The following is a 60,948-nucleotide window of genomic DNA, read 5'->3' as shown; positions in this document are numbered from 1 at the left end:
ACACATTAGCCGAGACACATTAGCCAAGACACCTTAGCCAAGACACCTTAGCCAAGACACCTTAGCCAAGACACCTTAGCCAAGACACATTAGCCAAGACACCTTAGCCAAGACACATTAGTCAAGACACCTTAGCCAAGACACATTAGCCAAGACACATTAGCCGAGACACATTAGCCAAGACACCTTAGCCAAGACACCTTAGCCAAGACACATTGACCAAGACACATTAGCCAAGACACATTAGCCGAGGCACCTTAGCCAAGACACCTTAGCTGAGACACATTAGCCGAGACACATTAGCCGAGACACATTACCCAAGACACCTTAGCCAAGACACCTTAGCCGAGACACATTTGCCAAGACACCTTAGCCAAGACACATTAGCCAAGACATATTAGCTAAGACACATTAGCCAAGACACCTTAGCCGAGACACATTACACACGACACCTTAGCCAAGACACCTTAGCCAAGACACATTAGCCAAGACACCTTAGCCAAGACACATTAGCCAAGACACCTTAGCCAAGACACATTAGCCAAGACACCTTAGCCAAGACACATTAGCCAAGACACATTAGCCAAGACACATCAGCCAAGACAACTTAGCCAAGACACATTAGCCGAGACACCTTAGCCAAGACACATTAGCCAAGACACCTTAGCCAAGACACCTTAGCCAAGACACCTTAGCCAAGACACATTAGCCAAGACACCTTAGCCAAGACACATTAGCCGAGACACTTTAGCCAAGACACCTTAGCCAAGACACCTTAGCCAAGACACATTAGCCGAGACACATTAGCCAAAACACTTTAGCCAAGACACATTAGCCAAGACACATTAGCCGAGACACCTTAGCCAAGACAAATTAGCCAAGACACCTTAGCCAAGACACCTTAGCCAAGACATATTAGCCAAGACACATTAGCCGAGACACATTAGCCAAGACACATTAGCCAAGACACCTTAGCCAAGACACCTTAGCCAAGACACATTAGCCGAGACACATTAGCCAAGACACCTTAGCCAAGACACCTTAGCCAAGACACCTTAGCCAAGACACCTTAGCCAAGACACCTTAGCCAAGACACATTAGCCAAGACACCTTAGCCAAGACACATTAGTCAAGACACCTTAGCCAAGACACATTAGCCAAGACACATTAGCCGAGACACATTAGCCAAGACACCTTAGCCAAGACACATTAGCCAAGACACCTTAGCCAAGACACCTTAGCCAAGACACCTTAGCCGAGACACATTAGCCAAGACACCTTAGCCAAGACACATTAGCCGAGACACATTAGCCAAGACACTTTAGCCAAGACACATTAGCCAAGACACCTTAGCCAAGACACATTAGCCAGGACACATTAGCCGAGACACATTAGCCAAGACACATTAGCCGAGACACATAAGCCAAGACACCTTAGCCAAGACACATTAGCCAAGACACATTAGCCAAGACACATTAGCCGAGACACCTTAGCCAAGACACATTAGCCGAGACACATTAGCCGAGACACATTAGCCGAGACACATTAGCCAAGACACCTTAGCCAAGACACCTTAGCCAAGACACATTAGCCGAGACACATTAGCCGAGACACATTAGCCAAGACACCTTAGCCAAGACACATTAGCCAAGACACCTTAGCCAAGACACATTAGCCAAGACACATTAGCCGAGACACCTTAGCCAAGACACCTTAGCCAAGACACATTAGCCAAGACACCTTAGCCAAGACACATTAGCCAAGACACATTAGCCGAGACACATTAGCCGAGACACATTAGCCAAGACACCTTAGCCAAGACACCTTAGCCAAGACACATTAGCCAAGACACCTTAGCCAAGACACATTAGCCAAGACACATTAGCCGAGACACATTAGCCAAGACACCTTAGCCGAGACACATTAGCCAAGACACATTAGCCAAGACACATTAGCCAAGACACATTAGCCGAGACACATTAGCCAAGACACCTTCGCCAAGACACCTTAGCCAAGACACCTTAGCCAAGACACATAAGCCAAGACACATTAGCCGAGACACCTTAGCCAAGACACCTTAGCCAAGACACATTGACCAAGACACATTAGCCAAGACACATTTGCCGAGACACCTTAGCCAAGACACCTTAGCTGAGACACATTAGCCGAGACACATTAGCCGAGACACATTAGCCAAGACACCTTAGCCAAGACACCTTAGCCGAGACACATTTGCCACGACACCTTAGCCAAGACACATTAGCCAAGACACATTAGCTAAGACACATTAGCCAAGACACCTTAGCCGAGACACATTACACACGACACCTTAGCCAAGACACCTTAGCCAAGACACATTAGCCAAGACACCTTAGCCAAGACACATTAGCCAAGACACCTTAGCCAAGACACATTAGCCAAGACACATTAGCCGAGACACCTTAGCCAAGACACCTTAGCCAAGACACATTAGCCAAGACACCTTAGCCAAGACACATTAGCCAAGACACATTAGCCGAGACACATTAGCCGAGACACATTAGCCAAGACACCTTAGCCAAGACACATTAACCAAGACACATTAGCCAAGACACCTTAGCCAAGACACATTAGCCAAGACACATTAGCCGAGACACATTAGCCAAGACACCTTAGCCGAGACACATTAGCCAAGACACATTAGCCAAGACACATTAGCCAAGACACATTAGCCGAGACACATTAGCCAAGACACCTTCGCCAAGACACCTTAGCCAAGACACCTTAGCCAAGACACATAAGCCAAGACACATTAGCCGAGACACCTTAGCCAAGACACCTTAGCCAAGACACATTGACCAAGACACATTAGCCAAGACACATTTGCCGAGACACCTTAGCCAAGACACCTTAGCTGAGACACATTAGCCGAGACACATTAGCCGAGACACATTAGCCAAGACACCTTAGCCAAGACACCTTAGCCGAGACACATTTGCCACGACACCTTAGCCAAGACACATTAGCCAAGACACATTAGCTAAGACACATTAGCCAAGACACCTTAGCCGAGACACATTACACACGACACCTTAGCCAAGACACCTTAGCCAAGACACATTAGCCAAGACACCTTAGCCAAGACACCTTAGCCAAGACACATTAGCCAAGACACATTAGCCAAGACACATTAGCCAAGACACATTAGCCAAGACACATTAGCCAAGACACCTTAGCCAAGACACATTAGCCTAGACACATTAGCCAAGACACATCAGCCAAGACACCATAGCCAAGACACATTAGCCGAGACACCTTAGCCAAGACACATTAGCCAAGACACCTTAGCCAAGACACCTTAGCCAAGACACCTTAGCCAAGACACATTAGCCAAGACACCTTAGCCAAGACACATTAGCCGAGACACATTAGCCAAGACACATTAGCCAAGACACCTTAGCCAAGACACATTAGCCAAGACACCTTAGCCAAAACACCTTAGCCAAGACACATTAGCCAAGACACCTTAGCCAAGACACATTAGCCGAGACACCTTAGCCAAGACACATTAGCCGAGACACCTTAGCCAAGACACCTTAGCCAAGACATATTAGCCAAGACACATTAGCCGAGACACATTAGCCAAGACACATTAGCCAAGACACTTTAGCCAAGACACCTTAGCCAAGACACATTAGCCGAGACACATTAGCCGAGACACATTAGCCAAGACACATTAGCCAAGACACATTAGCCAAGACACATTAGCCAAGACACATTAGCCGAGACACATTAGCCAAGACACCTTAGCCAAGACACCTTAGCCAAGACACATTAGCCAAAGCACATTAGCCAAGACACCTTAGCCAAGACACATTAGCCAAGACGCATTAGCCAAGACACATTAGCCAAGACACATTAGCCAAGACACATTAGCTAAGACACTTTAGCCAAGACACATTAGCCGAGACACATTAGCCGAGACATATTAGCCAAGATACCTTAGCCAAGACACATTAGCCAAGACACATTAGCCATGACACCTTAGCCAATTCACCTTAGCCAAGACACATTAGCCGAGACACATTAGCCAAGACACCTTAGCCAAGACACCTTAGCCAAGACACCTTAGCCAAGACACATTAGCCAAGACACATTAGCCAAGACGCCTTAGCCAAGACACCTTAGCCAAGACACCTTAGCCAAGACACCTTAGCCAAGCCACATTAGCCAAGACACCTTAGCCAAGACACATTAACCAAGACACATTAGCCAAGACACCTTAGCCAAGACACATTAGCCAAGACACATTAGCCGAGACACATTAGCCAAGACACCTTAGCCGAGACACATTAGCCAAGACACATTAGCCAAGACACATTAGCCAAGACACATTAGCCGAGACACATTAGCCAAGACACCTTCGCCAAGACACCTTAGCCAAGACACCTTAGCCAAGACACATAAGCCAAGACACATTAGCCGAGACACCTTAGCCAAGACACCTTAGCCAAGACACATTGACCAAGACACATTAGCCAAGACACATTTGCCGAGACACCTTAGCCAAGACACCTTAGCTGAGACACATTAGCCGAGACACATTAGCCGAGACACATTAGCCAAGACACCTTAGCCAAGACACCTTAGCCGAGACACATTTGCCACGACACCTTAGCCAAGACACATTAGCCAAGACACATTAGCTAAGACACATTAGCCAAGACACCTTAGCCGAGACACATTACACACGACACCTTAGCCAAGACACCTTAGCCAAGACACATTAGCCAAGACACCTTAGCCAAGACACCTTAGCCAAGACACATTAGCCAAGACACATTAGCCAAGACACATTAGCCAAGACACATTAGCCAAGACACATTAGCCAAGACACCTTAGCCAAGACACATTAGCCTAGACACATTAGCCAAGACACATCAGCCAAGACACCTTAGCCAAGACACATTAGCCGAGACACCTTAGCCAAGACACATTAGCCAAGACACCTTAGCCAAGACACCTTAGCCAAGACACCTTAGCCAAGACACATTAGCCAAGACACCTTAGCCAAGACACATTAGCCGAGACACATTAGCCAAGACACATTAGCCAAGACACCTTAGCCAAGACACATTAGCCAAGACACCTTAGCCAAAACACCTTAGCCAAGACACATTAGCCAAGACACCTTAGCCAAGACACATTAGCCGAGACACCTTAGCCAAGACACATTAGCCGAGACACCTTAGCCAAGACACCTTAGCCAAGACATATTAGCCAAGACACATTAGCCAAGACACATTAGCCAAGACACATTAGCCAAGACACTTTAGCCAAGACACCTTAGCCAAGACACATTAGCCGAGACACATTAGCCGAGACACATTAGCCAAGACACATTAGCCAAGACACATTAGCCAAGACACATTAGCCAAGACACATTAGCCGAGACACATTAGCCAAGACACCTTAGCCAAGACACCTTAGCCAAGACACATTAGCCAAAGCACATTAGCCAAGACACCTTAGCCAAGACACATTAGCCAAGACGCATTAGCCAAGACACATTAGCCAAGACACATTAGCCAAGACACATTAGCTAAAACACTTTAGCCAAGACACATTAGCCGAGACACATTAGCCGAGACATATTAGCCAAGATACCTTAGCCAAGACACATTAGCCAAGACACCTTAGCCATGACACCTTAGCCAATTCACCTTAGCCAAGACACATTAGCCGAGACACATTAGCCAAGACACCTTAGCCAAGACACCTTAGCCAAGACACCTTAGCCAAGACACATTAGCCAAGACACATTAGCCAAGACGCCTTAGCCAAGACACCTTAGCCAAGACACCTTAGCCAAGACACCTTAGCCAAGCCACATTAGCCAAGACACCTTAGCCAAGACACATTAGCCGAGACACATTAGCCAAGACACCTTAGCCAAGACACATTAGCCAAGACACATTAGCCAAGACACATTAGCCGATACACATTAGCCAAGACACCTTAGCCAAGACACATTAGCCGAGACACCTTAGCCAAGACACATTAGCCAAGACACATTAGCCGAGACACATTAGCCAAGACACCTTAGCCAAGACACATTAGCCAAGACACCTTAGCCAAGACACCTTAGCCAAGACACATTAGCCGAGACACATTAGCCGAGACACCTTAGCCAAGACACCTTAGCCAAGACACATTAGCCAAGACACATAAGCCAAGACACCTTAGTCAAGACACCTTAGCCGAGAAACCTTAGCCAAGACACATTAGCCAAGACACATTAGCCGAGACACATTAGCCAAGACACATTAGCCTAGACACATTAGCCAAGACACATCAGCCAAGACGCCTTAGCCAAGACACCTTAGCCAAGACACCTTAGCCAAGACACCTTAGCCAAGACACATTAGCCAAGACACCTTAGCCAAGACACATTAGCCGAGACACATTAGCCAAGACACCTTAGCCAAGACACATTAGCCAAGACACATTAGCCAAGACACATTAGCCGATACACATTAGCCAAGACACCTTAGCCAAGACACATTAGCCGAGACACCTTAGCCAAGACACATTAGCCAAGACACATTAGCCGAGACACATTAGCCAAGACACCTTAGCCAAGACACATTAGCCGAGACACCTTAGCCATGACACATTAGCCAAGACACATTAGCCGAGACACATTAGCCAAGACACATTAGCCTAGACACATTAGCCAAGACACATCAGCCAAGACACCTTAGCCAAGACACATTAGCCGAGACACATTAGCCAAGACACCTTAGCCAAGACACCTTAGCCAAGACACCTTAGCCAAGACACATTAGCCAAGACACATTAGCCAAGACGCCTTAGCCAAGACACCTTAGCCAAGACACCTTAGCCAAGACACCTTAGCCAAGACACATTAGCCAAGACACCTTAGCCAAGACACATTAGCCGAGACACATTAGCCAAGACACCTTAGCCAAGACACATTAGCCAAGACACATTAGCCAAGACACATTAGCCGATACACATTAGCCAAGACACCTTAGCCAAGACACATTAGCCGAGACACCTTAGCCAAGACACATTAGCCAAGACACATTAGCCGAGACACATTAGCCAAGACACCTTAGCCAAGACACATTAGCCAAGACACCTTAGCCAAGACACCTTAGCCAAGACACATTAGCCGAGACACATTAGCCGAGACACCTTAGCCAAGACACCTTAGCCAAGACACATTAGCCAAGACACATAAGCCAAGACACCTTAGCCAAGACACCTTAGCCGAGAAACCTTAGCCAAGACACATTAGCCGAGACACATTAGCCAAGACATCTTAGCCAAGACACATTAGCCAAGACACCTTAGCCAAGACACATTAGCCAAGACACATTAGCCGAGACACATTAGCCAAGACACCTTAGCCAAGACACATTAGCCAAGACAGCTTAGCCAAGACACCTTAGCCAAGACACCTTAGCCAAGACACATTAGCCGAGACACATTAGCCAAGACACCTTAGCCAAGACACATTAGCCGAGACACCTTAGCCAAGACACATTAGCCAAGATACCATAGTCAAGTAATGATTGCTTGGCAGCCCGCAGAAAAATGCAACGTGAGATGTGTCCGAAACGAAAACTGCAGCTGAGAGACGCCTACGTTACGGCTAGGTCGGTCTTAAAGAGAGAGATTAAGTCGAGCAAACGGCGTTACTTTCTTCAATTATGCGCAGCAGTCGCTCGGAAGCCATGGGGTTCTGCTTTCAAGGAGCTGATGGGGAAAGGCAGAACACATGAACCCGTCGAGCGTTGCCCTGTTGTGCTTAAAAGCATCATCGAAAGATTGTTCCCGACGCACAACCCTCCGGTACTAAACCCAGCGTTCACAGTCCCGGAGTCCGAACCTGAGCCGATTACAGTCGACGAGATCCTCAGGATCGCTGACCGCCTCAAACCAGGAAAAGCACCCGGGCCGGATGGACTTCCTAACGAGGCAGTCATGGTGGCCATGCAAGCGTATCCGGCAGTGTTCCAAACCGTGCTGCAGACCACTCTCCTGTCTGGGCAGTTCCCGTCGTTGTGGAAGAAGCAAAAACTGGTTCTAATACCAAAGCCGGGCAAGCCACCGGGTGACCCGTCAGCCTTCAGGCCGTTGGGTCTCATCGACACCATGGCTAAGGTTCAGGAGATGACGCTTCTGGATCGTTGGTTCAATACACGGAAGGCGAACACGGACTTTCTGAGCGCCAGTTCGGTTTTCGGAAGAAGCGCTCAACGGTTGACGCAGTACTGGCGGTGCTCGAGAAAGGCAACGCAGCGTTTCGTCGGAAAAGGTGTGGTGCTCGCTACTGTGCAGTCGTCACTATAGACGTCAAAAACGCATTCAACAGCGCTAGTTGGGAGGCGATAGCAGTTGCGTTGGAGAACATGAGGGTTCCCCCGTATTTGTGCAGGGTGCTGAGGAGCTACCTCCACGGCCGCGTTTTGCAGTACGAAACAGGCGAGGGGGTTAAAACGTCCACCATTACAGCCGGAGTTCCACAGGGATCAGTTCTTGGTCTCACCCTGTGGAACGTCATGTATAACGGAGTACTAACCCTCGCTCTTCCTCCAAAAACTGAGCTCACCGGCTTTGCAGACGACATTGCGTTAACAGTCACCGGTGAATCCATCGAGGAGGTTGAGATGTTAGCCACGGATGCTGTCGGTAGAATCGATGAATGGATGAAAGCAGCCTGCTTAGAAATTGCGCACGCGAAAACAGAGTTCATACTCATCAGCAGCCATAAGGAAGTGCAGAAGGCATCGATACTGGTGGGCTCAGAGCACATTGAGTCCGTCAGGAATCTCAAATACCTTGGGATTCGAATCGATGACCGGCTGAAATTCAAGCACCATCTAGATGATGCATGCAATAAAGCCATGAAGACCGCAAATGCATTGGCATCATTCATGCCAAACATAGGTGGACCCAGCAGCAGCATACGACGTCTTCACGCAAGCGTTGCCATATCCGTTATAAGATATGGTGCGCCAGTCTGGGCGCATATTCTGTCGGAAAAGCAGCACCAGAATACTGTACGTAGAGTACATCGGCGATTGGCCATGCGTGTTGCTAGTGCTTACCGTACCATCTCGTACGATGCGGTTTGCGTGATATCGGGTATGATGCCCCTATGCATTATTCTTGAGGAGGACTTGGAGAATTTCCGGACGGCACGTGCGGGGGAACCTCTCACTGCAGCTGTGAAGAAACGCATCAGGGCAGAGACGACGCAGAAATGGCAGAGCAGCTGGTCAAGTTCAACAACAGGCAGATGGACCTATTCGCTGATTCCCGATGTTGCGGCATGGGTTGGAAGGACGCATGGTGACGTAGACTTCTTCGTCACGCAGATTCTTTCCGGCCATGGCTGCTTCCGGAGCTACTTGCATAGGTTTACGCACGCGTCTTCGCCGCGGTGCCCAGCTTGTCCGGACGCCGACGAGACGGCAGAACATGTCATGTTCGGCTGTCCAAGGTTCATCGCCGAACGTCAGCAGCTGAACGACATGTGCGATACGGAGGTTGGGCACTCAAACTTGGTGCAGCTGATGCTCCAGAACAGCAATATGTGGGAGGCTGCGTCGACGATGATGCGCCAGGTCGTTACAAAGCTGCAGCGGTGGTGGAGAGAAGACCAGATGCATGGTCTTGCCTGAGTGTTTAGTGTGAAGTGTTATGTTGTTTGTGTGTGCGTGTGTGACCGTTCAGAGTAAAACCTACATGTGTTCGAGAGTGTTATATGTTGCTAGTACGTACCAAGTAGACTAAGTGCACAGCACTGCCCCTCCCATGAAGTAATACCGCGAGGTGATTCCGTGGGAGGGTGCACAGGGTTCAAGGAGAGTTTTTTACTGGGTAAAAATCCCATGTCCCCCACTGTGGGTGTCTTTCGAAGATTTTAAACTCCTGGTACAAAAAAAAAAAAAAAAAAAAAAAAAAAAAAAAAACTTAGCCAAGACACCTTAGCCAAGACACATTAGCCAAGACACCTTAGCCAAGACACCTTAGCCAAGACACATTAGCCAAGACACATTAGCCAAGACACATTAGAAAAGACACATTAGCCGGGACACATTAGCCAAGACACCTTAGCCAAGACACATTAGCCAAGACACCTTAGCCAAGACACCTTAGCCAAGACACATTAGCCAAGACACCTTAGCCAAGACACCTTAGCCAAGACACATTAGCCAAGACACATTACCCAAGACACCTTAGCCAAGACACCTTAGCCAAGACACCTTAGCCAAGACACCTTTGCCAAGACACCTTAACCAAGACACATTAGCCAAGACCCATTAGCTAATACACATTAGCCAAGACACCTTAGCTAAGACACATTACCCAAGACACCTTAGCCAAGACACCTTAGCCAAGACACATTAGCCAAGACACCTTAGCCAAGACACCTTAGCCAAGACACATTAGCCAAGACACCTTAGCCAAGACACCTTAGCCAAGACACATTAGCCGAGACACATTAGCCAAGACACATAAGCCAAGACACCTTAGCCAAGACACATTAGCCAAGACACATTAGCCAAGACACATTAGCCAAGACACCTTAGCCAAGACACATCAGCCAAGACACCTTAGTCAAGACACCTTAGCCAAGACACCTTAGCCGAGACACATTAGCCAAGACACCTTAGCCAAGACACATTAGCCAAGACACCTTAGCCGAGACACATAAGCTAAGACACATTAGCTAAGACACATAAGCCAAGACACATTAGCCAAGACACATTACCCAAGACACATTAGCCAAGACACATTAGCCAAGACACCTTAGCCAAGACACATTAGCCAAGACACATAAGCCAAGACACCTTAGCCAAGACACATTAGCCAAGACACATTAGCCAAGACACATTACCCAAGACACCTTAGCCAAGACACCTTAGCCAAGACACCTTAGCCAAGACACCTTAGCCAAGACACATTAGCCAAGACACATTAGCTAAGACACATTAGCCAAGACACCTTAGCCGAGACACATTAGCCAAGACACCTTAGCCAAGACACCTTAGCCAAGACACATTAGCCAAGACACCTTAGCCAAGACACAAAAACTAATACACATTAGCCAAGACACCTTAGCCGAGACACCTTAGCTAAGACACCTTAGCCAAGACACATTAGCCAAGACACATTAGCCGAGACACATTAGCCAAGACACATTAGCTAAGACACATTAGCCAAGACACCTTAGCCGAGACACATTACCCAAGACACCTTTGCCAAGACACCTTAGCCAAGACACATTAGCCAAGACACATTAGCCAAGACACATTAGCCAAGACACATTAGCCAAGACACATTATTCAAGACACCTTAGCCATGACACCTTAGCCAAGACACCTTAGCCAAGACACATTAGCCAAGACACATTAGCCAAGACACCTTAGCCAAGACACATTAGCCAAGACACCTTAGCCAAGACACATTAGCCAAGACACCTTAGTCAAGACACCTTAGCCAAGACACCTTAGCCAAGACACATTAGCCGAGACACATTAGCCGAGACACATGAGCCAAGACACCTTAGCCAAGACACATTAGCCAAGACACATTAGCCGAGACACATTAGCCGAGACACATTAGCCAAGACACATTAGCCAAGACACCTTAGCCAAGACACCTTAGCCAAGACACCTTAGCCAAGACACCTTAGCCAAGACACATTAGCCAAGACACCTTAGCCAAGACACATTAGCCAAGACACCTTAGCCAAGACACCTTAGCCAAGACACATTAGCCGAGACACATTAGCCAAGACACCTTAGCCAAGACACATTAGCCAAGACACATTAGCCGAGACACATTAGCGAAGACACCTTAGCCAAGACATATTAGCCGAGACACCTCAGCCAAGACACCTTAGCCAAGACACCTTAGCCAAGACACATTAGCCAAGACACCTTAGCCAAGACACCTTAGCCAAGACACCTTAGCCAAGACACATTAGCCAAGACACATTAGCCAAGACACCTTAGCCAAGACACATTAGCCAAGACACATTACCCAAGACACCTTAGCCAAGACACCTTAGCCAAGACACCTTAGCCAAGACACATTAGCCAAGACACATTAGCTAAGACACCTTAGCCAAGACACATTAGCCAAGACACCTTAGCAAAGACACATTAGCCAAGACACCTTAGCCAAGACACATTAGCCAAGACACCTTAGCCAAGACACATTAGCCGAGACACATTACCCAAGACACATTAGCCGAGACACATTAGCCAAGACACCTTAGCCAAGACACCTTAGCCAAGACACATTAGCCAAGACACATTAGCCGAGACACCTTAGGCAAGACACCTTAGCCGAGACACATTAGCCAAGACACATTAGCCAAGACACCTTAGCCAAGACACATAAGCCAAGACACCTTAGCAAAGACACATTAACCAAGACACCTTAGCCAAGACACCTTAGCCAAGACACATTAGCCAAGACACCTTAGCCGAGACACATTAGCCAAGACACCTTAGCCAAGACACCTTAGCCAAGACACATTAGCCAAGACACCTTAGCCAAGACACCTTAGCCAAGACACCTTAGCCAAGACACATTAGCCAAGACACCTTAGCCAAGACACCTTAGCCAAGACACATTAGCCAAGACACATTAGCCGAGACACATTAGCCAAGACACATTAGCCAAGACACATTAGCCAAGACACATTAGCCAAGACACATTAGCCGAGACACATTAGCCGAGACACATTAGCCAAGACACCTTAGCCAAGACACCTTAGCCAAGACACCTTAGCCAAGACACATTAGCCAAGACACATTAGCCAAGACACCTTAGCCAAGACACCTTAGCCAAGACACATTAGCCGAGACACATAAGCCAAGACACCTTAGCCAAGACACATTAGCCAAGACACCTTAGCCAAGACACATTAGCCGAGACACATAAGCCAAGACACCTTAGCCAAGACACATTAGCCAAGACACCTTAGCCAAGACACATTAGCCGAGGCACATTAGCCAAGACACATTAGCCGAGACACCTTAGCCAAGACACCTTAGCCAAGACACATTAGCCGAGACACATTAGCCAAGACACCTTAGCCAAGACACATTAGCCAAGACACCTTAGCCAAGACACATTAGCCAAGACACATTAGCCGAGACACATTAGCCAAGACACATTAGCCAAGACACATTAGCCAAGACACCTTAGCCAAGACACATTAGCCAAGACACATTAGCCAAGACACCTTAGCCAAGACACATTAGCCAAGACACATTAGCCAAGACACATTAGCCAAGACACCTTAGCCAAGACACATTAGCCAAGACACTTTAGCCAAGACACCTTAGCCAAGACACCTTAGCCAAGACACATTAGCCAAGACACATTAGCCAAGACACCTTAGCCAAGACACCTTAGCCAAGACACATTAGCCAAGACACCTTAGCCAAGACACATTAGCCAAGACACCTTAGCCAAGACACCTTAGCCAAGACACATTAGCCAAGACACCTTAGCCAAGACACATTAGCCAAGACACATCAGCCAAGACACATTAGCCGAGACACATTAGCCGAGACACATTAGCCAAGACACCTTAGCCAAGACACATTAGCCGAGACACATTAGCCAAGACACATTAGCCAAGACACCTTAGCCAAGACACATTAGCCAAGACACCTTAGCCAAGACACATTAGCCGAGACACATAAGCCGAGACACATAAGCCGAGACACATTAGCCAAGACACCTTAGCCGAGACACATTAGCCAAGACACCTTAGCCAAGACACCTTAGCCAAGACACCTTAGCCAAGACACATTAGCCAAGACACCTTAACCAAGACACCTTAGCCAAGACACATTAGCCGAGACACCTTAGCCAAGACACATTAGCCGAGACACATTAGCCAAGACACCTTAGCCAAGACACATTAGCCAAGACACCTTAGCCAAGACACTTAAGCCAAGACACCTTAGCCAAGACACCTTAGCCAAGACACCTTAGCCAAGACACATTAGCCAAGACACCTTAGCCAAGACACATTAGCCAAGACACATTAGCCAAGACACATTAGCCAAGACACCTTAGCCAAGACACCTTAGCCATGACACCTTAGCCGAGACACATTAGCCAAGACACCTTAGCCAATTCACCTTAGCCAAGACACATTAGCCAATACACCTTAGCCAAGACACATTAGCCAAGACACATTAGCCAAGACACCTTAGCCAAGACACATTAGCCAAGACACATTACCCAAGACACCTTAGTCAAGACACCTTAGCCAAGACACCTTAGCCAAGACACATTAGCCAAGACACATTACCCAAGACACCTTAGCCAAGACACCTTAGCCAAGACACCTTAGCCAAGACACATTAGCCAAGACACCTTAGCCAAGACACCTTAGCCAAGACACCTTAGCCAAGACACCTTAGCCAAAGCACATTAGCCAAGACACCTTAGCCAAGACACATTAGCCAAGACACCTTAGCCAAGAAACATTAGCCGAGACACCTTAGCCAAGACACATTAGCCGAGACACATTAGCCAAGACACATTAGCCAAGACACCTTAGCCAAGACACATTAGCCAAGACACTTAGCCAAGACACCTTAGCCAAGACACCATAGCCAAGACACCTTAGCCAAGACACATTAGCCAAGACACATTAGCCAAGACACCTTAGCCAAGACACATTAGCCAAGACACCTTAGCCAAGACACCTTAGCCAAGACATATTAGCCGAGACACATTAGCCAAAACACCTTAGCCAAGACACATTAGCCAAGACACCTTAGCCAAGACACATTAGCCAAGACACATTAGCCGAGACACATTAGCCAAGACACCTTAGCCAAGACACCTTAGCCAAGACACATTAGCCAAGACACCTTAGCCAAGACACCTTAGCCAAGACACATTAGCCAAGATACCTTAGCCAAGACACATTAGCCGAGACACATTAGCCGAGACACATTAGCCAAGACACCTTAGCCAAGACACCTTAGCCGAGACACATTAGCCAAGACACCTTAGCCAAGACACCTTAGCCAAGACACCTTAGCCAAGACACATTAGCCAAGACACCTTAACCAAGACACCTTAGCCAAGACACATTAGCCGAGACACCTTAGCCAAGACACCTTAGCCAAGACACATTAGCCAAGACACCTTAGCCAAGACACATTAGCCAAGACACATTATCCAAGACACCTTAGCCGAGACACATAAGCCAAGACACCTTAGCCAAGACACATTAGCCAAGACACATCAGCCAAGACACATTAGCCGAGACACATTAGCCGAGACACATTAGCCAAGACACCTTAGCCAAGACACCTTAGCCAAGACACATTAGCCAAGACACATTAGCCAAGACACCTTAGCCAAGACACATTAGCCAAGACACCTTAGCCAAGACACCTTAGCCAAGACACATTAGCCAAGACACATTAGCCAAGACACCTTAGCCAAGACACATTAGCCAAGACACATTATCCAAGACACCTTAGCCGAGACACATAAGCCAAGACAACTTAGCCAAGACACATCAGCCAAGACACATCAGCCAAGACACATTAGCCGAGACACATTAGCCGAGACACATTAGCCAAGACACCATAGCCAAGACACCTTAGCCAAGACACATTAGCCAAGACACCTTAGCCAAGACACCTTAGCCAAGACACATTAGCCAAGACACCTTAGCCAAGACACCTTAGCCAAGACATATTAGCCGAGACACATTAGCCAAAACACCTTAGCCAAGACACATTAGCCAAGACACCTTAGCCAAGACACATTAGCCAAGACACATTAGCCGAGACACATTAGCCAAGACACATTATCCAAGACACCTTAGCCGAGACACCTTAGCCAAGACACATTAGCCAAGACACATTAGCCAAGACACATTAGCCAAGACACCTTAGCCAAGACACATTAGCCAAGACACATTAGCCAAGACACATTAGCCAAGACACCTTAGCCAAGACACATTAGCCAAGACACTTTAGCCAAGACACCTTAGCCAAGACACCTTAGCCAAGACACATTAGCCAAGACACATTAGCCAAGACACCTTAGCCAAGACACCTTAGCCAAGACACATTAGCCAAGACACCTTAGCCAAGACACCTTAGCCAAGACACATTAGCCAAGACACCTTAGCCAAGACACATTAGCCAAGACACATTATCCAAGACACCTTAGCCGAGACACATAAGCCAAGACACCTTAGCCAAGACACATTAGCCAAGACACATCAGCCAAGACACATTAGCCGAGACACATTAGCCGAGACACATTAGCCAAGACACCTTAGCCAAGACACATTAGCCGAGACACATTAGCCAAGACACATTAGCCAAGACACCTTAGCCAAGACACATTAGCCAAGACACCTTAGCCAAGACACATTAGCCGAGACACATAAGCCGAGACACATTAGCCAAGACACCTTAGGCAAGACACCTTAGCCGAGACACATTAGCCAAGCCACCTTAGCCAAGACACCTTAGCCAAGACACCTTAGCCAAGACACATTAGCCAAGACACCTTAACCAAGACACCTTAACCAAGACACATTAGCCGAGACACCTTAGCCAAGACACCTTAGCCGAGACACATTAGCCAAGACACCTTAGCCAAGACACATTAGCCAAGACACCTTAGCCAAGACACTAAAGCCAAGACACCTTAGCCAAGACACCTTTGCCAAGACACCTTAGCCAAGACACCTTAGCCAAGACACATTAGCCAAGACACATTAGCCGAGACACCTTAGCCAAGACACCTTAGCCATGACACCTTAGCCGAGACACATGAGCCAAGACACCTTAGAAAATTCACCTTAGCCAAGACACATTAGCCAAGACACCTTAGCCAAGACACATTAGCCGAGACACATTAGCCAAGACACCTTAGCCAAGACACATTAGCCAAGACACATTACCCAAGACACCTTAGTCAAGACACCTTAGCCAAGACACCTTAGCCAAGACACATTAGCCAAGACACATTACCCAAGACACCTTAGCCAAGACACCTTAGCCAAGACACCTTAGCCAAGACACATTAGCCGAGACACATTAGCCAAGACACCTTAGCCAAGACACCTAAGCCAAGACACATTAGCTAAGACACATTAGCCAAGACACATTAGCCGAGACACATTAGCCGAGACACATTAGCCAAGACACTTAGCCAAGACACCTTAGCAAAGACACCATAGCCAAGACACCTTAGCCAAGACACATTAGCCAAGACACATTAGCCAAGACACCTTAGCCAAGACACATTAGCCAAGACACCTTAGCCAAGACACCTTAGCCAAGACATATTAGCCGAGACACATTAGCCAAAACACCTTAGCCAAGACACATTAGCCAAGACACCTTAGCCAAGACACATTAGCCAAGACACATTAGCCGAGACACATTAGCCAAGACACCTTAGCCAAGACACATTAGCCAAGACACCTCAGCCAAGACACATTTGCAAAGACACCTTAGCAAAGACACATTATTTATTTATTTATTTATTTATTTATTTATTTATTCGTCAAATTGTCTGCCGCATGGGTTTAACAATGTTTCTTACAAGCTAGGGGAGTAGGAAGAAAGGGATATGGAAGATGTTGTAAGAGGAAGCAAGATTGATTATAAGGGGAAAGTGGAATTATTAAGGAGGCGAGTGCGAAAGTGGGAAATGGGAACGTTGAAATCGAACAGGTGATGGTCTCTGTTAAAAGCAGCGCATGCTCTTAACCAGGGATCATTCTGGCCAAAAACCGAACGATGGGTAGGAATAAAGATGGGAGGCCTGTAGCGAAGTCTGCGAGAGGGAACATACAGTGGTAGGGAAGATAAAAGGGAAGGAACATCGAAATCGCCGGAAAGGATGCAGGCAATGAAGTAGGACTGCGCTTGCCAATGGCGGGATTCAATTTCTATTAAACCCAGCAAACGGCAGCGGAGAGAATAGGAGGGTACAGGAACGTAGTAACCGTGAAGAAATCTACGTACTGCGAAGCGAGTAAATTTCCTCTGAACTCTCTCTAGTCTCTGCATAGCAGTACCTCCAGCTGGAGTCCACACGACGCAGGCATAATCAAGAACGGATCGAACCCAGCAACAGTACAGTGCCTTAAGACAAAGAGGATCGCGAATTTCCGAAGACATGCGCATAATAAGGCCTAATGCTCTGTTCGCTTTATTGATCACATGGTTGGTGTGAGTAGCGAACGAGAGACCCTCATCCAACCAGACCCTAAGATCTTTTACAGTGGATTCCCTGCTTATTTGGGTACCACATAGGTAATAGTCCCAAGACAGCCGGGCAGCAGCAGGTCTCCCGAAAGAGATGACGCAACATTTAGGTGGACAGAGCACCAGTCCATTATGCAAACACCACAGAGAGAAATTGTTTAAAAAACTCTGGAGAGATCGACAATCGTAGGACGAGGACACGGGAAGAAAGATTTTTATATCGTCAGCATAAAGGAGATGTCCATCAATTGGGAGAACATTGATGCAGTCATTGATAAAAAGGGAGAAAAGGATAGGACTAAGTGCACTTCCCTGAGGGACACCAGACAAGCCAACAAATGACGAAGAAAAGGAGTTGTCCAATTAGCCAAGACACCTTAGCCAAGACACCTTAGCCAAGACACATTAGCCGAGACACATTAGCCAAGACACCTTAGCCAAGACACATTAGCCAAGACACATTAGCCAAGACACCTTAGCCAAGACACCTTAGCCAAGAGACCTTAGCCAAGACACATTAGCCAAGACACCTTAGCCAAGACACATTAGCCAAGACACATTAGCCGAGACACATTAGCCAAGACACCTTAGCCAAGACACCTTAGCCAAGACACCTTAGCCAAGACACCTTAGCCAAGACACCTTAGCCAAGACACCTTAGCCAAGACACATTAGCCAAGACACATTAGCCAAGACACCTTAGTCAAGACACCTTAGCCAAGACACCTTAGCCAAGACACATTAGCCAAGACACATTAGCCAAGACACATTAACCGAGACACATTAGCCAAGACACCTTAGCCAAGACACATTAGCCGAGACACATTAGCCAAGACACATTAGCCAAGACATATTAGCCAAGACTCATTAGCCAAGACACATTAGCCAAGACACCTTAGCCACGACACATTAGCCAAGACACCTTAGCCAAGACACCTTAGCCAAGACACCTTAGCCAAGACACATTAGCCAAGACACCTTAGCCAAGACACCTTAGCCAAGACACATTAGCCAAGACACCTTAGCCAAGACACATTAGCAGAGACACATTAGCCAAGACACCTTAGCCAAGACACATTAGCCGAGACACCTTAGCCAAGACACATTAGCCAAGACACCTTAGCCAAGACACATTAGCCAAGACACCTTAGCCAAGACACATTAGCCGAGACACATTAGCCGAGACACATTAGCCAAGACACCTTAGCCAAGACACCTTAGCCAAGACACCTTAGCCGAGACACATTAGCCAAGACACCTTAGCCAAGACACATTAGCCAAGACACCTTAGCCAAGACACATTAGCCAAGACACCTTAGCCAAGACACATTAGCCGAGACACCTTAGCCAAGACACCTTAGCCGAGTCACATTAGCCAATACACCTTAGCCAAGACACATTAGCCAAGACACCTTAGCCAAGACACATTAGCCAAGACACCTTAGCCAAGACACCTTAGCCAAGACACCTTAGCCAAGACACCTTAGCCAAGACAACATAGCTAAGACACCTTAGCCGAGACACCTTAGCCAAGACACATTAGCCAAGACACATTAGCCAAGACACATTAGCCAAGACACCTTAGCCAAGACACCTTAGCCAAGACACCTTAGCCGAGACACATTAGCCAAGACACCTTAGCCAATTCACCTTAGCCAATTCACCTTAGCTAAGACACCTTAGCCACGACACATTAGCCAAAACACCTTAGCCAAGACACCTTAGCCAAGACACCTTAGCCAAGACACATTAGCCGAGACACATTAGCCGAGACACATTAGCCAAGACACCTTAGCCAAGACACATTAGCCGGGACACATGAGCCAAGACACATTAGCCAAGACACCTTAGCCAAGACACATTAGCCAAGACACCTTAGCCAAGACACATTAGCCGAGACACATAAGCTGAGACACATTAGCCAAGACACCTTAGCCAAGACACCTTAGCCAAGACACCTTAGCCAAGACACCTTAGCCAAGATACATTAGCCAAGACACATTAGCCAAGACACATTAGCCAAGACACCTTAGCCAAGACACCTTAGCCATGACACCTTAGCCGAGACACATTAGCCAAGACACCTTAGCCAAGACACCTTAGCCAAGACACATTAGCCAAGACACCTTAGCCAAGACACATTAGCCAAGACACATTAGCCAAGACACCTTAGCCAAGACACATTAGCCAAGACACATTACCCAAGACACCTTAGTCAAGACACCTTAGCCAAGACACCTTAGCCAAGACACATTAGCCAAGACACATTACCCAAGACACCTTAGCCAAGACACCTTAGCCAAGACACCTTAGCCAAGATGCATTAGCCGAGACACATTAGCCAAGACACCTTAGCCAAGACACATTAGCCAAGACACCTTAGCCAAGACACATTAGCCGAGACACCTTAGCCAAGACACATTAGCTAAGACACATTAGCCGAGACACATTAGCCGAGACACATTAGCCAAGACACCTTAGCCAAGACACCTTAGCCAAGACACCTTAGCCAAGACACCTTAGCCAAGACACATTAGCCAAGACACATTAGCCAAGACACCTTAGCCAAGACACATTAGCCAAGACACCTTAGCCAAGACACCTTAGACAAGACACATTAGCCGAGACACATTAGCCAAGACACATTACCCAAGACTCATTAGCCAAGACACCTTAGCCAAGACACATTAGCCGAGACACATTAGCCAAGACACATTAGCCAAGACACCTTAGCCAAGACACATTAGCCAAGACACATTAGCCAAGACACCTTAGCCAAGACACATTATCCAAGACACATTAGCCGAGACACATTAGCCAAGACACCTTAGCCAAGACACATTAGCCAAGACACCTCAGCCAAGACACATTTGCCAAGACACCTTAGCCAAGACACATTAGCCAAGACACCTTAGCCAAGACACCTTAGCCAAGACACCTTAGCCAAGTCACATTAGCCGAGACACATTAGCCAAGACACCTTAGCCAAGACACATTAGCCAAGACACATTAGCCAAGACACCTTAGCCAAGACACCTTAGCCGAGAGACCTTAGCCAAGACACATTAGCCAAGACACCTTAGCCAAGACACATTAGCCGAGACACATTAGCCAAGACACCTTAGCCAAGACACATTAGCCAAGACACCTTAGCCAAGACACCTTAGCCAAGACACATTAGCCAAGACACATTAGCCAAGACACCTTAGCCAAGACACATTAGCCAAGACACCTTAGCCAAGACACCTTAGCCAAGACACATTAGCCAAGACACATTAGCCAAGACACCTTAGCCAAGACACCTTAGCCAAGACACATTAGCCAAAGCACATTAGCCAAGACACCTTAGCTAAGACACATTAGCCAAGACACCTTAGCCAAGACACATTAGCCGAGACACCTTAGCCAAGACACATTAGCTAAGACACATTAGCCAAGACACATTAGCCGAGACACATTAGCCGAGACACATTAGCCAAGACACCTTAGCCAAGACACCTTAGCCAAGACACCTTAGCCAAGACACCTTAGCCAAGACACATTAGCCAAGACACATTAGCCAAGACACCTTAGCCAAGACACATTAGCCAAGACACCTTAGCCAAGACACCTTAGCCAAGACACATTAGCCGAGACACATTAGCCAAAACACCTTAGCCAGGACACATTAGCCAAGACACCTTAGCCAAGACACATTAGCCAAGACACATTAGCCGAGACACATTAGCCAAGACACCTTAGCCAAGACACATTAGCCAAGACACCTTAGCCGAGACACATTAGCCGAGACACCTTAGCCAAGACACATTAGCCAAGACACATTAGCCAAGACACATTAGCCAAGACACATTAGCCGAGACACATTAGCCAAGACACCTTAGCCAAGACACATTAGCCAAGACACCTCAGCCAAGACACATTTGCCAAGACACCTTAGCCAAGACACATTAGCCAAGACACCTTAGCCAAGACACCTTAGCCAAGACACCTTAGCCAAGACACATTAGCCGAGACACATTAGCCAAGACACCTTAGCCAAGACACATTAGCCAAGACACATTAGCCAAGACACCTTAGCCAAGACACCTTAGACAAGAGACCTTAGCAAAGACACATTAGCCAAGACACCTTTGCCAAGACACATTAGCCAAGACACATTAGCCGAGACACATTAGCCAAGACACCTTAGCCAAGACACCTTAGCCAAGACACCTTAGCCAAGACACATTAGCCAAGACACATTAGCCAAGACACATTAGCCAAGACACATTAGCCAAGACACATTAGCCAAGACACATTAGCCGAGACACATTAGCCAAGACACCTTAGCCAAGACACATTAGCCGAGACACATTAGCCAAGACACATTAGCCAAGACACATTACCCAAGACAACTTAGTCAAGACACCTTAGCCAAGACACCTTAGCCAAGACACATTAGCCGAGACACATTAGCCAAGACACCTTAGCCAAGACACATTAGCCGAGACACATTAGCCAAGACACATTAGCCACGACACATTAGCCAAGACACCTTAGCCAAGACATCTTAGCCAAGACACCTTAGCCAAGACACATTAGCCAAGACACATCAGCCAAGACACATTAGCAGAGACACATTAGCCAAGACACCTTAGCCAAGACACATTAGCCGAGACACATTAGCCAAGACACATTAGCCAAGACACCTTAGCCAAGACACATTAGCCAAGACACCTTAGCCAAGACACATTAGCCGAGACACATTAGCCGAGACACCTTAGCCAAGACACCTTAGCCAAGACACCTTAGCCAAGACACATTAGCCAAAGCACATTAGCCAATACACCTTAGCCAAGACACATTAGCCAAGACACCTTAGCCAAGACACATTAGCCGAGACACCTTAGCCAAGACACATTAGCTAAGACACATTAGCCAAGACACATTAGCCGAGACACATTAGCCGAGACACATTAGCCAAGACACCTTAGCCAAGACACATTAGCCGAGACACATTAGCCAATACACCTTAGCCAAGACACATTAGCCAAGACACCTTAGCCAAGACACCTTAGCCAAGACACCTTAGCCAAGACACCTTAGCCAAGACACATTAGCCAAGACAACATAGCCAAGACACCTTAGCCGAGACACCTTAGCCAAGAAACATTAGCCAAGACACATTAGCCAAGACACATTAGCCAAGACACCTTAGCCAAGACACCTTAGCCAAGACACATTAGCCGAGACACATTAGCCAAGACACCTTAGCCAAGACACCTTAGCCAAGACACATTAGCCAAAGCACATTAGCCAATACACCTTAGCCAAGACACATTAGCCAAGACACCTTAGCCAAGACACATTAGCCGAGACACCTTAGCCAAGACACATTAGCTAAGACACATTAGCCAAGACACATTAGCCGAGACACATTAGCCGAGACACATTAGCCAAGACACCTTAGCCAAGACACATTAGCCAAGACACTTTAGCCAAAACACCTTAGTCAAGACACCTTAACCAAGACACCTTTGCCAAGACACATTAGCCAAGACACATTAGCCAAGACACCTTAGCCAAGACACCTTAGCCAAGACACCTTAGCCAAGACACATTAGCCGAGACATATTAGCCAAGACACCTTAGCCAAGACACCTTAGCCAAGACACATTAGCCAAAGCACATTAGCCAAGACACCTCAGCCAAGACACCTTAGCCAAGACACCTTAGCCAAGACACATTAGCCGAGACACCTTAGCCAAGACACATTAGCTAAGACACATTAGCCAAGACACATTAGCCGAGACACATTAGCCGAGACACATTAGCCAAGACACCTTAGCCAAGACACCTTAGCCAAGACACTTTAGCCAAGACACCTTAGCCAAGACACATTAGCCAAGACACCTTAGCCAAGACACATTAGCCAAGACACCTTAGCCAAGACACCTTAGCCAAGACACATTAGCCGAGACACATTAGCCAAAACACCTTAGCCAAGACACATTAGCCAAGACACCTTAGCCAAGACACATTAGCCAAGACACATTAGCCGAGACACATTAGCCAAGACACCTTAGCCAAGACACATTAGCCAAGACACCTCAGCCAAGACACATTAGCCAAAACACCTTAGCCAAGACACATTAGCCAAGACACCTTAGCCAAGACACCTTAGCCAAGACACCTCAGCCAAGACACATTAGCCGAGACACATTAGCCAAGACACCTTAGCCAAGACACATTAGCCAAGACACATTAGCCAAGACACCTTAGCCAAGACACCTTAGCCAAGACACCTTAGCCAAGACACATTAGCCAAGACACCTTAGCCAAGACACATTAGCCAAGACACATTAGCCGAGACACATTAGCCAAGACACCTTAGTCAAGACACATTAGCCAAGACACATTAGCCAAGACACCTTAGCCAAGACACATTAGCCAAGACACATTAGCCAAGACACATTAGCCAAGACACATTAGCCAAGACACCTTAGCCAAGACACCTTAGCCAAGACACCTTAGCCAAGACACATTAGCCGAGACACATTAGCCAAGACACCTTAGCCAAGACACATTAGCCAAGACACATTAGCCAAGACACCTTAGCCAAGACACCTTAGCCAAGAGACCTTAGCAAAGACACATTAGCCAAGACACCTTAGCCAAGACACATTAGCCAAGACACATTAGCCGAGACACATTAGCCAAGACACCTTAGCCAAGACACCTTAGCCAAGACACATTAGCCAAGACACCTTAGCCAAGACACATTAGCCAAGACACCTTAGCCAAGACACATTACCCAAGACACCTTAGTCAAGACACCTTAGCCAAGACACCTTAGCCAAGACACATTAGCCAAGACACCTTAGCCAAGACACATTAGCCGAGACACCTTAGCCAAGACACATTAGCTAAGACACATTAGCCAAGACACATTAGCCGAGACACATTAGCCGAGACACATTAGCCAAGACACCTTAGCCAAGACACCTTAGCCAAGACACCTTAGCCAAGACACCTTAGCCAAGACACCTAAGCCGAGACACATTAGCCAAGACACATTAGCCGAGACACATTAGCCAAGACACATTAGCCAAGACACCTTAGCCGAGACACATTAGCCGAGACACCTTAGCCAAGACACATTAGCTAAGACACATTAGCCAAGACACATTAGCCGAGACACATTAGCCGAGACACATTAGCCAAGACACCTTAGCCAAGACACCTTAGCCAAGACACCTTAGCCAAGACACCTTAGCCAAGACACATTAGCCAAGACACATTAGCCAAGACACCTTAGCCAAGACACATTAGCCAAGACACCTTAGCCAAGACATATTAGCCAAGACACATTAGCCAAGACACATTAGCCGAGACACATTAGCCAAGACACCTTAGCCAAGACACCTTAGCCAAGACACATTAGCCAAGACACATTAGCCAAGACACATTAGCCGAGACACATTACCCAAGACACCTTAGCCAAGACACATTAGCCAAGACACCTCAGCCAAGACACATTTGCCAAGACACCTTAGCCAAGACACATTAGCCAAGACACCTTAGCCAAGACACCTTAGCCAAGACACCTTAGCCAAGACACATTAGCCGAGACACATTAGCCAAGACACCTTAGCCAAGACACATTAGCCAAGACACATTAGCCAAGACACCTTAGCCAAGACACCTTAGCCAAGACACCTTAGCAAAGACACATTAGCCAAGACACCTTAGCCAAGACACATTAGCCAAGACACATTAGCCGAGACACATTAGCCAAGACACCTTAGCCAAGACACCTTAGCCAAGACACATTAGCCAAGACACCTTAGCCAAGACACATTAGCCAAGACACCTTAGCCAAGACACATTACCCAAGACACCTTAGTCAAGACACCTTAGCCAAGACACCTTAGCCAAGACACATTAGCCAAGACACCTTAGCCAAGACACATTAGCCGAGACACCTTAGCCAAGACACATTAGCTAAGACACATTAGCCAAGACACATTAGCCGAGACACATTAGCCGAGACACATTAGCCAAGACACCTTAGCCAAGACACCTTAGCCAAGACACTTTAGCCAAGACACCTTAGCCAAGACACATTAGCCAAGACACCTTAGCCAAGACACATTAGCCAAGACACCTTAGCCAAGACACCTTAGCCAAGACACATTAGCCGAGACACATTAGCCAAAACACCTTAGCCAAGACACATTAGCCAAGACACCTTAGCCAAGACATCTTAGCCAAGACACATTAGCCAAGACACATTAGCCAAGACACCTTAGCCAAGACACATTAGCCAAGACACCTCAGCCAAGACACATTAGCCAAAACACCTTAGCCAAGACACATTAGCCAAGACACCTTAGCCAAGACACCTTAGCCAAGACACCTTAGCCAAGACACATTAGCCGAGACACATTAGCCAAGACACCTTAGCCAAGACACATTAGCCAAGACACATTAGCCAAGACACCTTAGCCAAGACACCTTAGCCAAGACACATTAGCCAAGACACCTTAGCCAAGACACATTAGCCAAGACACATTAGCCGAGACACATTAGCCAAGACACCTTAGTCAAGACACATTAGCCAAGACACATTAGCCGAGACACATTAGCCGAGACACATTAGCCAAGACACATTAGCCACGACACATTAGCCAAGACACCTTAGCCAAGACATCTTAGCCAAGACACCTTAGCCAAGACACATTAGCCAAGACACATCAGCCAAGACACATTAGCAGAGACACATTAGCCAAGACACCTTAGCCAAGACACATTTGCCGAGACACATTAGCCAAGACACATTAGCCAAGACACCTTAGCCAAGACACATTAGCCAAGACACCTTAGCCAAGACACCTTAGCCGAGACACATTAGCCGAGACACCTTAGCCAAGACACCTTAGCCAAGACACCTTAGCCAAGACACATTAGCCAAAGCACATTAGCCAATACACCTTAGCCAAGACACATTAGCCAAGACACCTTAGCCAAGACACATTAGCCGAGACACCTTAGCCAAGACACATTAGCTAAGACACATTAGCCAAGACACATTAGCCGAGACACATTAGCCGAGACACATTAGCCAAGACACCTTAGCCAAGACACATTAGCCGAGACACATTAGCCAATACACCTTAGCCAAGACACATTAGCCAAGACACCTTAGCCAAGACACCTTAGCCAAGACACCTTAGCCAAGACACATTAGCCAAGACAACATAGCCAAGACACCTTAGCCGAGACACCTTAGCCAAGAAACATTAGCCAAGACACATTAGCCAAGACACATTAGCCAAGACACCTTAGCCAAGACACCTTAGCCAAGACACATTAGCCGAGACACATTAGCCAAGACACCTTAGCCAAGACACCTTAGCCAAGACACATTAGCCAAAGCACATTAGCCAATACACCTTAGCCAAGACACATTAGCCAAGACACCTTAGCCAAGACACATTAGCCGAGACACCTTAGCCAAGACACATTAGCTAAGACACATTAGCCAAGACACATTAGCCGAGACACATTAGCCGAGACACATTAGCCAAGACACCTTAGCCAAGACACATTAGCCAAGACACTTTAGCCAAAACACCTTAGTCAAGACACCTTAACCAAGACACCTTTGCCAAGACACATTAGCCAAGACACATTAGCCAAGACACCTTAGCCAAGACACCTTAGCCAAGACACCTTAGCCAAGACACATTAGCCGAGACATATTAGCCAAGACACCTTAGCCAAGACACCTTAGCCAAGACACATTAGCCAAAGCACATTAGCCAAGACACCTTAGCCAAGACACCTTAGCCAAGACACCTTAGCCAAGACACATTAGCCGAGACACCTTAGCCAAGACACATTAGCTAAGACACATTAGCCAAGACACATTAGCCGAGACACATTAGCCGAGACACATTAGCCAAGACACCTTAGCCAAGACACCTTAGCCAAGACACTTTAGCCAAGACACCTTAGCCAAGACACATTAGCCAAGACACCTTAGCCAAGACACATTAGCCAAGACACCTTAGCCAAGACACCTTAGCCAAGACACATTAGCCGAGACACATTAGCCAAAACACCTTAGCCAAGACACATTAGCCAAGACACCTTAGCCAAGACACATTAGCCAAGACACATTAGCCGAGACACATTAGCCAAGACACCTTAGCCAAGACACATTAGCCAAGACACCTCAGCCAAGACACATTAGCCAAAACACCTTAGCCAAGACACATTAGCCAAGACACCTTAGCCAAGACACCTTAGCCAAGACACCTTAGCCAAGACACATTAGCCGAGACACATTAGCCAAGACACCTTAGCCAAGACACATTAGCCAAGACACATTAGCCAAGACACCTTAGCCAAGACACCTTAGCCAAGACACCTTAGCCAAGACACATTAGCCAAGACACCTTAGCCAAGACACATTAGCCAAGACACATTAGCCGAGACACATTAGCCAAGACACCTTAGTCAAGACACATTAGCCAAGACACATTAGCCAAGACACCTTAGCCAAGACACATTAGCCAAGACACATTACCCAAGACACCTTAGTCAAGACACCTTAGCCAAGACACATTAGCCAAGACACCTTAGCCAGGACACATTAGCCAAGACACCTAAGCCGAGACACATTAGCCAAGACACATTAGCCGAGACACATTAGCCAAGACACATTAGCCAAGACACCTTAGCCGAGACACATTAGCCGAGACACCTTAGCCAAGACACATTAGCTAAGACACATTAGCCAAGACACATTAGCCGAGACACATTAGCCGAGACACATTAGCCAAGACACCTTAGCCAAGACACCTTAGCCAAGACACCTTAGCCAAGACACATTAGCCAAGACACATTAGCCAAGACACCTTAGCCAAGACACATTAGCCAAGACACCTTAGCCAAGACATATTAGCCAAGACACATTAGCCAAGACACATTAGCCGAGACACATTAGCCAAGACACCTTAGCCAAGACACCTTAGCCAAGACACATTAGCCAAGACACATTAGCCAAGACACATTAGCCAAGACACATTAGCCGAGACACATTACCCAAGACACCTTAGCCAAGACACATTAGCCAAGACACCTCAGCCAAGACACATTTGCCAAGACACCTTAGCCAAGACACCTTAGCCAAGACACCTTAGCCAAGACACCTTAGCCAAGACACATTAGCCGAGACACATTAGCCAAGACACCTTAGCCAAGACACATTAGCCAAGACACATTAGCCAAGACACCTTAGCCAAGACACCTTAGCCAAGAGACCTTAGCAAAGACACATTAGCCAAGACACCTTAGCCAAGACACATTAGCCAAGACACATTAGCCGAGACACATTAGCCAAGACACCTTAGCCAAGACACCTTAGCCAAGACACATTAGCCAAGACACCTTAGCCAAGACACATTAGCCAAGACACCTTAGCCAAGACACATTACCCAAGACACCTTAGTCAAGACACCTTAGCCAAGACACCTTAGCCAAGACACATTAGCCAAGACACCTTAGCCAAGACACATTAGCCGAGACACCTTAGCCAAGACACATTAGCTAAGACACATTAGCCAAGACGCATTAGCCGAGACACATTAGCCGAGACACATTAGCCAAGACACCTTAGCCAAGACACCTTAGCCAAGACACTTTAGCCAAGACACCTTAGCCAAGACACATTAGCCAAGACACCTTAGCCAAGACACATTAGCCAAGACACCTTAGCCAAGACACCTTAGCCAAGACACATTAGCCGAGACACATTAGCCAAAACACCTTAGCCAAGACACATTAGCCAAGACACCTTAGCCAAGACACATTAGCCAAGACACATTAGCCGAGACACATTAGCCAAGACACCTTAGCCAAGACACATTAGCCAAGACACCTCAGCCAAGACACATTAGCCAAAACACCTTAGCCAAGACACATTAGCCAAGACACCTTAGCCAAGACACCTTAGCCAAGACACCTTAGCCAAGACACATTAGCCGAGACACATTAGCCAAGACACCTTAGCCAAGACACATTAGCCAAGACACATTAGCCAAGACACCTTAGCCAAGACACCTTAGCCAAGACACCTTAGCCAAGACACATTAGCCAAGACACCTTAGCCAAGACACATTAGCCAAGACACATTAGCCGAGACACATTAGCCAAGACACCTTAGTCAAGACACATTAGCCAAGACACATTAGCCAAGACACCTTAGCCAAGACACATTAGCCAAGACACATTACCCAAGACACCTTAGTCAAGACACCTTAGCCAAGACACATTAGCCAAGACACCTTAGCCAGGACACATTAGCCAAGACACCTTAGCCAAGACACATTAGCCAAAACACCTTAGCCAAGACACATTAGCCAAGACACATTAGCCGAGACACATTACCCAAGACACCTTAGCCAAGACACCTCAGCCAAGACACATTTGCCAAGACACCTTAGCCAAGACACATTAGCCAAGACACCTTAGCCAAGACACCTTAGCCAAGACACCTTAGCCAAGACACATTAGCCGAGACACATTAGCCAAGACACCTTAGCCAAGACACATTAGCCAAGACACATTAGCCAAGACACCTTAGCCAAGACACCTTAGCCAAGAGACCTTAGCAAAGACACATTAGCCAAGACACCTTAGCCAAGACACATTAGCCAAGACACATTAGCCGAGACACATTAGCCAAGACACCTTAGCCAAGACACCTTAGCCAAGACACATTAGCCAAGACACATTAGCCAAGACACATTAGCCAAGACACCTTAGCCAAGACACCTTAGCCAAGACACATTACCCAAGACACCTTAGTCAAGACACCTTAGCCAAGACACCTTAGCCAAGACACATTAGCCAAGACACATTAGCCAAGACACATTAGCCAAGACACCTTAGTCAAGACACATTAGCCGAGACACCTTAGCCAAGACACATTAGCCAAGACACCTTAGCCAAGACACCTTAGCCAAGACACATTAGCCAAGACACATTAGCCAAGACACCTTAGCCAAGACACCTTAGCCAAGACACCTTAGCCAAGACACATTAGCCAAGACACATTAGCCAAGACACATTAGCCAAGACACCTTAGCCAAGACACCTTAGCCAAGACACATTACCCAAGACACCTTAGTCAAGACACCTTAGCCAAGACACCTTAGCCAAGACACATTAGCCGAGACACATTAGCCAAGACACCTTAGCCAAGACACATTAGCCGAGACACATTAGCCAAGACACATTAGCCAAGACACATTACCCAAGACTCATTAGCCAAGACACATTAGCCAAGACACATTAGCCAAGACACATTAGCCAAGACACATTAGCCAAGACACCTTAGCCAAGACACCTTAGCCAAGACACATTACCCAAGACACCTTAGTCAAGACACCTTAGCCAAGACACCTTAGCCAAGACACATTAGCCGAGACACATTAGCCAAAACACCTTAGCCAAGACACATTAGCCAAGACACCTTAGCCAAGACACATTAGCCAAGACACATTAGCCGAGACACATTAGCCAAGACACCTTAGCCAAGACACATTAGCCAAGACACCTCAGCCAAGACACATTAGCCAAAACACCTTAGCCAAGACACATTAGCCAAGACACCTTAGCCAAGACACCTTAGCCAAGACACCTTAGCCAAGACACATTAGCCGAGACACATTAGCCAAGACACCTTAGCCAAGACACATTAGCCAAGACACATTAGCCAAGACACCTTAGCCAAGACACCTTAGCCAAGACACCTTAGCCAAGACACATTAGCCAAGACACCTTAGCCAAGACACATTAGCCAAGACACATTAGCCGAGACACATTAGCCAAGACACCTTAGTCAAGACACATTAGCCAAGACACATTAGCCAAGACACCTTAGCCAAGACACATTAGCCAAGACACATTACCCAAGACACCTTAGTCAAGACACCTTAGCCAAGACACATTAGCCAAGACACCTTAGCCAGGACACATTAGCCAAAACACCTAAGCCGAGACACATTAGCCAAGACACATTAGCCGAGACACATTAGCCAAGACACATTAGCCAAGACACCTTAGCCGAGACACATTAGCCGAGACACCTTAGCCAAGACACATTAGCTAAGACACATTAGCCAAGACACATTAGCCGAGACACATTAGCCGAGACACATTAGCCAAGACACCTTAGCCAAGACACCTTAGCCAAGACACCTTAGCCAAGACACCTTAGCCAAGACACATTAGCCAAGACACATTAGCCAAGACACCTTAGCCAAGACACATTAGCCAAGACACCTTAGCCAAGACATATTAGCCAAGACACATTAGCCAAGACACATTAGCCGAGACACATTAGCCAAGACACCTTAGCCAAGACACCTTAGCCAAGACACATTAGCCAAGACACATTAGCCAAGACACATTAGCCGAGACACATTACCCAAGACACCTTAGCCAAGACACATTAGCCAAGACACCTCAGCCAAGACACCTTAGCCAAGACACATTAGCCAAGACACCTTAGCCAAGACACCTTAGCCAAGACACCTTAGCCAAGACACATTAGCCGAGACACATTAGCCAAGACACCTTAGCCAAGACACATTAGCCAAGACACATTAGCCAAGACACCTTAGCCAAGACACCTTAGCCAAGAGACCTTAGCAAAGACACATTAGCCAAGACACCTTAGCCAAGACACATTAGCCAAGACACATTAGCCGAGACACATTAGCCAAGACACCTTAGCCAAGACACCTTAGCCAAGACACATTAGCCAAGACACCTTAGCCAAGACACATTAGCCAAGACACCTTAGCCAAGACACATTACCCAAGACACCTTAGTCAAGACACCTTAGCCAAGACACCTTAGCCAAGACACATTAGCCAAGACACCTTAGCCAAGACACATTAGCCGAGACACCTTAGCCAAGACACCTTAAACAAGACACATTAGCCAAGACACATTAGCCGAGACACATTAGCCGAGACACATTAGCCAAGACACCTTAGCCAAGACACCTTAGCCAAGACACTTTAGCCAAGACACCTTAGCCAAGACACATTAGCCAAGACACCTTAGCCAAGACACATTAGCCAAGACACCTTAGCCAAGACACCTTAGCCAAGACACATTAGCCGAGACACATTAGCCAAAACACCTTAGCCAAGACACATTAGCCAAGACACCTTAGCCAAGACACATTAGCCAAGACACATTAGCCGAGACACATTAGCCAAGACACCTTAGCCAAGACACATTAGCCAAGACACCTCAGCCAAGACACATTAGCCAAAACACCTTAGCCAAGACACATTAGCCAAGACACCTTAGCCAAGACACCTTAGCCAAGACACCTTAGCCAAGACACATTAGCCGAGACACATTAGCCAAGACACCTTAGCCAAGACACATTAGCCAAGACACATTAGCCAAGACACCTTAGCCAAGACACCTTAGCCAAGACACATTAGCCAAGACACCTTAGCCAAGACACATTAGCCAAGACACATTAGCCGAGACACATTAGCCAAGACACCTTAGTCAAGACACATTAGCCAAGACACATTAGCCAAGACACCTTAGCCAAGACACATTAGCCAAGACACATTACCCAAGACACCTTAGTCAAGACACCTTAGCCAAGACACATTAGCCAAGACACCTTAGCCAGGACACATTAGCCAAGACACCTTAGCCAAGACACATTAGCCAAGACACATTAGCCGAGACACATTAGCCAAGACACATTAGCCAAGACACCTTAGCCGAGACACATTAGCCGAGACACCTTAGCCAAGACACATTAGCTAAGACACATTAGCCAAGACACATTAGCCGAGACATATTAGCCGAGACACATTAGCCAAGACACCTTAGCCAAGACACCTTAGCCAAGACACCTTAGCCAAGACACCTTAGCCAAGACACATTAGCCAAGACACATTAGCCAAGACACCTTAGCCAAGACACATTAGCCAAGACACCTTAGCCAAGACATATTAGCCAAGACACATTAGCCGAGACACATTAGCCGAGACACATTAGCCAAAACACCTTAGCCAAGACACATTAGCCAAGACACCTTAGCCAAGACACATTAGCCAAGACACATTAGCCGAGACACATTACCCAAGACACCTTAGCCAAGACACATTAGCCAAGACACCTCAGCCAAGACACATTTGCCAAGACACCTTAGCCAAGACACATTAGCCAAGACACCTTAGCCAAGACACCTTAGCCAAGACACCTTAGCCAAGACACATTAGCCGAGACACATTAGCCAAGACACCTTAGCCAAGAGACCTTAGCAAAGACACATTAGCCAAGACACCTTAGCCAAGACACATTAGCCAAGACACATTAGCCGAGACACATTAGCCAAGACACCTTAGCCAAGACACCTTAGCCAAGACACATTAGCCAAGACACATTAGCCAAGACACATTAGCCAAGACACCTTAGCCAAGACACCTTAGCCAAGACACATTACCCAAGACACCTTAGTCAAGACACCTTAGCCAAGACACCTTAGCCAAGACACATTAGCCAAGACACATTAGCCAAGACACATTAGCCAAGACACCTTAGTCAAGACACATTTGCCAAGACACCTTAGCCAAGACACATTAGCCAAGACACCTTAGCCAAGACACCTTAGCCAAGACACATTAGCCAAGACACATTAGCCAAGACACCTTAGCCAAGACACCTTAGCCAAGACACCTTAGCCAAGACACATTAGCCAAGACACATTAGCCAAGACACATTAGCCAAGACACCTTAGCCAAGACACCTTAGCCAAGACACATTACCCAAGACACCTTAGTCAAGACACCTTAGCCAAGACACCTTAGCCAAGACACATTAGCCGAGACACATTAGCCAAGACACCTTAGCCAAGACACATTAGCCGAGACACATTAGCCAAGACACATTAGCCAAGACACATTACCCAAGACTCATTAGCCAAGACACATTAGCCAAGACACCTTAGCCACGACACATTAGCCAAGACACCTTAGCCAAGACATCTTAGCCAAGACACCTTAGCCAAGACACATTAGCCAAGACACATCAGCCAAGACACATTAGCAGAGACACATTAGCCAAGACACCTTAGCCAAGACACATTAGCCGAGACACATTAGCCAAGACACATTAGCCAAGACACCTTAGCCAAGACACATTAGCCAAGACACATTAGCCGAGACACATTACCCAAGACACCTTAGCCAAGACACATTAGCCAAGACACCTCAGCCAAGACACATTTGCCAAGACACCTTAGCCAAGACACATTAGCCAAGACACCTTAGCCAAGACACCTTAGCCAAGACACCTTAGCCAAGACACATTAGCCGAGACACATTAGCCAAGACACCTTAGCCAAGACACATTAGCCAAGACACATTAGCCAAGACACCTTAGCCAAGACACCTTAGCCAAGAGACCTTAGCAAAGACACATTAGCCAAGACACCTTAGCCAAGACACATTAGCCAAGACACATTAGCCGAGACACATTAGCCAAGACACCTTAGCCAAGACACCTTAGCCAAGACACATTAGCCAAGACACATTAGCCAAGACACATTAGCCAAGACACCTTAGCCAAGACACCTTAGCCAAGACACATTAGCCAAGACACCTTAGTCAAGACACCTTAGCCAAGACACATTAGCCAAGACACATTAGCCAAGACACATTAGCCAAGACACATTAGCCAAGACACCTTAGTCAAGACACATTTGCCAAGACACCTTAGCCAAGACACATTAGCCAAGACACCTTAGCCAAGACACCTTAGCCAAGACACATTAGCCAAGACACATTAGCCAAGACACCTTAGCCAAGACACCTTAGCCAAGACACCTTAGCCAAGACACATTAGCCAAGACACATTAGCCAAGACACATTAGCCAAGACACCTTAGCCAAGACACCTTAGCCAAGACACATTACCCAAGACACCTTAGTCAAGACACCTTAGCCAAGACACCTTAGCCAAGACACATTAGCCGAGACACATTAGCCAAGACACCTTAGCCAAGACACATTAGCCGAGACACCTTAGCCAAGACACATTAGCCAAGACACATTACCCAAGACTCATTAGCCAAGACACATTAGCCAAGACACCTTAGCCACGACACATTAGCCAAGACACCTTAGCCAAGACATCTTAGCCAAGACACCTTAGCCAAGACACATTAGCCAAGACACATCAGCCAAGACACATTAGCCAAGACACATTAGCCAAGACACCTTAGCCAAGACACATTAGCCGAGACACATTAGCCAAGACACATTAGCCAAGACACCTTAGCCAAGACACATTAGCCAAGACACCTTAGCCAAGACACATTAGCCGAGACAAATTAGCCGAGACACCTTAGCCAAGACACCTTAGCCAAGACACCTTAGCCGAGACACATTAGCCAAGACACCTTAGCCAAGACACATTAGCCAAGACACCTTAGCCAAGACACATTAGCCAAGACACCTTAGCCAAGACACATTAGCCGAGACACCTTAGCCAAGACACCTTAGCCGAGACACATTAGCCAATACACCTTAGCCAAGACACATTAGCCAAGACACCTTAGCCAAGACACATTAGCCAAGACACCTTAGCCAAGACACCTTAGCCAAGACACCTTAGCCAAGACACCTTAGCCAAGACAACATAGCCAAGACACCTTAGCCGAGACACCTTAGCCAAGAAACATTAGCCAAGACACATTAGCCAAGACACATTAGCCAAGACACCTTAGCCAAGACACCTTAGCCAAGACACATTAGCCAAGACACATTAGCCAAGACACCTTAGCCAAGACACCTTAGCCAAGACACATTAGCCAAAGCACATTAGCCAAGACACCTTAGCCAAGACACATTAGCCAAGACACCTTAGCCAAGACACATTAGCCGAGAACCTTAGCCAAGACACATTAGCTAAGACACATTATCCAAGACACATTAGCCGAGACACATTAGCCGAGACACATTAGCCAAGACACCTTAGCCAAGACACATTAGCCAAGACACTTTAGAGAAAACACCTTAGTCAAGACACCTTAACCAAGACACCTTAGCCAAGACACATTAGCCAAGACACATTAGCCAAGACACCTTAGCCAAGACACCTTAGCCAAGACACATTAGCCGAGACACATTAGCCAAGACACCTTAGCCAAGACACCTTAGCCAAGACACATTAGCCAAAGCACATTAGCCAAGACACCTTAGCCAAGACACATTAGCCAAGACACCTTAGCCAAGACACATTAGCCGAGACACCTTAGCCAAGACACATTAGCTAAGACACATTAGCCAAGACACATTAGCCGAGACACATTAGCCGAGACACATTAGCCAAGACACCTTAGCCAAGACACCTTAGCCAAGACACTTTAGCCAAGACACCTTAGCCAAGACACATTAGCCAAGACACCTTAGCCAAGACACATTAGCCAAGACACCTTAGCCAAGACACCTTAGCCAAGACACATTAGCCGAGACACATTAGCCAAGACACCTTAGCCAAGACACATTAGCCAAGACACCTTCGCCAAGACACCTTAGCCACGACACATTAGCCGAGACACATTAGCCAAGACACCTTAGCCAAGACACATTAGCCAAGACACCTCAGCCAAGACACATTAGCCAAAACACCTTAGCCAAGACACATTAGCCAAGACACCTTAGCCAAGACACCTTAGCCAAGACACCTTAGCCAAGACACATTAGCCGAGACACATTAGCCAAGACACCTTAGCCAAGACACATTAGCCAAGACACATTAGCCAAGACACCTTAGCCAAGACACATTAGCCAAGACACCTTCGCCAAGACACATTAGCCAAGACACCTTAGCCAAGACACATTAGCCAAGACACATTAGCCGAAACACATTAGCCAAGACACCTTAGTCAAGACACATTAGCCAAGACACATTAGCCAAGACACCTTAGCCAAGACACATTAGCCAAGACACATTACCCAAGACACCTTAGTCAAGACACCTTAGCCAAGACACCTTAGCCAAGACACATTAGCCAAGACACATTACCCAAGACACCTTAGCCAAGACACATTAGCTAAGACACCTTAGCCAAGACACATTAGCCAAGACACATTAGCCAAGACACCTTAGCCAAGACACCTTAGCCAAGACACATTAGCCAAGACACCTTAGCCAAGACACCTTAGCCAAGACACCTTAGCCAAGACACATTAGCCAAGACACCTTAGCCAAGACACATTAGCCAAGACACATTAGCCAAGACACCTTAGCCGAGACACATAAACCAAGACACCTTAGCCAAGACACATTAGCCAAGACACATCAGCCAAGACACATTAGCAGAGACACATTAGCCAAGACACCTTAGCCAAGACACATTAGCCGAGACACATTAGCCAAGACACATTAGCCAAGACACCTTAGCCAAGACACATTAGCCAAGACACCTTAGCCAAGACACATTAGCCGAGACACATTAGCCGAGACACATTAGCCAAGACACATTAGCCAAGACACCTTAGCCAAGACACCTTAGCCAAGACACCTTAGCCATGACACCTTAGCCGAGACACATAAACCAAGACACCTTAGCCAAGACACATTAGCCAAGACACATCAGCCAAGACACATCAGCCAAGACACATTAGCAGAGACACATTAGCCAAGACACCTTAGCCAAGACACATTTGCCGAGACACATTAGCCAAGACACATTAGCCAAGACACATTAGCCAAGACACCTTAGCCAAGACACCTTAGCCAAGACACATTACCCAAGACACCTTAGTCAAGACACCTTAGCCAAGACACCTTAGCCAAGACACATTAGCCAAGACACATTAGCCAAGACACATTAGCCGAGACACATTAGCCAAGACACCTTAGCCAAGACACCTAAGCCGAGACACATTAGCCAAGACACATTAGCCAAGACACATTACCCAAGACTCATTAGCCAAGACACATTAGCCAAGACACCTTAGCCACGACACCTTAGCCACGACACATTAGCCAAGACACCTTAGCCAAGACATCTTAGCCAAGACACCTTAGCCAAGACACATTAGCCAAGACACATCAGCCAAGACACATTAGCAGAGACACATTAGCCAAGACACCTTAGCCAAGACACATTAGCCGAGACACATGAGCCAAGACACATTAGCCAAGACACCTTAGCCAAGACACATTAGCCAAGACACCTTAGCCAAGACACATTAGCCGAGACACATAAGCTGAGACACATTAGCCAAGACACCTTAGCCAAGACACCTTAGCCAAGACACCTTAGCCAAGACACCTTAGCCAAGACACATTAGCCAAGACACATTAGCCAAGACACATTAGCCAAGACACCTTAGCCAAGACACCTTAGCCATGACACCTTAGCCGAGACACATTAGCCAAGACACCTTAGCCAATTCACCTTAGCCAAGACACATTAGCCAAGACACCTTAGCCAAGACACATTAGCCAAGACACATTAGCCAAGACACCTTAGCCAAGACACATTAGCCAAGACACATTACCCAAGACACCTTAGTCAAGACACCTTAGCCAAGACACCTTAGCAAAGACACATTAGCCAAGACACATTACCCAAGACACCTTAGCCAAGACACCTTAGCCAAGACACCTTAGCCAAGATACATTAGCCGAGACACATTAGCCAAGACACCTTAGCCAAGACACATTAGCCAAAGCACATTAGCCAAGACACCTTAGCCAAGACACATTAGCCAAGACACCTTAGCCAAGACACATTAGCCGAGACACCTTAGCCAAGACACATTAGCTAAGACACATTAGCCAAGACACATTAGCCGAGACACATTAGCCGAGACACATTAGCCAAGACACCTTAGGAAAGACACCTTAGCCAAGACACCTTAGCCAAGACACCTTAGCCAAGACACATTAGCCAAGACACCTTAGCCAAGACACATTAGCCAAGACACCTTAGCCAAGACACCTTAGACAAGACACATTAGCCGAGACACATTAGCCAAAACACCTTAGCCAAGACACATTAGCCAAGACACCTTAGCCAAGACACATTAGCCAAGACACATTAGCCGAGACACATTAGCCAAGACACCTTAGCCAAGACACATTAGCCAAGACACCTCAGCCAAGACACATTTGCCAAGACACCTTAGCCAAGACACATTAGCCAAGACACCTTAGCCAAGACACCTTAGCCAAGACACCTTAGCCAAGACACATTAGCCGAGACACATTAGCCAAGACACCTTAGCCAAGACACATTAGCCAAGACACATTAGCCAAGACACCTTAGCCAAGACACCTTAGCCGAGAGACCTTAGCCAAGACACATTAGCCAAGACACCTTAGCCAAGACACATTAGCCGAGACACATTAGCCAAAACACCTTAGCCAAGACACATTAGCCAAGACACCTTAGCCAAGACACCTTAGCCAAGACACATTAGCCAAGACACATTAGCCAAGACACCTTAGCCAAGACACCTTAGCCAAGACACATTACCCAAGACACCTTAGTCAAGACACCTTAGCCAAGACACCTTAGCCAAGACACATTAGCCGAGACACATTAGCCAAGACACCTTAGCCAAGACACATTAGCCGAGACACCTTAGCCAAGACACATTAGCCAAGACACATTACCCAAGACTCATTAGCCAAGACACATTAGCCAAGACACCTTAGCCACGACACATTAGCCAAGACACCTTAGCCAAGACATCTTAGCCAAGACACCTTAGCCAAGACACATTAGCCAAGACACATCAGCCAAGACACATTAGCCAAGACACATTAGCCAAGACACCTTAGCCAAGACACATTAGCCGAGACACATTAGCCAAGACACATTAGCCAAGACACCTTAGCCAAGACACATTAGCCAAGACACCTTAGCCAAGACACATTAGCCGAGACACATTAGCCGAGACACCTTAGCCAAGACACCTTAGCCAAGACACCTTAGCCGAGACACATTAGCCAAGACACCTTAGCCAAGACACATTAGCCAAGACACCTTAGCCAAGACACATTAGCCAAGACACCTTAGCCAAGACACATTAGCCGAGACACCTTAGCCAAGACACCTTAGCCGAGACACATTAGCCAATTCACCTTAGCCAAGACACATTAGCCAAGACACCTTAGCCAAGACACATTAGCCAAGACACCTTAGCCAAGACACCTTAGCCAAGACACCTTAGCCAAGACACCTTAGCCAAGACAACATAGCCAAGACACCTTAGCCGAGACACCTTAGCCAAGACACATTAGCCAAGACACATTACCCAAGACACATTAGCCAAGACACCTTAGCCAAGACACCTTAGCCAAGACACATTAGCCAAGACACATTAGCCAAGACACCTTAGCCAAGACACCTTAGCCAAGACACATTAGCCAAAGCACATTAGCCAAGACACCTTAGCCAAGACACATTAGCCAAGACACCTTAGCCAAGACACATTAGCCGAGAACCTTAGCCAAGACACATTAGCTAAGACACATTATCCAAGACACATTAGCCGAGACACATTAGCCGAGACACATTAGCCAAGACACCTTAGCCAAGACACATTAGCCAAGACACTTTAGAGAAAACACCTTAGTCAAGACACCTTAACCAAGACACCTTAGCCAAGACACATTAGCCAAGACACATTAGCCAAGACACCTTAGCCAAGACACCTTAGCCAAGACACATTAGCCGAGACACATTAGCCAAGACACCTTAGCCAAGACACCTTAGCCAAGACACATTAGCCAAAGCACATTAGCCAAGACACCTTAGCCAAGACACATTAGCCAAGACACCTTAGCCAAGACACATTAGCCGAGACACCTTAGCCAAGACACATTAGCTAAGACACATTAGCCAAGACACATTAGCCGAGACACATTAGCCGAGACACATTAGCCAAGACACCTTAGCCAAGACACCTTAGCCAAGACACTTTAGCCAAGACACCTTAGCCAAGACACATTAGCCAAGACACCTTAGCCAAGACACATTAGCCAAGACACCTTAGCCAAGACACCTTAGCCAAGACACATTAGCCGAGACACATTAGCCAAGACACCTTAGCCAAGACACATTAGCCAAGACACCTTCGCCAAGACACCTTAGCCACGACACATTAGCCGAGACACATTAGCCAAGACACCTTAGCCAAGACACATTAGCCAAGACACCTCAGCCAAGACACATTAGCCAAAACACCTTAGCCAAGACACATTAGCCAAGACACCTTAGCCAAGACACCTTAGCCAAGACACCTTAGCCAAGACACATTAGCCGAGACACATTAGCCAAGACACCTTAGCCAAGACACATTAGCCAAGACACATTAGCCAAGACACCTTAGCCAAGACACATTAGCCAAGACACCTTAGCCAAGACACATTAGCCAAGACACCTTAGCCAAGACACATTAGCCAAGACACATTAGCCGAAACACATTAGCCAAGACACCTTAGTCAAGACACATTAGCCAAGACACATTAGCCAAGACACCTTAGCCAAGACACATTAGCCAAGACACATTACCCAAGACACCTTAGTCAAGACACCTTAGCCAAGACACCTTAGCCAAGACACATTAGCCAAGACACATTACCCAAGACACCTTAGCCAAGACACATTAGCTAAGACACCTTAGCCAAGACACATTAGCCAAGACACATTAGCCAAGACACCTTAGCCAAGACACCTTAGCCAAGACACATTAGCCAAGACACCTTAGCCAAGACACCTTAGCCAAGACACCTTAGCCAAGACACATTAGCCAAGACACCTTAGCCAAGACACATTAGCCAAGACACATTAGCCAAGACACCTTAGCCGAGACACATAAACCAAGACACCTTAGCCAAGACACATTAGCCAAGACACATCAGCCAAGACACATTAGCAGAGACACATTAGCCAAGACACCTTAGCCAAGACACATTAGCCGAGACACATTAGCCAAGACACATTAGCCAAGACACCTTAGCCAAGACACATTAGCCAAGACACCTTAGCCAAGACACATTAGCCGAGACACATTAGCCGAGACACATTAGCCGAGACACATTAGCCGAGACACATTAGCCAAGACACCTTAGCCAAGACACCTTAGCCATGACACCTTAGCCGAGACACATAAACCAAGACACCTTAGCCAAGACACATTAGCCAAGACACATCAGCCAAGACACATCAGCCAAGACACATTAGCAGAGACACATTAGCCAAGACACCTTAGCCAAGACACATTTGCCGAGACACATTAGCCAAGACACATTAGCCAAGACACATTAGCCAAGACACCTTAGCCAAGACACCTTAGCCAAGACACATTACCCAAGACACCTTAGTCAAGACACCTTAGCCAAGACACCTTAGCCAAGACACATTAGCCAAGACACATTAGCCAAGACACATTAGCCGAGACACATTAGCCAAGACACCTTAGCCAAGACACCTAAGCCGAGACACATTAGCCAAGACACATTAGCCAAGACACATTACCCAAGACTCATTAGCCAAGACACATTAGCCAAGACACCTTAGCCACGACACCTTAGCCACGACACATTAGCCAAGACACCTTAGCCAAGACATCTTAGCCAAGACACCTTAGCCAAGACACATTAGCCAAGACACATCAGCCAAGACACATTAGCAGAGACACATTAGCCAAGACACCTTAGCCAAGACACATTAGCCGAGACACATGAGCCAAGACACATTAGCCAAGACACCTTAGCCAAGACACATTAGCCAAGACACCTTAGCCAAGACACATTAGCCGAGACACATAAGCTGAGACACATTAGCCAAGACACCTTAGCCAAGACACCTTAGCCAAGACACCTTAGCCAAGACACCTTAGCCAAGACACATAAGCCAAGACACATTAGCCAAGACACATTAGCCAAGACACCTTAGCCAAGACACCTTAGCCATGACACCTTAGCCGAGACACATTAGCCAAGACACCTTAGCCAATTCACCTTAGCCAAGACACATTAGCCAAGACACCTTAGCCAAGACACATTAGCCAAGACACATTAGCCAAGACACCTTAGCCAAGACACATTAGCCAAGACACATTACCCAAGACACCTTAGTCAAGACACCTTAGCCAAGACACCTTAGCAAAGACACATTAGCCAAGACACATTACCCAAGACACCTTAGCCAAGACACCTTAGCCAAGACACCTTAGCCAAGATACATTAGCCGAGACACATTAGCCAAGACACCTTAGCCAAGACACATTAGCCAAAGCACATTAGCCAAGACACCTTAGCCAAGACACATTAGCCAAGACACCTTAGCCAAGACACATTAGCCGAGACACCTTAGCCAAGACACATTAGCTAAGACACATTAGCCAAGACACATTAGCCGAGACACATTAGCCGAGACACATTAGCCAAGACACCTTAGGAAAGACACCTTAGCCAAGACACCTTAGCCAAGACACCTTAGCCAAGACACATTAGCCAAGACACATTAGCCAAGACACCTTAGCCAAGACACATTAGCCAAGACACCTTAGCCAAGACACCTTAGACAAGACACATTAGCCGAGACACATTAGCCAAAACACCTTAGCCAAGACACATTAGCCAAGACACCTTAGCCAAGACACATTAGCCAAGACACATTAGCCGAGACACATTAGCCAAGACACCTTAGCCAAGACACATTAGCCAAGACACCTCAGCCAAGACACATTTGCCAAGACACCTTAGCCAAGACACATTAGCCAAGACACCTTAGCCAAGACACCTTAGCCAAGACACCTTAGCCAAGACACATTAGCCGAGACACATTAGCCAAGACACCTTAGCCAAGACACATTAGCCAAGACACCTTAGCCAAGACACCTTAGCCAAGACACCTTAGCCGAGAGACCTTAGCCAAGACACATTAGCCAAGACACCTTAGCCAAGACACATTAGCCGAGACACATTAGCCAAAACACCTTAGCCAAGACACATTAGCCAAGACACCTTAGCCAAGACACCTTAGCCAAGACACATTAGCCAAGACACATTAGCCAAGACACCTTAGCCAAGACACATTAGCCAAGACACCTTAGCCAAGACACCTTAGCCAAGACACATTAGCCGAGACACATTAGCCAAGACACCTTAGCCAAGACACCTTAGCCAAGACACATTAGCCAAAGCACATTAGCCAAGACACCTTAGCTAAGACACATTAGCCAAGACACCTTAGCCAAGACACATTAGCCGAGACACCTTAGCCAAGACACATTAGCTAAGACACATTAGCCAAGACACATTAGCCGAGACACATTAGCCGAGACACATTAGCCAAGACACCTTAGAGAAGACACCTTAGCCAAGACACCTTAGCCAAGACACCTTAGCCAAGACACATTAGCCAAGACACATTAGCCAAGACACCTTAGCCAAGACACATTAGCCAAGACACCTTAGCCAAGACACCTTAGCCAAGACACATTAGCCGAGACACATTAGCCAAAACACCTTAGCCAGGACACATTAGCCAAGACACCTTAGCCAAGACACATTAGCCAAGACACATTAGCCAAGACATATTAGCCAAGACACATTAGCCGAGACACATTAGCCGAGACACCTTAGTCAAGACACATTAGCCAAGACACATTAGCCAAGACACCTAAGCCAAGACACATTAGCCAAGACACATTAGCCGAGACACATTAGCCAAGACACCTTAGTCAAGACACATTAGCCAAGACACATTAGCCAAGACACCTTAGCCAAGACACATTAGCCAAGACACATTAGCCAAGACACCTTAGGAAAGACACCTTAGCCAAGACACCTTAGCCAAGACACCTTAGCCAGGACACATTAGCCAAGACACCTTAGCCAAGACACATTAGCCAAGACACATTAGCCGAGACACATTAGCCAAGACACATTAGCCAAGACACCTTAGCCGAGACACATTAGCCGAGACACCTTAGCCAAGACACATTAGCTAAGACACATTAGCCAAGACACATTAGCCGAGACACATTAGCCAAGACACATTAGCCAAGACACCTTAGCCAAGACACCTTAGCCAAGACACCTTAGCCAAGACACCTTAGCCAAGACACATTAGCCAAGACACATTAGAAAAAAAACCTTAGCCAAGACACATTAGCCAAGACACCTTAGCCAAGACATATTAGCCAAGACACATTAGCCGAGACACATTAGCCGAGACACATTAGCCAAAACACCTTAGCCAAGACACATTAGCCAAGACACCTTAGCCAAGACACATTAGCCAAGACACATTAGCCGAGACACATTACCCAAGACACCTTAGCCAAGACACATTAGCCAAGACACCTCAGCCAAGACACATTTGCCAAGACACCTTAGCCAAGACACATGAGCCAAGACACCTTAGCCAAGACACCTTAGCCAAGACACCTTAGCCAAGACACATTAGCCGAGACACATTAGCCAAGACACCTTAGCCAAGACACATTAGCCAAGACACATTAGCCAAGACACCTTAGCCAAGACACCTTAGCCAAGAGACCTTAGCAAAGACACATTAGCCAAGACACCTTAGCCAAGACACATTAGCCAAGACACATTAGCCGAGACACATTAGCCAAGACACCTTAGCCAAGACACCTTAGCCAAGACACCTTAGCCAAGACACATAAGCCAAGACACATTAGCCAAGACACCTTAGCCAAGACACCTTAGCCAAGACACATTACCCAAGACACCTTAGTCAAGACACCTTAGCCAAGACACCTTAGCCAAGACACATTAGCCAAGACACATTAGCCAAGACACATTAGCCGAGACACATTAGCCAAGACACCTTAGCCAAGACACATTAGCCGAGACACATTAGCCAAGACACATTAGCCAAGACACATTAGCCAAGACACATTACCCAAGACTCATTAGCCAAGACACATTAGCCGAGACACCTTAGCCACGACACATTAGCCAAGACACCTTAGCCAAGACATCTTAGCCAAGACACCTTAGCCAAGACACATTAGCCAAGACACATCAGCCAAGACACATTAGCAGAGACACATTAGCCAAGACACCTTAGCCAAGACACATTAGCCGAGACACATTAGCCAAGACACATTAGCCAAGACACCTTAGCCAAGACACATTAGCCAAGACACCTTAGCCAAGACACATTAGCCGAGACACATTAGCCGAGACACCTTAGCCAAGACACATGAGCCAAGACACCTTAGCCGAGACACATTAGCCAAGACACCTTAGCCAAGACACATTAGCCAAGACACCTTAGCCAAGACACATTAGCCAAGACACCTTAGCCAAGACACATTAGCCGCGACACCTTAGCCAAGACACCTTAGCCGAGACACATTAGCCAATACACCTTAGCCAAGACACATTAGCCAAGACACCTTAGCCAAGACACATTAGCCAAGACACCTTAGCCAAGACACCTTAGCCAAGACACCTTAGCCAAGACAACATAGCCAAGACACCTTAGCCGAGACACCTTAGCCAAGAAACATTAGCCAAGACACATTAGCCAAGACACCTTAGCCAAGATACCTTAGCCAAGACACCTTAGCCAAGACACATTAGCCGAGACACATTAGCCAAGACACCTTAGCCAAGACACCTTAGCCAAGACACATTAGCCAAAGCATATTAGCCAAGACACCTTAGCCAAGACACATTAGCCAAGACACCTTAGCCAAGACACATTAGCCGAGACACCTTAGCCAAGACACATTAGCTAAGACACATTAGCCAAGACACATTAGCCGAGACACATTAGCCGAGACACATTAGCCAAGACACCTTAGCCAAGACACATTAGCCAAGACACTTTAGCCAAAACACCTTAGTCAAGACACCTTAACCAAGACACCTTAGCCAAGACACATTAGCCAAGACACCTTAGCCAAGACACCTTAGCCAAGACACATTAGCCGAGACACATTAGCCAAAACACCTTAGCCAAGACACATTAGCCAAGACACCTTAGCCAAGACACCTTAGCCAAGACACTTTAGCCAAGACACCTTAGCCAAGACACATTAGCCAAGACACCTTAGCCAAGACACATTAGCCATGACACCTTAGCCAAGACACCTTAGCCAAGACACATTAGCCGAGACACATTAGCCAAAACACCTTAGCCAAGACACATTAGCCGAGACACCTTAGCCAAGACACATTAGCCACGACACATTAGCCGAGACACATTAGCCAAGACACCTTAGCCAAGACACATTAGCCAAGACACCTCAGCCAAGACACATTTGCCAAAACACCTTAGCCAAGACACATTAGCCAAGACACCTTAGCCAAGACACCTTAGCCAAGACACCTTAGCCAAGACACATTAGCCGAGACACATTAGCCAAGACACCTTAGCCAAGACACATTAGCCAAGACACATTAGCCAAGACACCTTAGCCAAGACACATTAGCCAAGACACCTTAGCCAAGACACATTAGCCAAGACACCTTAGCCAAGACACATTAGCCAAGACACATTAGCCGAGACACATTAGCCAAGACACCTTAGTCAAGACACATTAGCCAAGACACATTAGCCAAGACACCTTAGCCAAGACACATTAGCCAAGACACATTACCCAAGACACCTTAGTCAAGACACCTTAGCCAAGACACATTAGCCAAGACACATTAGCCAAGACACATTACCCAAGACACCTTAGCCAAGACACATTAGCTAAGACACCTTAGCCAAGACACATTAGCCAAGACACATTAGCCAAGACACCTTAGCCAAGACACATTAGCCAAGACACCTTAGCCAAGACACCTTAGCCAAGACACCTTAGCCAAGACACATTAGCCAAGACACCTTAGCCAAGACACATTAGCCAAGACACATTAGCCAAGACACCTTAGCCGAGACACATTACCCAAGACACCTTAGCCAAGACACATTAGCCAAGACACATCAGCCAAGACACATTAGCAGAGACACATTAGCCAAGACACCTTAGCCAAGACACATTAGCCGAGACACATTAGCCAAGACACATTAGCCAAGACACCTTAGCCAAGACACATTAGCCAAGACACCTTAGCCAAGACACATTAGCCGAGACACATTAGCCAAGACACATTAGCCGAGACACATTAGCCAAGACACCTTAGCCAAGACACCTTAGCCAAGACACCTTAGCCATGACACCTTAGCCGAGACACATTAGCCAAGACACCTTAGCCAATTCACCTTAGCCAAGACACATTAGCCAAGACACCTTAGCCAAGACACATTAGCCAAGACACATTAGCCAAGACACCTTAGCCAAGACACATTAGCCAAGACACCTTAGCCAAGACACCTTAGTCAAGACACCTTAGCCGAGACACCTTAGCCAAGACACATTAGCCAAGACACATTACCCAAGACACCTTAGCCAAGACACCTTAGCCAAGACACCTTAGCCAAGACACATTAGCCGAGACACATTAGCCAAGACACATTAGCCAAGACACCTTAGCCAAGACACATTAGCCAAAGCACATTAGCCAAGACACCTAAGCCAAGACACATTCGCCAAGACACCTTAGCTAAGACACATTAGCCAAGACACATTAGCCAAGACACCTTAGCCAAGACACATTAGCTAAGACACATTAGCTAAGACACATTAGCCGAGACACATTAGCCGAGACACATTAGCCAAGACACCTTAGCCAAGACACCTTAGCCAAGACACCTTAGCCAAGACACCTTAGCCAAGACACATTAGCCAAGACACCTTAGCCAAGACACATTAGCCAAGACACCTTAGCCAAGACACCTTAGCCAAGACACATTAGCCGAGACACATTAGCCAAAACACCTTAGGCAAGACACATTAGCCAAGACACCTTAGCCAAGACACATTAGCCAAGACACATTAGCCGAGACACATTAGCCAAGACACCTTAGCCAAGACACATTAGCCAAGACACCTCAGCCAAGACACCTTAGCCAAGACACCTTAGCCAAGACACATTAGCCGAGACACATTAGCCAAGACACCTTAGCCAAGACACATTAGCCAAGACACATTAGCCAAGACACCTTAGCCAAGACACATTAGCCAAGACACATTAGCCAAGACACATTAGCCAAGACACCTTAGCCAAGACACATTAGCTAAGACACATTAGCCAAGACACATTAGCCGAGACACATTAGCCAAGACACATTACCCAAGACACCTTAGCCAATACACCTTAGCCAAGACACCTTAGCCAAGACACCTTAGCCAAGACACCTTAGCCAAGACACATTAGCCGAGACACCTTAGCCAACACACCTTAGCCGAGACACATTAGCCAAGACACCTTAGCCAAGACACATTAGCCAAGACACCTTAGCCAAGACACCTTAGCCAAGACACATTACCCAAGACACATTAGCCAAGACACCTTAGCCAAGACACCTTAGCCAAGACACATTAGCCAAGACACCTTAGCCAAGACACATTAGCCAAGACACCTTAGCCAAGACACATTCGCCGAGACACCTTAGCCAAGACACATTAGCCAAGACACATTAGCCAAGACACATTAGCCGAGACACATTAGCCAAGACACCTTAGCCGAGACACATTAGCCAAGACACCTTAGCCAAGACACCTTAGCCAAGACACCTTAGCCAAGACACATTCGCCGAGACACCTTAGCCAAGACACCTTAGCCAAGACACATTAGCCAAGACACATTAGCCAAGACACATTAGCCGAGACACATTAGCCAAGACACCTTAGCCAAGACACATTACCCAAGACACCTTAGCCAAGACACATTAGCCGAGACACATTAGCCAAGACACCTTAGCCAAGACACATTAGCCGAGCCACATTAGCCAAGACACCTTAGCCAAGACACATTAGCTAAGACACCTTAGCCAAGACACCTTAGCCAAGACACATTAGCCGAGACACATTAGTCAAGACACCTTCGCCAAGACACCTTAGCCAAGACACCTTAGCCAAGACACATTAGCCAAGACACCTTAGCCGAGACACATTAGCCAAGACACCTTAGCCAAGACACCTTAGCCAAGACACATTAGCCAAGACACATTAGCCGAGACATATTAGCCAAGACACCTTAGCCAAGACACTTAAGCCAAGACACCTTAGCCAAGACACATTACCCAAGACACCTTAGCCAAGACACCTTAGCCAAGACACATTAGCCAAGACACATTAGCCGAGACACATTAGCCAAGACACCTTAGCCAAGACACATTAGCCAAGACACATTAGCCAAGACACATTAGCCGAGACACCTTAGCCAAGACACCTTAGCCGAGACACATTAGCCAAGACACCTTAGCCAAGACACCTTAGCCAAGACACCTTAGCCAAGACACATTAGCCAAGACACATTCGCCGAGACACCTTAGCCAAGACACCTTAGCCAAGACACATTAGCCAAGACACATTAGCCAAGACACATTAGCCGAGACACATTAGCCAAGACACCTTAGCCAAGACACATTAGCCAAGACACCTTAGCCAAGACACATTAGCCAAGACACCTTAGCCAAGACACATTAGCCAAGACACCTTAGCCAAGACACCTTAGCCAAGACACCTTAGCCGAGACACATTAGCCAAGACACCTTAGCCAAGACACATAAGCCAAGACACATTAGCCAAGACACATTAGCCGAGACACATAAGCCAAGACACCTTAGCCAAGACACATTAGCCAAGACACATTAGCCAAGACACCTTAGCCAAGACACCTTAGCCATGACACATTAGCCAAGACACATTAGCCAAGACACATTAGCCAAGACACAATAGCCAAGACACATTAGCCAAGACACATTAGCCAAGACACATTAGCCGAGACACCTTAGCCAAGACACCTTAGCCAAGACACATTAGCCAAGACACATTAGCCAAGACACATTAGCCAAGACACCTTAGCCAAGACACATTAGCCAAGACACCTTAGCCAAGACACATTAGCCAAGACACCTTAGCAAAGAGACCTTAGCCAAGACACCTTAGCCAAGACACCTTAGCCAAGACACATTAGCCGAGACACATTAGCCAAGACAACTTAGCCAAGACACTTAAGCCAAGACACCTTAGCCAAGACACCTTAGCCAAGACACATTAGCCGACAACACATTAGCCAAGACACCTTAACCAAGACACATTAGCCAAGACACCTTAGCCAAGACACATAAGTCAAGACACCTTAGCCAAGACACATTAGCCAAGACACCTTAGCCAAGACACCTTAGCCAAGAAACATTAGCCGAGACACATTAGCCAAGACACATTAGCCAAGACACATTAGCCAAGACACCTTAGCCAAGACACCTTAGCCAAGACACATTAGCCAAGACACATTAGCCAAGACACATTAGCCGAGACACATTAGCCAAGACACCTTAGCCAAGACACATTAGCCGAGACACATTAGCCAAGACACATTAGCCAAGACACATTAGCCAAGACTCATTAGCCAAGACACATTAGCCAAGACACCTTAGCCACGACACATTAGCCAAGACACTTAAGCCAAGACACATTAGCCAAGACACCTTAGCTAAGACACCTTAGCCAAGACACCTTAGCCAAGACACCTTAGCCAAGACACCTTAGCCAAGACACCTTAGCCAAGACACCTTAGCCGAGACACATTAGCCAAGACACCTTAGCCAAGACACATTAGCCAAGACCCATTAGCCAAGACACATAAGCCGAGACACATTAGCCAAGACACCTTAGCCAAGACACATTAGCCAAGACACATTAGCCAAGACACCTTAGCCAAGACACCTTAGCCATGACACATTAGCCAAGACACATTAGCCAAGACACATTAGCCAAGACACAATAGCCAAGACACATTAGCCAAGACACATTAGCCAAGACACATTAGCCGAGACACCTTAGCCAAGACACATTAGCCAAGACACCTTAGCCAAGACACATTAGCCAAGACACCTTAGCCAAGACACATTAGCCAAGACACCTTAGCCAAGACACATTAGCCAAGACACCTTAGCAAAGAGACCTTAGCCAAGACACCTTAGCCAAGACACCTTAGCCAAGACACATTACCCGAGACACATTAGCCAAGACAACTTAGCCAAGACACTTAAGCCAAGACACCTTAGCCAAGACACCTTAGCCAAGACACATTAGCCGACAACACATTAGCCAAGACACCTTAGCCAAGACACATTAGCCAAGACACCTTAGCCAAGACACATAAGCCAAGACACCTTAGCCAAGACACATTAGCCAAGACACCTTAGCCAAGACACCTTAGCCAAGACACATTAGCCGAGACACATTAGCCAAGACACATTAGCCAAGACACATTAGCCAAGACACCTTAGCCAAGACACCTTAGCCAAGACACATTAGCCAAGACACATTAGCCAAGACACATTAGCCGAGACACATTAGCCAAGACACCTTAGCCAAGACACATTAGCCGAGACACATAAGCCAAGACACATTAGCCAAGACACATTAGCCAAGATTCATTAGCCAAGACACATTAGCCAAGACACCTTAGCCAAGACACATTAGCCAAGACACCTTAGCCAAGACACCTTAGCCAAGACACCTTAGCCAAGACACATTAGCCAAGACACCTTAGCCAAGACACATTAGCCAAGACACATTAGCCAAGACACCTTAGCCGAGACACATTACCCAAGACACCTTAGCCAAGACACATTAGCCAAGACACATCAGCCAAGACACATTAGCAGAGACACATTAGCCAAGACACCTTAGCCAAGACACATTAGCCGAGACACATTAGCCAAGACACATTAGCCAAGACACCTTAGCCAAGACACATTAGCCAAGACACCTTAGCCAAGACACATTAGCCGAGACACATTAGCCAAGACACATTAGCCGAGACACATTAGCCAAGACACCTTAGCCAAGACACCTTAGCCAAGACACCTTAGCCATGACACCTTAGCCGAGACACATTAGCCAAGACACCTTAGCCAATTCACCTTAGCCAAGACACATTAGCCAAGACACCTTAGCCAAGACACATTAGCCAAGACACATTAGCCAAGACACCTTAGCCAAGACACATTAGCCAAGACACCTTAGCCAAGACACCTTAGTCAAGACACCTTAGCCGAGACACCTTAGCCAAGACACATTAGCCAAGACACATTACCCAAGACACCTTAGCCAAGACACCTTAGCCAAGACACCTTAGCCAAGACACATTAGCCGAGACACATTAGCCAAGACACCTTAGCCAAGACACATTAGCCAAAGCACATTAGCCAAGACACATTAGCCAAGACACATTCGCCAAGACACCTTAGCTAAGACACATTAGCCAAGACACATTAGCCAAGACACCTTAGCCAAGACACATTAGCTAAGACACATTAGCTAAGACACATTAGCCGAGACACATTAGCCGAGACACATTAGCCAAGACACCTTAGCCAAGACACCTTAGCCAAGACACCTTAGCCAAGACACCTTAGCCAAGACACATTAGCCAAGACACCTTAGCCAAGACACATTAGCCAAGACACCTTAGCCAAGACACCTTAGCCAAGACACATTAGCCGAGACACATTAGCCAAAACACCTTAGGCAAGACACATTAGCCAAGACACCTTAGCCAAGACACATTAGCCAAGACACATTAGCCGAGACACATTAGCCAAGACACCTTAGCCAAGACACATTAGCCAAGACACCTCAGCCAAGACACCTTAGCCAAGACACCTTAGCCAAGACACATTAGCCGAGACACATTAGCCAAGACACCTTAGCCAAGACACATTAGCCAAGACACATTAGCCAAGACACCTTAGCCAAGACACATTAGCCAAGACACATTAGCCAAGACACATTAGCCAAGACACCTTAGCCAAGACACATTAGCTAAGACACATTAGCCAAGACACATTAGCCGAGACACATTAGCCAAGACACATTACCCAAGACACCTTAGCCAATACACCTTAGCCAAGACACATTAGCCAAGACACCTTAGCCAAGACACCTTAGCCAAGACACATTAGCCGAGACACCCTAGCCAACACACCTTAGCCGAGACACATTAGCCAAGACACCTTAGCCAAGACACATTAGCCAAGACACCTTAGCCAAGACACCTTAGCCAAGACACATTACCCAAGACACATTAGCCAAGACACCTTAGCCAAGACACCTTAGCCAAGACACCTTAGCCAAGACACCTTAGCCAAGACACATTAGCCAAGACACCTTAGCCAAGACACATTCGCCGAGACACCTTAGCCAAGACACCTTAGCCAAGACACATTAGCCAAGACACATTAGCCAAGACACATTAGCCGAGACACATTAGCCAAGACACCTTAGCCAAGACACATTAGCCAAGACACCATAGCCAAGACACATTAGCCGAGACACATTAGCCAAGACACCTTAGCCAAGACACATTAGCCGAGCCACATTAGCCAAGACACCTTAGCCAAGACACATTAGCTAAGACACCTTAGCCAAGACACCTTAGCCAAGACACATTAGCCGAGACACATTAGCCAAGACACCTTAGCCAAAACACCTAAGCCAAGACACATTAGCCGAGACACATTAGTCAAGACACCTTCGCCAAGACACCTTAGCCAAGACACCTTAGCCAAGACACATTAGCCAAGACACCTTAGCCGAGACACATTAGCCAAGACACCTTAGCCAAGACACCTTAGCCAAGACACATTAGCCAAGACACATTAGCCGAGACATATTAGCCAAGACACCTTAGCCAAGACACTTAAGCCAAGACACCTTAGCCAAGACACATTACCCAAGACACCTTAGCCAAGACACCTTAGCCAAGACACATTAGCCAAGACACATTAGCCGAGACACATTAGCCAAGACACCTTAGCCAAGACACATTAGCCAAGACACATTAGCCAAGACACATTAGCCGAGACACCTTAGCCAAGACACCTTAGCCGAGACACATTAGCCAAGACACCTTAGCCAAGACACCTTAGCCAAGACACCTTAGCCAAGACACATTAGCCAAGACACATTCGCCGAGACACCTTAGCCAAGACACCTTAGCCAAGACACATTAGCCAAGACACATTAGCCAAGACACATTAGCCGAGACACATTAGCCAAGACACCTTAGCCAAGACACATTAGCCAAGACACCTTAGCCAAGACACATTAGCCAAGACACCTTAGCCAAGACACATTAGCCAAGACACCTTAGCCAAGACACCTTAGCCAAGACACCTTAGCCGAGACACATTAGCCAAGACACCTTAGCCAAGACACATAAGCCAAGACACATTAGCCAAGACACATTAGCCGAGACACATAAGCCAAGACACCTTAGCCAAGACACATTAGCCAAGACACATTAGCCAAGACACCTTAGCCAAGACACCTTAGCCATGACACATTAGCCAAGACACATTAGCCAAGACACATTAGCCAAGACACAATAGCCAAGACACATTAGCCAAGACACATTAGCCAAGACACATTAGCCGAGACACCTTAGCCAAGACACCTTAGCCAAGACACATTAGCCAAGACACATTAGCCAAGACACATTAGCCAAGACACCTTAGCCAAGACACATTAGCCAAGACACCTTAGCCAAGACACATTAGCCAAGACACCTTAGCAAAGAGACCTTAGCCAAGACACCTTAGCCAAGACACCTTAGCCAAGACACATTAGCCGAGACACCTTAGCCAAGACACCTTAGCCAAGAAACATTAGCCGAGACACATTAGCCAAGACACATTAGCCAAGACACATTAGCCAAGACACCTTAGCCAAGACACCTTAGCCAAGACACATTAGCCGACAACACATTAGCCAAGACACCTTAGCCAAGACACATTAGCCAAGACACCTTAGCCAAGACACATAAGTCAAGACACCTTAGCCAAGACACATTAGCCAAGACACCTTAGCCAAGACACCTTAGCCAAGAAACATTAGCCGAGACACATTAGCCAAGACACATTAGCCAAGACACATTAGCCAAGACACCTTAGCCAAGACACCTTAGCCAAGACACATTAGCCAAGACACATTAGCCAAGACACATTAGCCGAGACACATTAGCCAAGACACCTTAGCCAAGACACATTAGCCGAGACACATTAGCCAAGACACATTAGCCAAGACACATTAGCCAAGACTCATTAGCCAAGACACATTAGCCAAGACACCTTAGCCACGACACATTAGCCAAGACACTTAAGCCAAGACACATTAGCCAAGACACCTTAGCTAAGACACCTTAGCCAAGACACCTTAGCCAAGACACCTTAGCCAAGACACCTTAGCCAAGACACCTTAGCCGAGACACATTAGACAAGACACCTTAGCCAAGACACATTAGCCAAGACACATTAGCCAAGACACATTAGCCGAGACACATTAGCCAAGACACCTTAGCCAAGACACATTAGCCAAGACACATTAGCCAAGACACCTTAGCCAAGACACCTTAGCCATGACACATTAGCCAAGACACATTAGCCAAGACACATTAGCCAAGACACAATAGCCAAGACACATTAGCCAAGACACATTAGCCAAGACACATTAGCCGAGACACCTTAGCCAAGACACATTAGCCAAGACACCTTAGCCAAGACACATTAGCCAAGACACCTTAGCCAAGACACATTAGCCAAGACACCTTAGCCAAGACACATTAGCCAAGACACCTTAGCAAAGAGACCTTAGCCAAGACACCTTAGCCAAGACACCTTAGCCAAGACACATTACCCGAGACACATTAGCCAAGACAACTTAGCCAAGACACTTAAGCCAAGACACCTTAGCCAAGACACCTTAGCCAAGACACATTAGCCGACAACACATTAGCCAAGACACCTTAGCCAAGACACATTAGCCAAGACACCTTAGCCAAGACACATAAGCCAAGACACCTTAGCCAAGACACATTAGCCAAGACACCTTAGCCAAGACACCTTAGCCAAGACACATTAGCCGAGACACATTAGCCAAGACACATTAGCCAAGACACATTAGCCAAGACACCTTAGCCAAGACACCTTAGCCAAGACACATTAGCCAAGACACATTAGCCAAGACACATTAGCCGAGACACATTAGCCAAGACACCTTAGCCAAGACACATTAGCCGAGACACATAAGCCAAGACACATTAGCCAAGACACATTAGCCAAGATTCATTAGCCAAGACACATTAGCCAAGACACCTTAGCCACGACACATTAGCCAAGACACCATAGCCAAGACACCTTAGCCAAGACACCTTAGCCAAGACACATTAGCCGAGACACATTAGCCAAGACACATTGGCCGAGACACATTAGCCAAGACACCTTAGCCAAGACACATTAGCCAAGACACATTAGCCAAGACACCTTAGCCAAGACACATTAGCCAAGACACATTAGCCAAAACACATTAGCCGAGACACATTAGCCAAGACACATTAGCCAAGACACATTAGCCAAGACACCTTAGCCAAGACACATTAGCCTAGACACCTTAGCCAAGACACATTAGCCAAGACACATTAGCCGAGACACATTAGCCAAGACACCTTAGCCAAGACACATTAGCCAAGACACCTCAGCCAAGACACCTTAGCCAAGACACCTTAGCCAAGACATATTAGCCAAGACACATTAGCCAAGACACCTTAGCCAAGACACCTTAGCCAAGACACATTAGCCGAGACACATTAGCCAAGACACCTTAGCCAAGACACATTAGCCAAGACACATTACCCAAGACACCTTAGCCAAGACACCTTAACCAAGACACCTTAGCCAAGACACATTAGCCAAGACACATTAGCCAAGACTCCTTAGCCAAGACACATTAGCCAAGACACCTTATCAAAGACACATTAGCCAAGACACCTTAGCCAAGACACATTAGCCAAGACACCTTAGCCAAGACACATTAGCCGAGACACATTACCCAAGACACATAAGCCGAGACACCTTAGCCAAAACACCTTAGCCAAGACACATTAGCCAAGACACATTAGCCAAGACACATTAGCCGAGACACCTTAGCCAAGACACCTTAGCCGAGACACATTAGCCGAGACACATTAGCCAAGACACCTTAGCCAAGACACATTAGCCAAGACACCTTAGCAAAGACACATTAGCCAAGACACATTAGCCAAGACACATTAGCCAAGACACCTTAGCCAAGACACATTAGCCAAGACACCTTAGCCAAGACACCTTAGCCAAGACACATTAGCCAAGACACCTTAGCCAAGACACCTTAGCCAAGACACCTTAGCCAAGACACATTAGCCAAGACACCTTAGCCAAGACACATTAGCCGAGACACATTAGCCAAGACACATTAGCCAAGACACATTAGCCAAGACACCTTAGCCAAGACACATTAGCCAAGACACCTTAGCCAAGACACATTAGCTAAGACACCTTAGCCAAGACACCTTAGCCGAGGCACATTAGCCAAGACACCTTAGCCAAGACACATTAGCCGAGACACATTAGCCAAGACACCTTAGCCAAGACACCTTAGCCAAGACACATTAGCCAAGACACCTTAGCCAAGACACATTAGCCAAGACACCTTAGCCAAGACACATTAGCCAAGACACATTAGCCAAGACGCCTTAGCCAAGACACCTTAGCCAATACACATTAGCCAAGACACATTAACCAAGGCACATTAGCCAAGACACCTTAGCCAAGACACATTAGCCAAGACACATTAGCCACGACGCCTTAGCCAAGACACATTAGCCAAGACACCTTAGCCAAGACACCTTAGCAAAGACACATTAGCCAAGACACATTAGCCAAGATACATTAGCCAAGACACCTTAGCCAAGACACATTAGCCAAGACACCTTAGCCAAGACACCTTAGCCAAGACACATTAGCCAAGACACATTAGCCAAGACGCCTTAGCCAAGACACCTTTGCCAAGACACCTTAGCCAAGACACCTTAGCCAAGACACATTAGCCAAGACACATTAGCCAAGACTCATTAGCCGAGACACATTAGCCAAGACACCTTAGCCAAGACACATTAGCCAAGACACATTAGCCAAGACACCTTAGCCAAGACACCTTAGCCAAGACACCTTAGCCAAGACACATTGGCCAAGACACATTAGCCAAGACACCTTAGCCAAGACACCTTAGCCGAGACACATTAGCCAAGACACCTTAGCCAAGACACATTAGCCGAGACACATTAGCCAAGACACCTTAGCCAAGACACCTTAGCCAACACACCTTAGCCGAGACACATTAGCCAAGACACCTTAGCCAAGACACATTAGCCAAGACACCTTAGCCAAGACACCTTAGCCAAGACACATTTCCCAAGACACCTTAGCCAATACACCTTACCCAAGACACCTTAGCCATGACACCTTAGCCGAGACACCTTAGCCAAGACACATTAGCCGAGACACATTAGCCAAGACACCTTAGCCAAGACACATTAGCCAAGACACCTTAGCCGAGACACATTAGCCAAGACACCTTAGCCAATTTACCTTAGCCAAGACA

The 60,948-nt window shown here is 46.9% G+C and overlaps 1 long non-coding RNA gene across 1 annotated transcript; it reads right to left on the bottom strand.

The window, feature by feature from the left end:
* Positions 1–239: 239 nt before the first annotated feature.
* LOC125762980 (uncharacterized) lies at positions 240–20,973 on the bottom strand. Its single transcript, XR_007418293.1, has 3 exons — positions 19,368–20,973; positions 14,495–16,439; positions 240–424 (listed from the first exon to the last, which is right to left on the bottom strand). It is a non-coding gene; the product is annotated as an uncharacterized LOC125762980 (long non-coding RNA).
* Between the last annotated feature and the right edge of the window lie 39,975 nt (positions 20,974–60,948).

This window comes from Anopheles funestus, chromosome 2RL, assembly GCF_943734845.2.
Source record: "Anopheles funestus chromosome 2RL, idAnoFuneDA-416_04, whole genome shotgun sequence".
NCBI lineage: Eukaryota > Metazoa > Arthropoda > Insecta > Diptera > Culicidae > Anopheles > Anopheles funestus.
This window is presented reverse-complemented; position numbering and strand designations above follow the sequence as displayed.